This window comes from Vanellus vanellus (genome assembly GCF_965231255.1).
Source record: "Vanellus vanellus genome assembly, contig: HAP1_SCAFFOLD_59, whole genome shotgun sequence".
Lineage (NCBI taxonomy): Eukaryota > Metazoa > Chordata > Aves > Charadriiformes > Charadriidae > Vanellus > Vanellus vanellus.
In genome coordinates this window covers 144,962-215,538 of record NW_028127359.1, presented here as the reverse complement: position 1 = coordinate 215,538, position 70,577 = coordinate 144,962, and the positions used below count along the sequence as shown (strand labels likewise).

The 70,577-nt window shown below is 54.3% G+C and overlaps 1 protein-coding gene and 1 pseudogene across 2 annotated transcripts; one reads left to right on the top strand and one right to left on the bottom strand.

Moving 5' to 3' along the window:
* Positions 1-11,693: 11,693 nt before the first annotated feature.
* On the bottom strand, positions 11,694-50,087 carry LOC309685327 (olfactory receptor 14J1-like; annotated as a pseudogene). Its single transcript has 2 exons — positions 49,171-50,087; positions 11,694-11,699 (listed from the first exon to the last, which is right to left on the bottom strand). The product of its transcript is annotated as an olfactory receptor 14J1-like (transcript).
* Positions 50,088-59,721: 9,634 nt separating this feature from the next.
* LOC309685326 (olfactory receptor 14I1-like) lies at positions 59,722-60,651 on the top strand (the record flags this gene model as incomplete). Its single annotated transcript, XM_082501107.1, has 1 exon — positions 59,722-60,651. The coding sequence occupies one exon, from the start codon at positions 59,722-59,724 to the stop codon at positions 60,649-60,651; it is 930 nt and encodes a 309-aa protein (XP_082357233.1).
* Positions 60,652-70,577: the final 9,926 nt, after the last annotated feature.

Here is a 70,577-nt window from a genome sequence, read left to right as displayed (position 1 = left end):
GATGGATTCCGTCTCTAAAATGGTGCTGACACCCCATTTTTTGTGGCGGCAGGGCCCGATCCCGTGCCAGGAGGCGAAGGGGTGGGCTCCTTCTCCCCCAGTGCTGGGGGGGGGTCGCCCCGCAGGAACCGCCTGTTCAGGGGGTCCAAAGACCCCATGAACTCCCCCATTTTGGGCCGTTTTGGTGCCCCTGGCCGCCCCCGCAGTGACGCATCCCAGCCGGGAGGAGGGTGCCAGGGACACCCTCATTTTGGGGAGGGCTGGGCTGGTTTGGGGGATCCCGGCTCATTTTGGGGAGGGCTGGGCTGGTTTGGGGGATCCCGGCTCATTTTGGGGAGGGCTGGGCTGGTTTCGGGGTGGTCCCGGCTCATTTTGGGGAGGGCTGGGCTGGTTTCGGGGTGGTCCCGGCTCATTTTGGGGAGGGCTGGGCTGGTTTCGGGGGGATCCCGGCTCATTTTGGGGAGGGCTGGGCTGGTTTCGGGGGGGTCCCGGCTCATTTTGGGGAGAGGTGGGCTGGTTTCTTCGGCCTCGCAGTGCCCGGGGCGGAGGGAAGCGGCGGCGCGGGGCTGAGGGGCCCTCGTTCTCCTCGGCGCGGCCCCCCCCTCCGCTGGGGGGCGTGGCCCAGGTCTGCCCCTCGGCGCATGCGCGGGTGGGCGGACGCGAAGGAGAACGTTTCCGGTGTGCGGCGGCGGTCGGGAGCTGCGGCGGTCGGTACCGGGGGAGACGGGGGACCGAGGGGGTATGGCGGCAGGAGGGGTGCGGAGGTGTGCAGGGCCAGTTCGGGGGGTTTGTGGGGTGGCGGGACCGGGCTGGGGGGCTCGGGGGGCGGTCTGGGCCTGTTTGGGGGGGACAGAGCCGAGTGGGGGGTCCCCGGAGGAAACAGGGCCGATTCAGCCCCCCCCCCCCCCCCCCCCCCCCGCTGCCGCCCCCTCACCCCCCGCTCGCTCCCCGCAGGTGGCGGCAGCCCCGGCCGCAGCGCAGGGTGCCCGGGGCCGGCCTGGCCGGGCGCTTGGCTCCGCTCTGGGCTCCGCTCTCAGCCCCCCCCGCCCCCGGCAGGTCAGCCCGGCCGTGCCCCCTTCGCCCGCCTCCAGCCCACGGCCGAGTCCCCCCAGGTACCCCCGAGATGGGTCGGGGGTTGTCAGCGCTGGGCCCCCTGAAGCGGGGGTGGGTGGTGGGCACGGGCATTGCTGGGAGCCCGTGGGCAGCCCTGGGACCCCCTTAAAGCCCACGGAGAGCCCCGGGGCCCCCTTGTCTCCCCCAGAGCCGACGGGGAGCCGTAGCTGTGGAGTCAGCTTAAGGAGTCTGCCCTAAGGACTGCTACTTTTTGGAGCGTTGGGGGAGGGGGAGGGTTGTCGGTGTGGGGAGTGGAGGTGTGTGGGAGGAATCCCGTGTCTTGAGGGAGGTTTGGGGATGTTGAGCAGATTTGGGGGAGTGGGGGAGGGGTCCCCTCACTTGGAGCTCCCTGGTTGGTTTCTTCTCAACTGTGGGAGGCAGCGGGCGAAGGGGGAACGGCGATAGAGTGGGTTGCTGTATTTCAGTCCTTGGTTGAGAGTCAGCGACTCTGCTCCCTTGCTGCTCAGCAGGCTATTAGCTCCGTGGGGCTCTTTCTCCAGGCAGACTACGACTACAGAAACGGCCCCACTTCCTCGGAAGAGTTGATAGCAGTGACATCTCCTCTCCTGGGAATGTACTGCCTGACGTTGGATAGACCTGACACCACGCAGCAGCTCAGAGCCCCACAGCATATGCTTCCACATTCAGTTCCGTCCCCTGCCTGGGAACCCACTCTTTCTCGGTCCCGGCTGGCAGATCCTGTGGAGGCTCCTGGCTCAGGACCGTTCCCAGTTTCCCCACTGCCCCACTAGCAGCCATGGGAGAGCAGGGGTGTCCCGAGTGTGTGAGCACCACTGGCTCTGTTGCTGCACTGGGCCAGGGCTCCATGAAGTCGTAGAGGGAGCTCTGGGAAGAGGAGCTGCTCCTCAACAGGCTGCTGCAGTCCTCCGAGTTGGCCAGCGAGCACAGGCTGCAGGGGCTCTTGCGGTGGCCCTCGGGGGGGCCAGGAGCCCGGGGGTTGCCTGGACCAAAAGGAGCTGTCCCCACTGATAGGACCTATAGGCGGGAGAGGAGGGCAGGGGGACCTGGGGGCTTGGGGGGGACAGGGGGTAGAGAGAGGCATCTCTGCTCGGATGGTATATGGTTGGCAGGGAGCCCAGTGGGTCCTGTGGGGCCCGGTGCTCCCTCCTCGCTGCCTCCTCAGTTGCCCTGCAGAGGAGGAGAGAGAAGAGAGCCCGCTGCACCCCGTCTCCTCCGCTGGAGCCCGCGGGCAGCACCCCCTCCTCAGCAGGCGGGCAGGGCTGCCCAGCGCAGGCAGGGCAGGGCACGGGCTGAGGGTCTGGGGCAGGATCTGGGGGTCTCCCCCACACTCCCTGCTTCTCCTGCATCGACTTGAGCCCCCATCCTTCATCCGCTAGCCGAGAAGCTGCTGAGGGAGGGGACGGAGTGAGCGGCCGGCAGCCCCCGGCACAGCCCCGGCTCAGGGCTGCCGTGGGGTGTGGGCTGTTTGCATGGTGCTCGGTGCCGCAGCCACTCACCGCTCTGCTCCTGTGGGTGGGCTCTCGTGTCCGTCGTCCCTTGCTTTGGCTTCTTCCAGTCCCTCTGCAGGACCCCGGGAGCTGGGTGAGATGGGAGCAGCTCCCAGCCCCGCGCCGCAGCCCCCCACCCCACCCCACGCTGCGGCACAGTGCGGTGCAGCAGTCGCCTACCTGGAGCCGCTTGGTCCGTAGCACAGAAGAGACCGCGCTGAGCCCCATCAAAAGCATCACGAGCGGAGCCAGGTGAGCTGTGGGGGGGACATTGGAGTCCCTCCTGGCACCAGCTGCGGTGCAGCCGCGCAACCCTGGGGTGCCCCCCATGGGAAATGTTAAAGAAATAAAATGTTGGTCTCTATCCCTGGTGCTGTGGTTCCTCCTCCCATCCCGCGGCTGGGGCTGTGCCCCCCTCAGTGCCCGACCCAGTGGGACAGGCTGGCACTGCTGGCACCCACCAACCTGGGGGGGTGGGGGTGTCGGGGGAGCTGGGTGGGCTGGAGAAAGGGAGGAAGCACCTCTTGAAACCATCTCGGCCCTCTCCAGCCACAAAACTCTCTCCAGAGGCACCAGAGGGGACCCCCAGATCCTTGAAGGGCTGCCCCAGACTCCCTCTGGCCTGCAAGAGTGCCGCCCAGGACCCCTTACGGACACCCCAGTGGTGTCCCAAATCTGGGTTCTTTACCTGCTGGGCAAGCCAGTAACACACTGTGTGGGAGCAGCCAGCCAAGCCGGTTTCAGAGCACAAGAGGTGAGAGGCAGGGAGCTGCCCTCCCACTCAGCTCCATCTCCACCGTGCCTTGGCTGTGCAGAGAGAACTTGGGGGGAGCTGCAGAACAGCTCAGCCCGGGCTTATCTCAAGATGGCACAGAACAACCAAAACCAAATGGCCCTTAACAAACAAAATGCCCCGAGTCCCATCCCACCACTATTCCCGTGACTTTGAGCCCTGGACATCACAAATTGGCAACAGAGACTTCGCTATGGCACCACCAGAGGGAAATATCCCAGACAGTGTAATCCACTCGGGCATAATCCTGCACCCTCACCGAGTCAGGAAATATAAACCGCAGGGTCTGGGGAGACAAATGGGGAATCCTCCAAGGATACAGCTGGCCCCTAGGAGATCTGTCCCCCCCATCCAGGACGCTGTACAGGGTAACTTCCCAGGGATGGAGTGACCTCACCTGAGAGAGAGAGGGTAAGTGACTAAGAAACATCCGTACGGTATAGGGCATGCGATTGAGTTTGTGACTGGTGCACTCTTCTAAGGCATTAATATCTAGCGCCCTTGTGGTTTGTGTTGCTACTTGTCGGGGGCATTTGTAGCTCGCAATAGTGGATCCTGCTAATTTCTTTTAAATTGCAATAGTGTAATCGCCATCGCACACACAGAACTTGCAATAGTGACGTATTGGACCCGTGAGCGAAGTCCAAAGAAATTGTTAATTTGAACCTCTCAGTGAAGCCCTTTTTCCCGTTTCGTCACACTCCCCGAGCCACTGGGTAAAGCGACACCTGGCAAAAAACCCACCACCACCACCCCAAAAAAAACCCCACACCACATCCCCCACTCCCCACCCACCCCTTCTCCCCCCATCACAGCCATGGGGCAAACTCCCACCACCACCCCCCCAATCTCAGCTCGGCCGTGACCCCCCCGAGACACTGGAACGAAAGCAGCGGAGAGCGAGCTCAGGCTCGTGTGAGCTGGAGAGATTTCTCTTTGTTTTTTGATGTTGTCATTGGGTGGGATTTGGTTGGTTTTTTTCACAGAACACTTTGCAGTGTGGTGTCGCAGCCCCCAGGGCCGGCGCTGGCACCGCCACCTCACCCCCGGCTCTCGTCCCTCCTCCTGCCCGATGGCTTTCACCACTTTCCTTGCTTGGTTTGGTTGGTTTTTTTTTTCCTTTGTACCTTTCTTTTTTTATATTTGGGGTTTTTGTTTCCTTTTCCTTTTTTTTTCTCTTCCCTCCCCTTTTTTCATTTTCCCTTTTTTTTTTTCCCCCTTTTTTCTTCCCCCCCTTTTATCTCCTTTTTCTCTTTGTTCTTCTTTCCCCTCTTTTTTTTTCTCCCCCCCTTTTTTTCTTTTGTTTTTTTTCTTTTTCTCTTTTCAAACATCTCTCAAGCTTTCTCCGAAGGAACAGCCCCTGGCTCTCAGCCAGCGGAAGGAGACTATGGAAGAGCTCTGGCACCCGTGGGATTGCTTTCCTTCTCCCGCCTCGCACTCAGTAAGAGTGCGTTTTCCAACTCGTTTTTTTTTATCAAGAAAATAAACAAAAATAATGCTCCAGCTATCAGTTTTACAAGGCATAGAAAATCTCTAAAAGGGAAACAGAAGCGCAATGTGCTGAGGTATGAAAACCTGAGGTAGTTTTTGTGTGTGGATGTGTGTGTGTCATTTGGGGTTGGGGGTTGTGTGTGTTTTATTTTTGAAATTAAAAAAAAAATAATAATTTTGCTAGTGTTTTGTTGTTTTTTTTTTTTTTCCCCCAGCCCTGGGCTGACAACCTCTTGGAAATCTGTTTTCCCCCCCTGCCCCTCTTTTCCCACCTTCTCTCCTTGCAACCGGGATCTTTCCCCAAAGCGTTTACGGCCGAGCACGGCCTTTCTTTAACCTCTAGAAAAGCCGGCTTGTGCTAAAAAACAAACATCCCCCTCCCGCCCCCACCCCCTCTGAAATGAAATAAATAAATAAATAAATAAAATCCTTACAAAACTTAAAAATCGCCGTTAGTTTTGTTATCGTTACATTAATTCTAAAAACTGATGAGCCGCTGCTCTGTGTGCCGCAGCCCAACCTCCCCCCCTCAACGCTGGGTGAGCTCCTCTGGCCATGCCTGGGATGAAAAACCGGTGGCTTTTAGGAAATAAAAAATAAAAAATTAAAAAAAAAAGAATAATAAAACGTCTCTTTCTCTCTCTCTCTGCCTCTGTTAGTCCATCTAAAGGGAGAGCGTCGGGAGGCGAGGGAGGAGGAAGGGGGAGGCTGTGGGATGGAGAGAGCGCTCCCCGTACCCCTCGGCTGTGCACCCTCGCAGCGCCGCGGGGAATGGGGGGCTGTGTGTTTGGGGGGGTCTTTGGTTTGCTCCCCTGACCTGCTGGGGGTGGGGGAGGAGGATTTGGGAGGGGGGGATATCCGGCGGCGGGGTTACATTCATCGGGCGGTGCTGGGCGGCACGGCGGGAGCCTCCCTTGCTGTGCTGCGAGGCCGGGGCTCCCGGAGCGTGTTTCTGCTCCTGCTGCTTCACCTGCTGGAGCATTTCCCTCATCTCGCGCTGTGCAGTCTTGGGGAGGAGAAGGGAAAAGCAAGAGGTGGGGGTCAGGGCACCGCTTCTCCCCCCACCAACCACTCCCGAGCCCCCACCGAGCATCTCGCTGCTCCCAACTTGTCACTCTGGACAAGCTGTAATTAATTTCAGGTTGATTGGTTGGTTGTTTTTTTAGCTTGTGCTTCACTCCTCGAGAGAGCCTGAATTTTTTGGGGGGTCGCCATGCCACCTAAGTGTACAGGAGACAAGGTTATGGAAGATGCACCCAGGTGGGATGCGCATGGATTTGCCCGCACCGGGGAGTCCATTCACACCCCGGGTGCTGCTCTGCAGAGCATCCAAAACACCCATTTTTAGATCAATCTAGCCAATCTTCAATTTCAGCACTCGCACAGCCGGGGGGAGCTACCGAAACACCTTCAGTGCCTCTTGGGGACACAGGGACCTCCCAAAAGAAGAGCAGCAGGACGCTCGGGTGGTGCTGGGCTCAGCAAGCCCCACACCTTTCCTCGGTGGATGAAAGCAGCCGGGGAAGATCAGGTAAAGCCACAGCCAAACCGTACCTGACTGGCAAAGAAATGCCCAATGATTTTAACGATGATCTCCTCATTCTTGTCCAGGGTTTGGTCTCATGGCACAAGGACTTCCGCACTGGTTAAGTTTTGCAGTTCGTTCACCTGGAGCGAACCACAAGAGGCTTCTGTTGTGGAAGAGCCAAAATCCTCCACTGCTGGTGTCACCACGGCACCAGGCACCCTGTGTGTCTCCCCCTTCCTTGGGACCAACGAGAACCACCACCAGGACATGGGGGCTGAGGGTCAAGACGTCGCTGAAACCACTGTGCACCCGGGATTTGTCCCCCTGGGGTGGGCAGGGGTGATGGGTGATGCCCAACTCTGCATCCCCGGGGCACCACCACCCACCGTTTTGCCACCTTTGCCTGTCACGTGGCCGGCTGCGAAGGAAGGCACCTTGATGTGGGCTTCAAGCTTCACTTCTTCTTTCGCGTTAAAGAAGTTTGCCTCTTTCAGCTTCCCAAATATTCACCCCTGGGCCTGGGGAGGAGACGGACGGGAAGGAAAACCATCAGGCAGCGCCCGCTGTGCCTCTCCATCCCCAAAGCTGATAATGTCCCCACGTCCAGCAGCATCAAAACCATGGTACCCAGCAAAGAGCTCCCCCGGCACTGAGGGAGGCCAAGCCAGGCTGGCAGCACAGTGGTGACCACAGGGACGCCCGTGACTTGTCCCTTACTGTCCCCCCCCCCATAGCCCCCACCCAGCGCACCCTGAACTGAGCCTCGGGCGGCCCTGTGATGATGACCATCCGCTCGCTGCCCTCGGGACCTTCTGCCGGGGCGATCTGGGGAGGGATGGGGGAGAGGGAGCATGAGCGCGGCCCCCACTTTGGCGAGACCTTCCCTCGGTGGCATTTCCCCCCCAGTGCAGGGCAACCCCCCCATGCAGGAGCATCCCCTCCCACCCGAGCCGGGGTGATAACCGGGTGCTGCAGGCCTGGCCTTCTACTAACGACAGGCCGGAGAGGTGGGCACATGCCAACCTCATGAAGTTCAATGAGGCCCAGTGCAAGGTCCTGCACCTGGGTCGGGGCAATCCCAAGCCCAAATCCAGGCTGGGCGGAGAATGGATGGAGCGCAGCCCTGGGGAGAAGGACCTGGGGGTGCTGATTGATGAGAAGCTCAACATGAGCCGGCAACACGTGATCGCAGCCCAGAAAGCCATCCATATCCCAGGCTGCATCAGAAGTGTGGCCAGCAGGGCAAGGGATGTGGTTCTGCCCCTCTGCTGCGTTCTGGTGAGACCCCACCTGGAGTACTGTGTCCAGCTCTGGAGCCCCCAACATAGGAAAGACATGGACCTGCTGGAGCGGGGCCAGAGGAGGCCACGGAGATGCTGTGAGGGCTGGAGCCCCTCTGCTGGGAGGACAGGCTGAGCGTTGGGGTTGTTCAGCCTGGAGCAGGCGCCGGCCGGGGGGGCTCCGTACAGACCTGAGAGGTACACCCAGGAGCTCCATGGTGGGAGAGAAAACGAGGGTCAGTGACGGCCCCAGCGTGCCAGACCCTTCCCCGCCACCCCCAGCCCGACGCAGAGCAGCGTGCCACCACAGTGAGCCCGGCAGGGACACGGGGACAACCCTTCAGGCCCTGAAACCCCCCCTCACAGAGCACGGGGGCACCCGAGGGTGCATTGGGGTGAGCTGCGGCCCCGACCCAGCACCCAGGTACCCCCAGTTCCTCCCCGCTGCCATCTTTCTGCCTGTGTCCTGCCTTTGTAGGGGAAAACCGGCCCCAACGGCCTTTCAGAGCAGCCGCAACCCCGCAAAGCTGAAACCGTGCTGTGACCACCATCGGTCCCCTGCACAGAAAGTAGGGGATTGGTGAGGACCGAGCACCATGTCTGGTTTGGCTCTGATTCCCATCATTGTTTCACTTTTTCAGGTCCAAGAGAAGAGAAAGCCAAGGCTGAGGAAGATGTTCCCCCAAGACCTGGGCTGGGGACAGGGGGGAAAGCAGCAAGGGGTGCGTGCCAGCACCCCAACCCAAGTCAACCCAGCCCAAAGCCTCGTCAACTCTTCCATGTCTCAAATCCATCAGAAATCTCCCCTGGCAGTAGACACAACTCTCTCCTGCTCTGCATTCCAGCAAGTGCAACCAGGTGCTACCTGCAAACCACCATTTCTCACATGGAGGACGAGCAGACCCAGCTCCCCTGCCAGGCTGGATGCTGCTCTCGCTCCCAGCCCTCTAGTTATACCCTCTGCACCGAGGTTGTGCTCCCTCTCACATTGAGCCCATGCTCCCCGTGTCCACCCTCTGCTTCTGGCCACGGGCTGCTCCATGGCTCCTGCACCAACATGTCCTCTCCTGCCCAGCCACTCCTCAAGGCCAGCGTGGACACCGCACCTCCTCACTTCCCTCCCTTCACCAGGAGGCTCATTCCTTCTCCTCCATCCTTGCCAGGTCTCTACAGCTCCACAGTTGAAGCTACTGCCACCGGCCCCCGGTCCTGCTGAGGATGCAGTCAGAAATGACCACTCCATGGTGTGAAACGTAAAGTACTTGGGTGGAAGGAGCAGAGGCCTCACCAGGGTGGCTTCAATAAGGTCCCACAAAGTTTTGGGCTGAAGGGGGTCCCACCAAACGCTGCCCTTTGGGACACCTGCCCAGCTCTTCTCCAATACGCCAACAAATGCTCAACCAGACGCTTCCCCAAGGCCGCGCTTGCTCGGGCGGTCGCCGCGGGCAGAGCATCCTCCCGCACAGCCAGACCAACCGACCCTTCTCAGTGCCCTCCGGGGCCACCGCGCACATCACACTCACATGCCCCTCCGCACCACCAGCCTGGCACTCACCCTTCTCCTCCGACGGCTCTGCTGCTGGCGTTGCCAGGAGAAGAAAACAGCACAAGTAAACTTCAGACAACAGCACAAGTGAACTTCAGAACTCAGCTTGGCCACTGCAGTTAAAGACAATAAGAAGAGATTCTCTGAGTATATCAATAGAAAAAGGAAGATTAGGGAAAATGTAGGCCCACTAGCGAATGAGACAGGTGCCCTAGTGGTGGAAGACACAGAGAAGGCAGAGTTCCTGAATGCCGCCTTTTCTTCGGTCTTCACTGCTAAAGCTGTCCCTCACGAATCCCATACTCTGAAGGCAAAGGAGAAGGTCTGGAGAGAGGAAGATTTTCCCTCAGTTGAGGAGGACCGGGTCAGAGACCACTTGGCCAAGCTGGACATTCATAAGTCCATGGGCCCTGACGGGATGCACCCGCGAGTGCTGAGAGAGCTGGCGGATGTTATTGCTAGACCACTCTCCATCGTCTTTGAAAGGTCATGGAGAACAGGAGAGGTGTCTGAGGACTGGAGGAAGGCCGACATCACTCCGATCTTCAAAAAAGGCAAGAAGGAGGACCCAGGGAACTAAAGACCAATTAGTCTCACCTCTGCCCCTGGGAAAGTAATGGAGCGACTCATTCTGGATGTCATCTCCAAACACGTTGAGGAACAGGAAGTTATTGGAAGTGGTCAACATGGATTTACCAAGGGTAAATCATGCTTGGCCAATCTGATAGCTTTCTATGATGTTATAAGTGGTTGGCTGGATGAGGGGAGAGTCGTAGATGTCACCTACCTTGACTTTAGCAAGGCTTTTGACACTGTCTCCCACAACATCCTCATTAGGAAGCTGAGGAAGTATGGGCTAGATGAGGTGACAGCGAGGTGGATCGAGAGTTGGCTGCGGGACAGAACTCAGAGGGTTGTGATCAGCGGCACAGAGTCTAGTTGGAGGCCTGTAACCAGTGGTGTCCCCCAGGGGTCAATACTGGGTCCAATTTTGTTTAATATATTCATTAATGACCTGGATGAGGGGACAGAGTGTATCCTCAGCAAGTTTGCTGATGATACCAAACTGGGTGGGGTGGCTGACACCCCAGAGGGCCGTGCTGCCATCCAGCGTGACCTGGACAGGCTGGAGAGCTGGGCAGAGAAGAACCTAATGAGGTTCAACAAAAGCAAGTGCAAGGTCCTGCACCTGGGGAGGAAGAATGTAAAGCACCAGTATCGGTTAGGGGTGGACCTGCTGGGAAGTAGCTCTGAGGAGAAGGATCTGGGGGTCATGGTAGACAGTAAATTATCCATGGCCCAGCAATGTGCCCTTGTTGCCAAAAAGGCCAATGGAATCCTGGGCTGCATAGGGAAGAGTGTGGCCAGTAGGTCGAGGGAGGTCATTCTCCCCCTCTACTCTGCACTGGTGAGGCCACAACTGGAATACTGTGTCCAGTTTTGGGCTCACCATTTCAAGAGGGACAGGGAACTGCTGGAGCGAGTCCAGCGAAGGGCAACTAAGATGATGAAGGGATTGGAGCACCTCCCTTATGAGGAAAGGCTGAGAGAGCTGGGACTCTTTAGCCTGGAGAAGAGAAGGCTGAGGGGAGACCTTATTATGGCATACAAGTATCTAAAGGGTGGGCTGAAGGAGGATGGAGCCAGGCTCTTTTCTATGGTTCCCAGTGACAGGACGAGGGGTAATGGGCACAAGTTAGAACACAGGAAGTTCCGTTCAAATACACGGAAACACTTCTTTATGGTGAGGGTGATAGAGCACTGGCCCAGGCTGCCCAGGGAGGTTGTGGAGTCCCCTTCTCTGGAGCTTTTCAAGACCCACCTGGATGCAGTCCTGAGTCATGTGCTCTGGGCAATCCTGCTTTAGCAGGGGAGTGGGGCTGGATAATCTCTAGAGGTCCCTTCCAACTCTTAAAACTCCGTGATTCTGTGATTCCATAGCGGAAATTGCTAAAATAGCATTAACTGCACGAGAGTTCAGGAGATTGGGCATCTCAGACTGAGTTCGTGGTTAAGGAAAGTTCAGAGTTACGAGATTGCCCTGATCCAATAAATTCTAACGCAGATGCTTCAAAACTTAAGCGACAGCCTCACTCTGATTTGCCAGGATGTTATGAATCACCTACGAAGAAGTCTAATACTGCAAGTTTCACAGGGGAAGGTACTATGTTAGCAGACTTTAATGAAGATGTCCCTTTTTGATATGTTCCAGTTGAAAAATGGAGGCAAATAACGCAAAAGGCACTGGACAGTGGAGATACAGCATGTGGAAATGCAATAGCGTGTCCCGTCTTACGACGAACGGATCAGCCTAATGAGCACTCGCCTTTTCCTTATGAAGTAATTAAAGACTTGAGACAAACTCTTATGCAAAATGGGTTAAGTGCACCACATACTCAAAGTTTGCTACAAGGAATATTTTGGGGGAATGGGTTAACACCCTATGATATTTGGCAAATTACGTGTTTGATACTTACTCCTACGCAAATGGTATTATTTGAGTCAATGTGGAAATCTGCTTGCCAAGTGGCAGCCCTTGCAAGCAGCGAATGCTGCTGCGAAAGAGTCTTTGTTAACGCAGCTTGTTGTGGGAAATGCTAATTATGAATGTCAGTGTATTTTGCGTTCATTACAAAATCCAACGATAGTCCAAATGATTGAGGCACATCAAAGAATCGGTTCTAACTCTCATAACATGGAGATGTTGGCGACAACTTTTGCTGCAGCGGTGAAAGTACGAGGAAGTTGGTTTTTGTGTGGGCCGGCTATAGCCCAGTGGTTACTTTGGTCTTTCACAAGTGTGTCGCGTGAATCTGTCAGATCATTCAGAATCTGTGCGTAAAAGCATTCAAATGTTAAAGGAGGGGGTCAGAAAGTTGCAAGTAGACAATGAATGGAATTGGTTGAACGATTTGTTATCTGGTTGGGGAATTACAGGATGGATAGCTGCAATTATTAAGACAGGATTAATGATATTGATCATAATTTTTTTTATAGCATTAATTGTTCCATGTTTATACTCTTGTCTGCAAAGGGCCCTGCAGAAGATGATAAACTCGGCTTTTCTAATTGAAAAACAAAAAAGGGGGAGATGTGGGGACTGGGGCAAAAGAAGGGTTAAGTGGGGTAGAACTAATCGGGAGGAATAAGCAGCTGCAGCACTGTTCTGGCAGACCACGAAGTTGTGTGAAGCTCCTCCCGAGATAAGGAGGTGCTGCTCACAGGGAGGAGAGATTCCCTTTTCGGTGGGAACGTGATCTTTTGGAGTACGCGATGGTGTAAACAAGCAAAGTAGGCAATTACTGCCGTGGTAGAAAAGTATGTAAAGAGCACGCTTGCTTAATACAGCGGATGTCGGTTTCGATCCTGCATATCGCTGTCCGCGCGTTCCCACCGCCACACGCCCCCTCCCCCGCGGGCCGCCCCCCGGCCCCGGCAGCGCCCCGCTCCGCCCGCCCGCCCCCGCCCTGGGCAGGAGCTCCCCGAGCCCGCGCCGCCCCCCCGGAGCGCAGCGGGACGAGCAGCTGCAGCGCCCGGTGCCGCGGGGCCGGTTCCTGCGCGCCGTCACCCGCGGCGGGAGGAGCCGCACCGCGCCCGCGGGCACCGGCGGGGCTCGGCTCCGCTCGGATGGGGTCGGATGGGGTCGGCGGGGGTCGGATCTGTTCGGCCCATCCATCCCCCAGTGGTGGGAGGGGAGAAGGGAACCCCCTCTCTTTGCCAGCGCCGCCTCCTCCCCACAGTGTCCCCCAGAGAAGGCTCTGAACTCGGGACGATGCCAACGCGGGGGGGGAGTGCAGTCTTTGCCCTCCGGCACCCACTCCGAGGGGATCTTCCGCTCTCTGACCATCTCCTGCTCCCGCTGCGGGGAGTTCCTGCTCTGGATGGATCCAGCCGGTTATGGAGGTATCGAGGGAAGTTGGACTCTCGCGTCCGCTACGGGGAGGTCAGAGCTGGGAAGCGCTCCGTACCCCGGCAGCAGCGGGGGGGGTCGAGCTGAGCAGGGAGGTGTTGGCCGGGCAGGAGGAACTGCTGCGCTGTCCCTGTGTCCCTCCAGAAGGACATCGGCAAGAGAGGAGTGTGGGAGGAGGAGGTGGCGGGGGCAGAAGAGGAGGGGGAAGGGGAGCCGAACGCGGAGGAGCTGCGGGAGAAGAGCTGGACCATGGGGCTGTCCTGCCCCCCGCTGCCGGGCACGGGGGTCTGGGGGCACCGAGGGCTGGAGCTGTGCTCCGCAGGGCTGTGCTGGCCCCCAGGTGCGGTTTTAATGTTGAATTTCTGTAAATGACTGGCTTGTAGAAGGCAGGTGTAGATTTGGGGAGGGGGGAAGCAGGAGCTGTGGCCGTGGGGGGGGTGCATGCAGCTGAGGGGGTGGAGCTGTGACCTTGCTGGGCAGGAAGGACCACGGACCTGTCCGTGTCTGACCCCTGCAGCCCCCCCGGCTGTCCCCCTGCAGCTCTAGGGGAAGGGGCTGCCAGCGTCGGACAGGCGGCTCCTGCTCCTGCCCCCTCCGGGGGAAAAGGGTCCCCGGGGCTGCGGGCAGAGCCCCTCCTGTGCTCCCCGGGGGCTCTCGGGAGGTGCCCGACAAGGTGCCGTCAGGGGCGACCTCCTCTTGCAGTAGCACCGGGGGGGGCAGTGCCGCCCGAACCAAGGTGCCTGCCTGTGTCAGGTTCTGCAGGCAGCCTGTGGGCAGGGACGGTGCCCGGAGGGGGCTGGGGGGACCCCGCGCTCTTCCCACATGCCTGCAGCAGGGCAAGCAGCCCCAGGACCCTCCAGCTCCCCACGAGCGCTGGGGGATGTGCCTGTCCCCACCATGGCCCCGCTGGGGGGAAACAACATCCAGAGAGACATTGCAACATGGCAAAATGCATAGCAAGAGTCGTAGCTGAGAGGCTCCTGAATGGTGACCCTGGGGCAGCTCTACCTTGGAAGTGGCAGAGGAGCAGAGCCATCTGGAGCCATAGAGCATCGGCTTTGGCAACCAGATAAGGACAGTTGACCAAAACAATACAGTGATTAAAAAGGAGTCAACGACTCCCAGAGGATTCTGAAGGACTATCCGAGAGACTATAATGCGCATACCGGGGTGGGTAGTAGCCTATGGTAATGAGTTCCCGGAAAAGTAACGAACATGTTAAGCATTTCCCCAAAACCTTGTGAATGTGTATATATGGCATGTCTGTAAGCTGTATAACTAACCCTTTACGGTGTGCAAGTTTGGAGGAGCGATCCCCCTTGCACCCAGCGCTGCAATAGACATAGCTGCTTTATAACTCTGCGTGAGTTGTGGAGTTTGTTTCCGCACCTCAGCACTGCAGGGCTCAAGGATGGGGGGACCCCCCCCCCCGTCCCCGTCCCCTCCCTTCTGCCCGCAGGGAGCAGCCCCAGGCAGGGATGCTGAGCACGGGGGTTTCTTGACAGGCCTGGGGCTGGCAGCGGTGACACTTGGCTGTAGGACACGTCCCACCCAGGCAGGGGTGCAACTCCTTCTGTGGGCAGCATGTCACTGAGAGCTGGGGGGGACTTGGATGGTCTCGGGCAGAGCGAGTGTTACCCCAGCCTGCCACCATGGCCCTTTGCAGCTCTGGCGGTACCCGGGCAGGGACGGGATGGGCTGGCCTGAGGCTGGAGCACCCGAGGGTGATGCCCCCCCCACCACAGAGCATCCTCAGACCAATGGGTGCTGTGGGGATGGTGGGGCAGGGCTGGATGAAGGATGCGGGGCAGCAGGGCCAGGGCCATCACCTGTAGCTGTAGCCAAGGGGAAGCCGAAGTCCTTTTGGGGTGAAGGTGGTGGAAGGAGTAGCGGCACTCGCTGTCGGACAGGTCCAGGTTGCAGTTCCAGCCGATGGTCACACTGATCATCCAGTCCTGCAGCAGGGACCAGCAGACCTCGCACAGTGCCAGCACGCTGCGGGCACAGCATCCCAACGGGCACGGCACCACCATGGTCACAGCATCTCCAGGGGCACGGCATCCCCATGGGTACAGCACCTTCGTCCCTGCAGGCGTAGAATCTCCACAGACATGGCAATCCCCCAGGCACAGCACCCCAGTGGGCATGGGAACCCCCACGGGCATGGCATCCCTGCGGGCACAGCATGTCCACGGCTATGGCATCCCTGGGGGCATGCAGCATCCCCCCAACCCACGCTGCTCCCGCCCGGCCACGAGCACAGCCCCATCCTCGCCCTCCCCAGCAGGACGGGGCTGGGTTGCCACAGGCGTTGGGCCACAGGCCCTTGCCAGGGACGCCGTTGGCACTGCCTGCTGGCCCAAGAGTGCCCGGGAAGGGGCTTCCCAGAGGAGCTGGCCGGGCAGCAAGGAGCAGGTCCCAAAGGACGGGAGGACGCTGGGGACGGGCAGGGGGGCAGAGAGCGGGGGAAGGATGGAACAGCGTCGAGTGCCTCTCCTGGGGGGGACTTGTCTGCTCCCGCAGGTGCAGAGGGCAGGGAGGGCCCTGCGGGGACGCTGCGCTGCTCGGCCACCCGCCCCCCATCCCCGGCAGAGGCGGGAGGGAGTCCCGGGGAGGCGGCACTGCCTCGCTCCGGCCGCGCCTGCCGCCTGCTCCCCCCGCCCGGCTCGGCCCGGCTCTGCCCGCACGGCTGGCTGGATCGGCTCGGCTGGGCTCGGCTCGAGTGGGCTGCGGCCCTGCGGGCCCGGGCCGGGCCGTGCGGCGGGAGCCCCGGCGGAGCGGCGGGGCAGGTGTGGGCGCGGAGGGGGCCGGGGGTCCCGGTGGGTGCGTGCGGGGGCTGCGGGCAGGGGGCGTGTGGGCCTCGCTCCGCGGAGGCTGCGGAGGCCGCGGCGGGGCCCGAGGGCAGAAGCGCGGGGCCGGCGGGCCCGTGAGCGGGTCCCCGCGGGAGCGGGCAGCGGCGCAGCCGTCGGGCGTCCCCCGGGCGCGGCCCCGCCCCTGCCCGCTGCTGCCGGGGGTCTGGCGGGGCGGCCGTCGGCGGGCAGCGGGGGTGCGGAGAGGGGCCGGGCTGCGGCCGCTGGCGGCGCTCCCCCCGGTGCCGGCGGGGACGGGGACGGGGACGGGGACGGGGACGGGGACGGGCCCGGGGAGAGGCGGGCTGGCGGCGGGGCAGAGGCTGCGGGGCTCCCCCGGGGCACAGGGTCGGGCCCGGGCCGGTGGAGACGCTCTCGGGCTGCGGCCGGGACAGACGAGGCCCAGCCGGCGGCTCTGGCAGAGGAGACGGAGGCTCCGCTTCGATTGCCCGCTCCGTCCTGAGGCAGCATGGCGCCTGCAGCCTGTGCAAGCAGGCCGTGCCCGGCCCAGGGCAGAAGACCCCCGGGGGGCTCGTGCAGGGAGGTCCCGGAGGTGCCCCTGCCAAGCTGGCACAGGGAGGAGAGGCGGAGGGATGGAGGGCACCGCTGGACTCCCGCTCCTGCCAGGACAGGGAACCGCTGGCCACAACTGGCCCCGAGGAGCCCTGGCAAGGGGCTGTGCTCGGGGCTGCAGAGGAAGGCGAAAGACCCCCGGGGGCCCGTGCCAGTGTGCCCCGGGGAAAAAATTCCTTCCTGACCCCAAAAGTGGCGATGGGCTGTTCCCTGAGGACTCGAGCAAGACCTTTTGCGAGGCCTCCAGGGCAGCGGTGGCTCCAGGGGACACCAGCACCGCCCAACCCCTCCACTGCTTCCATTGGGGGCACCTCAGGGCCATCCCACAATGGAAAACTGACATGGTTTTCTCTACCAAAACACTCTTTTTCTATGAAAATGTATCCTCCAGGGTCCACCCAAGACTCCTCCCAGGCAACTCCTGCAGGCTCTTGATCACAGCTTTAGGGATGTGAGATCCCAGGAAGCAACCCCAGACTCGTCCAGGGAAGATACCCGAGATGATTTTTCTCCTTGGACAATGCTCCATCCTCTGGGATGCACCCGAGACTTATCCCAGCTATGTCCCAGGTATGGCCCTGAGTCTTTTTTTCCAGTGTTTTGGTGACCTGTGATCCCGGGTAGCAACCCCAGAGTCCTCCAGGGAAGATACCAAAGATGATTTTTCTCCTTAGGAATGAGCTATGCTGCAGGAATCACTCAGAACTCCTCCCAGGCGTCTCCCACAGTCTTTATTCCGGTGGTTGAGGGTCTGGTCATCCCGGGTAGCAACCCCAGGCTCCTCCAGGGAAGACAGCCAAGATGATTTTTCTCATTGGACAATGCTCCATCTCTGGGATGCATCCGAGACTCCTTGCAGGTATGTTTCTGAGTCTTTTTTTCCGGTGGTTTGGGGCCCCGTGACCCCAGGTAGGAACCCCAGACTCCTCCAGGGAAGATACAAAAGATGATTTTTATCCTTGGGCAAAGCTCCATCCTCTGGGATGTATCCGAGATTCCTCCCAGGTGTCTCCCGCAGACATTTTTCCTGTTGTTTGGGGCCCTGTGATCCTGGGTATCAACCCCAGACTCCTCCAGGGAAGATACCCGAGATGATTTTTCTCTTTACAAAATGCTCCCTCCTCTGGGATGTACCCCTGACTCCTCCCAGGCGTCTCCCGCAGACTTTTCTCCAGTAGTTTAAGGATCTGAAATCCCAGGTAGCAACCCCAGACTCCCTCAGGGAAGATACCCAAGATGATTTTCCTCCTTGGGCAATGCTCCATCCTATGGGATGCATCCGAGACTTATCGCGGCTATGTCCCTGAGACATTTATCCGGTGGTTTAGGGTCCTGTCATCCCGGGTAGCAACCCCAGACTCCTCCAGGGAAGATACCCGAGATGATTTTCCGCCTTGGACTATTGTCCATACTGCGGTATGCACCGGAGACTCCTCCCAGCTCTGTTTCTGAGTGTTTTCGTCCGGTGGTTTAGGGTCCTGTCATCGCGGGTAGCAACCCCAGACTCCTCCAGGGAAGATACCCAAGATGATCATTCTCTCTTGATAGTGGTCCTTCCTGCGGTATCTACCCAGAACTCCTCCCAGGTGTCTTCCGCAGAGTTTTCTCCAATGCTTTAGGGCCCTGTGATTCCGGGTAGCAACGCCAGACTCCTTCAGGGAAGATAACTGAGATGATTTTTGTCCTTGGAATATGCTTTACCATCTGGGATTCACCCGAGACTCCTCGCAGGTATGTCCCTGAGTCTTTATTCCGGTGGTTTGGGGCCCTGTGATCCCAGGTAGCAACCCCAGACTCCACCAGGGAAGATATCTGAGATGATTTTCCTCCTTGGGCAAGCTCCATCCTCTGGGATATACCCCTGACTCCTCCCAGGCGTCTCCCGCAGACTTTTCTCCAGTGGTTTAGGGATCTGAAATCCCAGGTAGCAACCCCAGATTCCTCCGGGGAAGATACCCGAGATGATTTTTATCCTTGGGCAATGCTCCATCCTCTGGGATACACCTGAGATTCCTCCCAGGCATCTCCCGCAGATTTTTTTCCTGTGGTTTGGGGCCCTGTAATCCTGTGTAGCAACCCCAGACTCCTCCAGGGAAGATACCCGAGATGATTTTTCTCCTTGGGCAATGCTCCATCCTCTGGAATTCACCAGAGGTTCCTCACAGGTATGTCCCTCAGTCTTTTTTCCGGTGGTTTAGGGCCCTGTGATCCCAGGTAGCAACCCCAGACTGCTCCAGGGAAGATACCCGAGATGATTTTCCTCCTTTGGCAGCGCTCCATCCTCTGGGATGCACCTGAGATTCCTCCCAGTCATCTCCCGCAGACATTTTTCCTGTGGTTTGGGGCCCTATAATACTGGATACCTAGACCAGACTTCTCCAGGGAAGATATCTGAGATGATTTTTATCCTTGGACAATTCTCCATCCTGCTGGATGCACCCGAGACTCCTCGCAGCTCTGTTTCTGAGTGTTTTCTTCCTGTGTTTTAGGGCCCTGTGATCCCAGGTAGCAACCCCGGACTCCTCCAGCGAAGATACCCAAGATGATTTTTCTCCTTGGGCAATGCTCCATCCTCTGGAATTCACCGGAGGTTCCTCACAGGTATGTCACCGAGTCTTATTTCCGGTGGTTTAGGGCCCTGTGATCCCGGGTAGCAACCCCAGACTCCTCCAGGGAAGATACCCGAGGTGATTTTTCTCCTTGGACAATGCTGCATCGTCTGGGATTCACCGGAGACTCCTCGCAGATATGTCCCTGAGTCTTTTTTCCGGTGGTTTAGGGTCCTGTGTTCCCGGGTAGCAACCCCAGACTCCTCCAGGGAAGATACCCGAGATGATTTTTCCCTCTTGACAGTGGTCCATCCTGCGGGATCTACCCAGAACTCCTCCCAGGCGTCTCCCGCAGAGTTTTCTCGAATGCTTTAGGGCCCTGTGATCCCAGGTAGCAACCCCAGACTCCTCCAGGGAAGATACCCGAGATGATTTTTATCCTTGGACAATGCTCCATCCTCTGGGATGCACCTGAGATTCCTCCCAGGCATCTCCTGCAGATATTTTTCCTGTGGTTTGGGGCCCTGTCATCCCGGGTAGGAACCCCAGACTCCTCCTGGGAAGGTACCCAAGAGGATTTTTCTGCTTGGACAATGCTCCATCCTCTGGGATTCACCTGAGACTCCTCGCAGGTATGTCCCTGAGTATTTTTTCCGGTGGTTTGAGGCCCTGTGATCCCGGGTAGCAACCCCACACTCCTCCAGAGAAGATACCTGAAATGATTTTCCTCCTTGGGCAATGCTCCATCCTCTGGGGTGCATCCGAGACATATCGCAGCTATGTCCCTGAGACATTTTTCCGGTGGTTTAGGGTCCTGTCATCCCAGGTAGCAACCCCAGACTCCTCCAGGGAAGATACCCGAGATGATTTTTCTCTCTTGACAGTGGTCCATCCTGCGGGATCTACCCAGAACTCCTCCCAGGCGTCTCCCGCAGAGTTTTCTCCAATGCTTTAGGGCCCTGTGATCCCGGGTAGCAACCCCGGACTCCTCCAGGGAAGGTACCCAAGAGGATTTTTCTCCTTGGACAATGCTCCATCCTCTGGCATTCACCGGAGATTCCTCCTAGTCGTCTCCTGCAGACATTTTTCCTGTGGTTTGGGGCCCTATAATACTGGATAGCAAGACCAGACTTCTCCAGGGAAGATATCTGAGATGATTTTTATCCTTGGACAATTCTCCATCCTGCGGGATGCACCCGAGACTCCTCGCTGGTATGTCACCGATTCTTATTTCCGGTGGTTTAGGGCCCTGTGTTCCCGGGTAGCAACCCCAGACTCCTCCAGGGAAGATGCCCGAGATGATTTTTCTCTTTAGAATATGCTCCATCCTCTGGGATGCATCCGAGACTTATCCCAGCTATGTCCCTGAGTCTTTATTCCGGTGATTTAGGGTCCTGTCATCTCGGGTAGCAACCCCAGACTCCTCCAGGGAAGATACCTGAGATGATTTTCCTCCTTCGGCAAAGCTCCATCCTCTGGGATGCATCCGAGACATATCGCAGCTATGTCCCTGAGACATTTTTCCGGTGGTTTAGGGTCCTGTCATCCCAGGTAGCAACCCCAGACTCCTCCAGGGAAGATACCCGAGATGATTTTTATCCTTGGACAATGCTCCATCCTGCTGGATGCACCCGAGACTCCTCCCAGCTCTGTTTCTGAGTGTTTTCTTCCTGGGGTTTAGGGCCCTGTGATCCCAGGTAGCAACCCCAGACTCCTCCAGGGAAGATACCCAAGATGATTTTTCTCCTTTGACAATGCTCCATCCTGCGGGATGCACCCGAGGCTGCTCGCAGGTATGTCACCGAGTCTTATTTCCGGTGGTTTAGGGCCCTGTGTTCCCGGGTAGCAAGCCCAGACTCCTCCAGGGAAGATACCCGAGATGATTTTCCTCCTTGGGCAGTGCTCCATCCTCTGGGATGCACCTGAGATTCCTCCCAGTCGTCTCCCGCAGACATTTTTCCTGTGGTTTGGGGCCCTATAATCCTGGATAGCAAGACCTGACTTCTCCAGGGAAGATATCTGAGATGATTTTTCTCCTTGGACAATTCTCCATCCTGCTGGATGCACCCGAGACTCCTCGCAGCTCTGTTTCTGAGTGTTTTCTTCCTGTGTTTTAGGGTCCTGTGATCCCAGGTAGCAACCCCAGACTCCTCCAGGGAAGATACCCGAGATGATTTTTCTCCTTGGGCAATGCTCCATCCTCTGGGATGCACCAGAGATTCTTCCCAGTCGTCTCCCGCAGATATTTTTCCTGTGGTTTGGGGCCCTGTAATCCTGGGTAGCAACCCCAGACTCCTCCAGGGAAGATACCCGAGGTGATTTTTCTCCTTGGACAATGCTGCATCGTCTGGGATTCACCGGAGACTCCTCGCAGGTATGTCCCTGAGTCTTTTTTCCGGTGGTTTAGGGTCCTGTCATCCCGGGTAGCAACCCCAGACTCCTCCAGGGAAGATACCCAAGATGATATTTCTCTCTTGACAGTGGTCCATCCTGCGGGATCTACACAGAACTCTTCCCAGGCATCTCCCGCAGAGGTTTCTCCAATGCTTTAGGGCCCTGTGATCCCGGGTAGCAACCCCAGACTCCTCCAGGGAAGATACCAGAGATGATTTTTCTCTTTAGAATATGCTCCATCCTCTGGGATGTACCCCTGTCTCCTCCCAGGTGTCTCCCGCAGACTTTTTTCTAGTGGTTTAGGGATCTGAAATCCCAGGTAGCAACCCCAGACTCCTCCAGGGAAGATACCCAAGATGATTTTTTGCCTTGGGCAATGCTCCATCCTCTGGGATGCACCTGAGATTTCTCCCAGGCATCTCCCGCAGATATTTTTCCTGTGGTTTGGGGCCCTGTAATCCTGGGTAGCAACCCCAGACTCCTCCAGGGAAGATACCCGAGATGATTTTTCTCCTTGGGCAATGCTCCATCCTGCTGGATGCACCTGAGACTCCTCGCAGCTCTGTTTGTGAGTGTTTTCTTCCTGTGGTTTAGGGTCCTGTGATCCCCGGTAGCAACCCCAGACTCCTCCAGGGAAGATACCCGAGATGATTTTTCTCTTTAGAAAATGCTCCATCCTCTGGGATGCATCCGAGACTGATCCCAGCTATGTCCCTGAGTCTTTATTCCGGTGATTTAGGGTCCTGTCATCTCGGGTAGCAACCCCAGACTCCTCCAGGGAAGATACCCGAGATGATTTTCCTCCTTGGGCAATGCTCCATCCTCTGGGATGCACCTGAGATTCCTCCCAGTCGTCTCCCACAGACATTTTTCCTGTGGTTTGGGGCCCTATAATCCTGGATAGCAAGACCTGACTTCTCCAGGGAAGATATCTAAGATGATTTTTCTCCTTGGACAATTCTCCATCCTGCTGGATGCACCCGAGACTCCTTGCAGCTCTGTTTCTGAGTGTTTTCTTCCTGTGTTTTAGGGTCCTGTGATCCCAGGTAGCAACCCCAGACTCCTCCAGGGAAGATACCCGAGATGATTTTTCTCCTTGGGCAATGCTCCATCCTCTGGGATGCACCAGAGATTCTTCCCAGTCGTCTCCCGCAGATATTTTTACTGTGGTTTGGGGCCCTGTAATCCTGGGTAGCAACCCCAGACTCCTCCAGGGAAGATACCCGAGGTGATTTTTCTCCTTGGACAATGCTGCATCGTCTGGGATTCACCGGAGACTCCTCGCAGGTATGTCCCTGAGTCTTTTTTCCGGTGGTTTAGGGTCCTGTCATCCCGGGTAGCAACCCCAGACTCCTCCAGGGAAGATACCCAAGATGATATTTCTCTCTTGACAGTGGTCCATCCTGCGGGATCTACACAGAACTCTTCCCAGGCGTCTCCCGCAGAGGTTTCTCCAATGCTTTAGGGCCCTGTGATCCCGGGTAGCAACCCCAGACTCCTCCAGGGAAGATACCAGAGATGATTTTTCTCTTTAGAATATGCTCCATCCTCTGGGATGTACCCCTGTCTCCTCCCAGGTGTCTCCCGCAGACTTTTTTCTAGTGGTTTAGGGATCTGAAATCCCAGGTAGCAACCCCAGACTCCTCCAGGGAAGATACCCGAGATGATTTTTCTCCTTGGGCAATGCTCCATGCTCTGGGATGCACCAGAGATTCTTCCCAGTCGTCTCCCGCAGATATTTTTCCTGTGGTTTGGGGCCCTGTAATCCTGGGTAGCAACCCCAGACTCCTCCAGGGAAGATACCCGAGGTGATTTTTCTCCTTGGACAATGCTGCATCATCTGGGATTCACCGGAGACTCCTCGCAGGTATGTCCCTGAGTCTTTTTTCCGGTGGTTTAGGGTCCTGTCATCCCCGGTAGCAACCCCAGACTCCTCCAGGGAAGATACCCAAGATGATATTTCTCTCTTGACAGTGGTCCATCCTGCGGGATCTACACAGAACTTTTCCCAGGCGTCTCCCGCAGAGGTTTCTCCAATGCTTTAGGGCCCTGTGATCCCGGGTAGCAACCCCAGACTCCTCCAGGGAAGATACCAGAGATGATTTTTCTGTTTAGAATATGCTCCATCCTCTGGGATGTACCCCTGTCTCCTCCCAGGTGTCTCCCGCAGACTTTTTTCTAGTGGTTTAGGGATCTGAAATCCCAGGTAGCAACGCCAGACTCCTCCAGGGAAGATACCCAAGATGATTTTTTGCCTTGGGCAATGCTCCATCCTCTGGGTTGCACCTGAGATTTCTCCCAGGCATCTCCCGCAGATATTTTTCCTGTGGTTTGGGGCCCTGTAATCCCGGGTAGCAACCCCAGACTCCTCCAGGGAAGATACCCGAGATGATTTTTATCCTTGGACTATTGTCCATCCTGCGGTATGCAAAAGAGACTCCTCGCATCTCTGTTTCTGAGTGTTTTCTTCCTGGGGTTTAGGGCCCTGTGATCCCAGGTAGAAACCCCAGAGTCCTCCAGGGAAGATACCCGAGATGATTTTTCTCCTTGGGCAATGCTCCATCCTCTGGAATTCACCGGAGGTTCCTCACAGGTATGTCACCGAGTCTTATTTCCGGTGGTTTAGGGTCCTGTCATCCCAGGTAGCAACCGCAGACTGCTCCAGGGAAGATACCTGAGATGATTTTCCTCCTTTGGCAGTGCTCCATCCTCTGGGATGCACCAGAGATTCCTCCCAGTCGTGTCCCGCAGACATTTTTCCTGTGGTTTGGGGCCCTGTAATCCTGGATAGCAACCCCAGACTCCTCCAGGGAAGATATCCGAGATGATTTTTCTCCTTGGACAATTCTCCCTCCTGCTGTATGCACCCGAGACTCCTCCCAGCTCTGTTTCTGAGTGTTTTCTTCCTGGGGTTTAGGGCCCTCTAATCCCAGGTAGCAACCCCGGACTCCTCCAGGGAAGATACCCAAGATGATTTTTCTCCTTTGACAATGCTCCATCCTGCAGGATGCACCCGAGACTCCTCGCTGGTATGTCACCGATTCTTATTTCCGGTGGTTTAGGGCCCTGTGTTCCCGGGTAGCAACCCCAGACTCCTCCAGGGAAGGTACCCGAGATGATTTTTCTCTTTAGAAAATGCTCCATCCTCTGGGATGCATCCGAGACTTATCCCAGCTATGTCCCTGAGTCGTATTTCCGGTGGTTTAGGGTCCTGTCATCTCGGGTAGCAACCCGAGACTCCTCCAGGGAAGATACCCGAGATGATTTTTATCCTTGGACTATTGTCCATCCTGCTGGATGCACCCGAGACTCCTCCCAGCTCTGTTTCTGAGTGTTTTCTTCCTGGGGTTTAGGGCCCTGTGATCCCAGGTAGCCACCCCAGACTCCTCCAGGGAAGATACCCGAGATGAATTTTCACCTTAGAAAATGTTCCATCCTCTGGGATGCATCTGAGATTCTTCCCAGGCATCTCCCGCAGACTTTTCTCCAGTGGTTTAGGGCCCTGTAATCCTCGGTAGCAACCCCAGACTCCTCCAGGGAAGATACCCGAGATGATTTTTCTCTCTAGAATATGCTCCATCCTCTGGGATGTACCCCTGACTCCTCCCAGGTGTCTCCCGCAGACTTTTCTCTAGTGGTTTAGGTATCTGAAATCCCAGGTAGCAACCCCAGACTCCTCCAGGGAAGATACCCGAGATGATTTTTCTCCTTGGGCAATGCCCCATCCTCTGGAATTCACCGGAGGTTCCTCACAGGTATGTCCCTGAGTCTTTTTTCCGGTGGTTTAGGGTCCTGTCATCCCAGGTAGCAACCACAGACTGCTCCAGGGAAGATACCTGAGGTGATTTTCCTCCTTTGGCAGTGCTCCATCCTCTGGGATGCACCTGAGATTCCTCCCAGACGTCTCCCGCAGACATTTTTCCTGTGGTTTGGGGCCCTGTAATCCTGGATAGCAACCCCAGACTCCTCCAGGGAAGATATCCGAGATGATTTTTCTCCTTGGACTATTGTCCATCCTGCTGGATGCACCCGAGACTCCTCCCAGCTCTGTTTCTGAGTGTTTTCTTCCTGGGGTTTAGGGCCCTGTGATCCCAGGTAGCAACCCCGGACTCCTCCAGGGAAGATACCCAAGATGATTTTTCTCCTTTGACAATGCTCCATCCTGCGGGATGCACCCGAGGCTGCTCGCAGGTATGTCACCGAGTCTTATTTCCGGTGGTTTAGGGCCCTGTGTTCCCGGGTAGCAACCCCAGACTCCTCCAGGGAAGATACCCGAGATGATTTTTCTCTTTAGAAAATGCTCCATCCTCTGGGATGCATCCGAGACTTATCCCAGCTATGTCCCTGAGTCTTTATTCCGGTGATTTAGGGTCCTGTCATCTCGGGTAGGAACCCCAGACTCCTCCAGGGAAGATACCCGAGATGATTTTTCTCTCTTGACAGTGGTCCATCCTGTGTGATCTACTCAGAACTCCTCCCAGGCATCTCCCACAGAGTTTTCTCCAATGCTTTAGGGCCCTGTGATCCCGGGTAACAACCCCAGACTCCTCCAGGGAAGATACCCGAGATGATTTTTCTCCTTGGGCAATGCTCCATCCTCTGGGATGCACCTGAGATTTCTCCCAGGCATCTCCCGCAGATATTTTTCCTGTGTTTTGGGGCCCTGTAATCCTGGGTAGCAACCCCACACTCCTCCAGGGAAGATACCCGAGGTGATTTTTCTCCTTGGACTATGCTGCATCGTCTGGGATTCACCGGATACTCCTCGCAGGTATGTCCCTGAGTCTTTTTTCCGGTGATTTAGGGTCCTGTCATCCCGGGTAGAAACCCCAGACTCCTCCAGGGAAGATACCCAAGATGATATTTCTCTCTTGACAGTGGTCCATCCTGCGGGATCTACCCAGAGCTCTTCCCAGGCGTCTCCCGCAGAGGTTTCTCCAATGCTTTAGGGCCCTGTGATCCCGGGTAGCAACCCCAGACTCCTCCAGGGAAGATACCCGAGATGATTTTTCTCTTTAGGAAATTCTCCATCCTCTGGGATGCATCTGAGACTTATCCCAGCTATGTCCCTGAGTCTTTATTCCGGTGGTTTAGGGTCCTGTTATCCCGGGTAGCAACCCCACACTCCTCCAGGGAAGATAGCCAAGATGATTTTTATCCTTGGACAATGCTCCATCCTGCGGGATGCACCCGAGACTCCTCGCAGGTATGTCACTGAGTCTTATTTACGGTGATTTAGGGTCCTGTCATCTCGGGTAGCAACCCCACACTCCTCCAGAGAAGATACCTGAAATGATTTTCCTCCTTGGGCAATGCTCCATCCTCTGGGATGCATCCGAGACATATCGCAGCTATGTCCCTGAGACATTTTTCCGGTGGTTTAGGGTCCTGTCATCCCAGGTAGCAACCCCAGACTCCTCCAGGGAAGATACCCGAGATGATTTTTCTCTCTTGACAGTGGTCCATCCTGCGGGATCTACCCAGAACTCCTCCCAGGCATCTCCCGCAGAGTTTTCTCCAATGCTTTAGGGCCCTGTGATCCCGGGTAGGAACCCCAGACTCCTCCAGGGAAGGTACCCAAGAGGATTTTTCTCCTTGGACAATGCTCCATCCTCTGGGATTCACCTGAGACTCCTCGCAGGTATGTCCCTGAGTCTTTTTTCCGGTGGTTTGAGGCCCTGTGATCCCGGGTAGCAACCCCACACTCCTCCAGGGAAGATCCCCGAGAGGATTTTTCTCCTTTGACAATGCTCCATCCTTCGGGATGAACCTGAGACTCCTCCCAGCTCTGTTTCTGAGTGTTTTCTTCCTGGGGTTTAGGACCCTGTGATCCCAGGTAGCAACCCCAGACTCCTCCAGGGAAGATCCCTGAGATGATTTTTATCCTTGGACTATTGTCCATCCTTCGGGATACACCCGAGACTCCTCCCAGCTCTGTTTCTGAGTGTTTTCTTCCTGGGGTTTAGGGCCCTGTGATCCCAGGTAGCAACCCCAGACTCCTCCAGGGAAGATACCCAACATGATTTTTATCCTTGGGCAATTCTCCAACATCTGGGATACATCCGAGATTCTTCCCTGTCGTCTCCCGCAGACATTTTTCCTGTGGTTTGGGGCCCTATAATCCTGGATAGCAAGACCAGACTTCTCCAGGGAAGATATCCGAGATGATTTTTCTCCTTGGACAATGCTCTATCCTGCGGGATGCACCCGAGAGTCCTCCCAGGTCTGTTTCTGAGTGTTTTCTTCCTGGGATTTAGGGCCCTGTGATCCCAGGTAGCAACCCCAGACTCCTCCAGGGAAGATCCCCGAGAGGATTTTTCTCCTTTGACAATGCTCCATCCTTCGGGATGAACCTGAGACTCCTCCCAGCTCTGTTTCTGAGTGTTTTCTTCCTGGGGTTTAGGGCCCTGTGATCCCAGGTAGCAACCCCAGACTCCTCCAGGGAAGATACCCGAGATGAATTTTCTCCTTGGAATATTGTCCATCTTGCGGGATGCACCTTAGACTCCTCCTAGGCATCTCCAACACAGTTTATCCTTTGGTTTATGACCCTGTAATCCTGGGTACCAATCCCAGACTCCTGCAGGGAAGATACCTGAGATGATTTTTGTCATTAGACAATGTTCCATAATCTGGGTTTCACCCGAGGCTCCTTCCAGGCTTCTGGTGTTGTCTTTTGTCATGTATTTTAGGGACCTCAGATCCCTGGTAGGACCTCCAGACTCTCCAAAGGGAGATAACTGTGATGGTTTTTTCTCATTGGGAAATGTTTTTTCTCTTTTAGGCAAAGCTTTTTACCCTGCGACAAACCCATGACTCCTCCCAGGGATCTCCCACAGACTTTTGAACTCTAGTTGAGGGACATGATATCACAGGTAGCTACCAAGACTCCTCCAAGGAAGCTTCCTTCTGTTTTGCCAATAGGTCTCTGTTCCTGGATCCATCCAACCCTCCCATTAGCGTTAGGTTAGGGTGTGAGTTCTGTATGAGAATCCCACAGCTCCAGGGACACCTGGCTGGAAAAGATATGTCGAGGAGGGAACGGTATTGCACCAACATCGCTTCCTTGACACTGTGATGGTGTGCTCCCCCTCCCCGCCTTCCAACCTGACCTTTATCTCCCGTGACCCTGCCCAAGCACTAACACCCGTGGTGGTCACAATGGGCACGTGTACATGTGATGGCTGCCCCCGGCTCGATGTGGTTTCGGGGAAACACATAACACCACAGTAGCCAAGGGCTAACTTGAGCAGTGCTGGTACTGTGGCCAATATGCAGATATGACTATAGGTCAGTCATCTCACCCACATCAACAGCGAACAGCCCAAGAGCCCTTTGAGCTCCCCTGCACGCCAGGATCTCCCCATGAGCGGGGACGCCTCTCAAGGTTACTCCTCGAGCTTCACAGATTCTTTGCCGCAACAGATCCTCGGTCAGTGACTAATAGCACGCGAAACTGTGAAATCTTAGCTAAGTGATAGAAAGGATCGATTGCACATATATAATCCCTTAGACATAAACCGTTGACCCAGTCTGGGACCAGGATTGGATCCAGCCGCACCCAGACTCCTCTCTGAGAAGGAGGTTAGAAAGCAAGGGGCTCCTTTCCGAACCTCAGCCCAACAGGAGGGTCTCCCTGGCAGTTCTGCCTGACCCTGTCCTCCATGCAGGAAATAACCAAGTGTACCTTGCCATCGAATCCTGCTAAAGCACTGTCGCATTTACTCTCAAACTTTGTTAAATCCCTGTTTTGTATCAATAAACGTGTCGCTGCTTCTCTCTACGAGTGAAGTGCATCGCTCCATCCGCAACAGACACCTCTCTCCTCTGGGCCACCCGTGCTGCTGGGGACCTCAGCCTCAGCCCACGCTGCCATTAGCTGCCTGTCAAAGCACTGCTACGGGATGGTGAAGGCAGGAACAGCTTTCCATCCTTGCTCCTTTTGTGTAGGAGCAGTCGCTGGATGTTTTCCATTTTGGAGCGGGGCTCTGGCGAGTGTGGGAGAGAGTGTTGGGAGCGTTACGGTGCAAGGAAAGCGCAGAGCCCCAGTGTTGGTCGGGCTGTGAAAGTGCTGCCGAGGGATAGTGAGGGCAAGCAGTCTAATATGACCGAATTGAATGAAACAATCCAGGAATTCTTTACTTACAGAATCTCACTTGGCTACAGCCCACGCTAAGGGGCTGTAACAGTAACTCACCAGCAGGAGTGAGGGAGAATAGCGGCGCGGTTGGGTGTTTGCGGTGTTAAGATGTCGAGCAGGAGGAGTGTCGGGGACCTGGAGTATTTAACCAGACACATCCCTCAGAATCCCAGATACCAACATATAAAAACCCGCCTTGATACTGGAAACAGTTTGACAAAATACACCGAGAGGTTGGAAGAGATCAAAAGAAATTACAGGTATAAAAAGGATGAGCTGTTTAAAAGACTGAAAGTGACTACTTTTGCCCAGTTGGTCATCCAGGTTGCCTCTCTATCTGATGAAACCTTAGAAGTGACAAATGAGGAGATCCACAAGCTGGAAGATGGTGATTCTGTTGCTCCAGATGCTGAAGTCACAGCAGGGACAAATGGGAAAGGAAGCCCTGATGTGACACCTAGTCCAATCCTGTTTATAAACAACACAGGAGCTGGGGAATCCTATCGGTCCACGCTGCAGAGTGTGATAAGTGGCATTGGTGAACTGGATATAGAAAAGGACACTCCTTTCTGTTACACAATGTAAAATTCTGTTGTACAGGAGAAGTTTATTTGTTTGCTTGCTTTAAGAACTAAAGGTGGTTTCAAACCCTAAAAATGCAAGGTAACCAAAGTACAGAAGGAGATACCCGAGCTAAACAAAAGACATCTCTCTCGTCTGTGCTATCGCCTAGCAGCCAACTACTCCCCTCGATAAATATCACCGTCAGGAGGAGCCCAATTTGACCTCTCCCTGAATGGCAGCTGCACTGCACGCCAGGCGACTCTCCCCGTGGGCAGGGGCGACTCTCAAGGTTAGAGATTCCTTACCTGAGACTGAGAGCCTTCCTCACCCACGGCGGAGAGATGCCTTAGCTGCGGCAGATCCTCAGTAAGTGACTGAGAGCGTGCTGAATTAGTACTAATGAGACATTACTAATCCGTGCAGCTACTCAATATTATTGCAAACATTGTATAGATAATTCCGTTAGACATAAGCTGTTCTCCAAGTGTGAGACCGGGGCTCCATCAGGAGTTTAGAAGGCAAGGGGATCCACTCTGAACCTCGTGACTCAATGGGAGGGTCTTCCTTACTCTTTGCGTCTCCAGTCTCTGTGTGAATCAGCCTAACCTGCTTCTAACTCAGTTTTCCTTTGTATGTTTTTTCCAAGCGGTAGTTAATCATAGAATGGTCTGGGTCGTCTTCAATTGGATCTGGTTGCTCAGAGCCCCATCCAACCTGACCTGGAATGTTTCCAGGTATGGGCCATCTCCCACCTCTTTGGGCAACCTGGGCCAGTGTCTCCCCACCCTCATCATCAAAAAACATAATCTTCCCAGATGCCCCATCCCTGCTTATTGCAGGGGGTTGGACTCAACAACCTCTAAAGGTCCCTTCCAACCCAAATGATTCTATGATACTGTGATTTCACTGATGTTTCCCTGTTGGCTTCTGTTCCGTCAGAAGCCCCTGGCTCATCTCCATAAGACTGCGAGTCTGCTGCACCCAGCACGTCTCAGACCAACAGGCTGAGGGTCCTCGCTGGCGCCCCGTCCCCCTGACCTTAGCATGTTCCCGCAGCTTGTCACGGGCAAGCCTGATCCTATCCCTGACCCCTTCAAGTCTGATCCTATCCCTGACCCCTTCAAGTCTAGTTTAAAGCTCTGCCAATGAGCCCCACTGGCTCCTGAGCAAAGACCCTCTTCCCCCTTTCAGAAAGCTCAATCCCATCTGACCCCAGCAGGCCTGGCACCATGGAGGCCACCCTATTTGTGCAAAAAAACGAAAATTGTGGTGGTGACAGCAGCCACGGAGCCATGTATTAAGAGACCAGGTCCGTCTGTTCCTTCCAGTGTCGCTGCGCATAACTGGAAGGAGAGAGGAAAAATAGCCGGCGCTCCAGATTCCCTTACCACCCATCCCAAGGCCCTGAAGTCTCTCCGGATCGCCCTCGGACTACGCATTGTGGCTTCGTGGCCACCCACAGGGAAGAGCAGCGCTGGGCAATAGTCCGAGGGCCGTACCAGGCCGGGAAGTTTCCTAGTGACGTCCTTAACCCGGGCCCAGGGGGGCAGCAGACTTCCCCAAGAGGAGGGTCTGCCCGGTGAGTCAGGGGTATGTGATAGAGACAATAACACATTGTGCACTGATTGACTAGCAGTGATTCATAACCTAAAGGACAGGCCTGATAAAAAGCAAGAAGTCTTGAGATTGCCAAGGACAGCTCCTGATAACGAATAAGAGTATGCCTTGAAAAGCGGCTGAAACCAACCCTGCGGTCTGGACAAAGACCAAAGAAGAACTGAGTCTGCGCAAGGACAAAGAGTTACTTGCGGTGATGAAGAGGAATCATCAGCCTTCGTGGTCACGACCCTCAGCGACCACCACCAGGAGGCATTGCGCAAGCGCAGTTGGGAGGAGTTTATGGAAATGACTTCGTAGAGCTAATTTTAATGCGAAGTGGGGACAGGTTATGCATATGTATAGGCGTATTGGGAAATCTTATGATTATGTAATTAAGCACAATATATATTTGAGAAGGCCGCTGCATTGGGCGCGCACGATTGTGGTGGGGCGACCCCCCCGTGCTGCCCAGCGCTGAATAAACACCTACTTTACAACCTTCCCGGTTGTGGAGTCTCTGGAGTTTCGTTTCCGCATGTCACCGGCAGATCCGGTCCTCCGTTCCCGTCCCCGTCTCCGGGAGGGCAGAGCGCGGCTCCAGCGGCCCCTCTCTCTCTCGCTCACGCTCCCGGCTGCTCCTCAGCCTTTCTCCTTCCCCCCCGGCTCTGCCGCCAGGCCGAGCGCACCGTCCCCCTGCTCCCCCCTCACGCTGCGCTGCTCTCCGCCGCGGAGCGGGCCGGCCCCGGAGCGGCTCCCTCGGCCACCGGCCGCTCCCTCCGCTGCGGCGCGTTTGAGCCTCCCGCCGTTGCCCGGGCAACGCCCAGGTCTCGCCAGCGGCTGTGGCGAGAGGTACCGGCTGCCGCTCGGCCCCGCTCGGCAACACTCGGCCCCGCTCGGATCGGCTCGTCATCTCGCGGCCCCTCTCGGCCGGTCAGGGCCGTCCCCGAGCGCGGCGGCGGGGCCGGGCTGGCGCAGGGCGGGCAGAGGAGCGGCGGGCGGAGGGGCCGAGCCGCCCCGGGAGGCGGCCGCGGGGCGCTCCCCTCCTGCGCTGCCCCGAGGTCCCGGCCGGTCCGGGGCAGCCGCTCGGTGTCCCTCGGGTCCCCGCTGTCCGGGCGTCGGGGCAGCCCCGGGGCTGGGCTGGGGCCGCTCCGTCCCGGCGGCCATCCCCCTTTGGCGGGGCAGCCGGCGGGGGGCACGGCCGGACCCTCCTGCCTGCCCCGGGCCCCGCCGCACGGGCTCTGTGCCGCACACACCGTCCCGTCCGTACCCGCCCTCTCCCCCGCTGGGAGGGCGGTGGGGCCACCGCGGGGCGGGCAGAGCCCTGCGGGGCTGCGCCCGGGAGTCACCGAGCGCCGCAGGTTGCCCGATGCGGAGCGAAAGGAGCCCGAGGGGCCGCCCAGAGCAGCCCCCGCAGCGCAGCGCAGCGCAGCGGCACAGGCGGCGGCAGGAGGGGCAGCCCCCGGCCGGGGGAGCCCCCGTCGGGGCGGGTAAGTAGCACAGCCACGTCTGCGCAAGAGGAGCAACGCAGAAGCCTTTTCCCGCCCCGACTGCTCCCGCCAGCGAGCTCGGGGCCGGTGGCACTGACGGCGGCAGCCAGGAGCATCGGGCCCCGAGTCACCGGTGCCGACAGCACAGGCGCCGCTGGAGGCGTCCGCCTCTTCCCGCCCCGACGGGATGCCGAGGGCAAGAGCGGGAAGAGGCCCCCAGACGCAGCCCCGCTGCCTTGCTGCGGCTCCTCTGCTTCCACTACCTTTCCCTTTCCTTCCACAAGGCCGCCGTATCTTCACCAATCTTGACCTTTTCCTGCTGGGAAGCAGAGGCCCGGCTCATACTAGAAACCTCTGCTGCTTCTTGGAGGGAATGAGTGTTTTCTGCCGGGGTAAGACTGATTAAAGACTGATTAAAATAACACCAAGTTCCAAGTTGCTGCTTCTTTTATTAGAATCCCATAGAACAGTTTTTCAAAGGCACATTCCCGCTTTGTGATTAAACGAATTCAAGTTTGATTTGGCTTACACTACCCAGGGCTAATAATATCCTATTCTGGACACTGACAAAGGCTCTATCAAGGTAAAGTGTTGTATCTTACATTCTCTGGCATGAAATACAACAAATCTGATCTGCAGGAGTGTTATTAAAATGGGTTTGCTAGGATACACATGCTGCTCCTAGGCAAGCAAGAGATGCGGAAGAATAACAGCAAGTGGAATAACAGAAAATGCCCACGCTTCATCTTATTTCTTTGATATTTTTAATATAATGCACAGAATCCTGATTGTATATAGAGCTGCAAATTGGTCAGCTTGAACAGTACAAATAGACTTACCATTTTTCATCATTTTTATTTTCAGTCCGTTGCATTTCCTGGCTCTCAGAAAATGCTATCCCTGTACTGGAATGGTTTTGCTGCAAATATTACGGGTAGATATAAATTCCTAAGGAAAAGAATATCTTTTCTGATTTTCTTCTAATTAAGTGCAAATTATTTTTGTGAACTTGATATTCTTTCTCAAAATCTACATTTTGTACTTAGTAAAGAGAATTCTGATTCAGAAAATTGGTAGCAAAAGAACGTCTACAAGCCAAAAAAAGGTAATCTTAGCATTTCTAAATCCTCCAAAACTGATGCCATGAGGAGCGATACAGGCCTGCCTATTATTCAGCATGTTTAAACGAGTTTCACAGGTGGGGTCCTGAACTCACTCACTTCAGCCCAGGTATTACTGATTGTGTGTTTCCCTCAGCTGTAAATATCTTAAAAGGTATTGGAAGAAAGAAGGTTTCTGCCTCAAATTAATCTATCCACCAGCTGGAAGAGACAGCCAGCCTTTTTAAAATAGCGTAGAATGGTCAAAGTGTTCCTCTTTTCAAAAGGCCTTATTCAGCACTGCCTCATCTGTCCAGTCAGAGGAGTGAGTGCCTGTGATTCTTCCTACTCTCTGTAGTTGGGAGATGCTCTCGGAAGAGAGCGTCTTTCCTACTTTCTTGTAGTTGGAAGACGTCAACCTCCGCAGAAGATTTTTCCTAAAAGGCACAATCTGTCTATTTAATGATTCCTTCAATATAATGATTTAAAAACTGTACCTGCTGGTCTGAACCTGGACTTGATATTCTAGTTCCCTCCAAATAAAATAATGTTCTTGTCTGCAGATGCCCCATTGCCACAGGGTGTACAAGAAGGGATTCTGCCTCCGGCCCATCATCAAGAATCACTCAGAAATCAAAAGAATATTTTACTACCCGTTCACCCTCCACTGATTATAAACCTCAACGACGAGGAGGATGAAGAGGATGACGAAGAGGAAGAGAACTGTAAAGGGTTTTTTTCTCTCTTTTACAAGGAAGCAGAATGGGTTTTTTGGACTCCTGCAGTGTATACATCACAACTGATGTATTATAATAACAATTACATTGTTAGAAAAGAGTTGTTGCCAAGTTTTGGAAATAGCTTCCAGCTAATCCTCAAAATATTGGAACTGGTAGTCCCCAGATGTGAGTGAGGCAATGTTTTCTAACCCCTGTGAAATGCCTAGCTGTATATTTCAATGGTGGTACAATTCACTTCTTTTTCATTCAATGAAGTTTAAAATGTGATCCACTATTCAGATGATGTGATCCACCATTCAAAAATTCTCAGAATTTGGGGATGAAATCACAAATTCAGGAGGTACTTCTTTCCCGGGAAACAAACTTTGGAACAGGGGCTGTAGACACTCATCACTGAAGGTGAAGTCACAGGTTTGTTTACAAAAGATAGCCAAGTGACTTCAACTTAAATAATTTGTTTGACTGATTTCCTAAACTCTGAAGGCAGTCTCATTTTATTGCAGAAAGTTACTCTCGAGTCTAGCGAAGAGAAACCAGACAAAACTCTTCACTAGATTAACTGCAGTGTCTATATGTATATATTTACATTATTATTTATTCCCTTTTTGTGAACTGTAGTTAAACCGTTGACTGTATCTCACTCAGAGATGAGAGATTCATAGTGATGGAATGAATTGCACATTCCCAGAGCGTGAGAGAACAACCTACTCTCCTGCGTGCACCCTGCAGATGACGGTGTTAGTTCTCAGGCAGCCCCGAGCCGCCTTTGCTTTTCCCGCTGTCCTTCGGGTGAGCGGGCAGGGCTGCCTGTTAGGGCCTCCAAACTCAGTTTCAGTCTGAGTTGGCCACGTTAACTTCAACAACAGAAAGAGCAGGGCTTTGCTCGTCTTAGTAGCCTGAACTGAGACAGATAAGGAGCGCTCATTTCACCAGCTCTGCTGGCAGGCGTTACAGGACAGTAACTTTGGGCAGAGGTTTTGTGACAAGCGCTCCCTGGGGACATGTTTAGTCACAAGATTTCCTTTTGGGTGTAAATGAAGGACTGTTTTGCAAATAAGTACTGAAGATTTTTTTTCACTCATTTTAAATCAACAAACATTAACTTCTTAATAGGTGTTGTAACTGCAATTCCATTGCAGTTGGCAATACCTAATATTACGGAATCATTTTTCTGCCCAGAAGCAGAGGTTGCAGTCAGAAAAGAAACACCCATGACAGAAATTCATTATGGTATTTGATTCTTAAGAATTATTGGAGGCCTTTGTATAGATAACTAGTAATCTTTTAAAAATCTGTCCTATAGATGTTTCTAATTGGGTGCCTAAGACTGCTACAGATATTGAAGAGGAAAGAGCAATAAAGGAAATGTGCTATAAATCTGGTAAGTATGGAATTAGTCACTCCTTCCTAAACAGCAGTGCTGCCAATATAGTAAACTTTGCATTTTTTTTCCCTCTTGGGATATATTTAGCTGAGTATTACAAGATTCCAACAACAAAACAAAATCAACAAAAACCACCAATCAACAAAAACTGTGTCTTCACCTCAGCAAAATGAGCTATTACCCTTGGAAGCGACCGGGCGAGACTTGCAGAAGGCAAGTACTTTCCATCTTCTCAGACAATGTTTACCAGTTTTTAAATTACTGTTAGAGGAAGGAACTATGACATCATTTGCCCATCCTCCCTGCTTTTTGAACTTGGTGATGATGAAAGATAGCATATTACAAAGAGGATAGAAACACTTTTAATTTTCCCCCATATATATAGGGGATCAGGCCTAGTACCAGGGGATCAGGCCTAGTTACCAGGGGGTGAGGCCTAGTCAGCATGGGTTTATGGAAGGCAGGTCCTGCCAAACGAACCTCATCTCCTTCTATGACAAGATAACCAGAATATTGGACGAGGGAAAGGCTGTTGGTATTGTATACCTGGACTTTCGAAAAGCATTCGATACTGTCCCCCATACAATTCTCGTGGAAAAACTGGCTTCGCAGGGCCTGGATGAGCATACGATCCGCTGGATCAAGCACTGGCTGACTGGAAGGTCCCAAAGAGTGGTGCTCAATGGATTTAAATCCAGCTGGCGGCCGGTCACAAGTGGTGTGCCTCAGGGCTCAGTGTTGGGACCATTTCTGTTTAACGTCTTTATTGATGATCTCGATAAGGACATAGGGTGTATCATCAGCAAGTTTGCAGATGACACCACGTTAAGCAGGAGTGTTGATTCCCAGGAGGATAGGGAAGCTCTACAGAGAGACTTAGATTGGATCATTGGGCCAACATCAATGGTATGAGTTTCAACAAGGGCAAGTGCCAGGTCCTGCACTTGGGCCACAATAACCCCGTGCAGCGCTACAGGCTTGGGGAGGTGTGGCTGGAAAGCTGCCGGGCAGAAAGAGACCTGGGGGTTCTAATTGACAAGGGGCTGAATATGAGCCGGCAGTGTGCCCAGGTGGCCAAGAAAGCCACCGGCATCCTGGCTGGTCTTAGAAATAGCGTGGCCAGCAGAAGTAGGGAGGTGATTGTGCCCCTGTACTCAGCACTGGTGAGGCCACACCTCGAGTATTGTGTCCAGTTTTGGGCACCTCAATACAAGAGAGATATCGAGGTGCTGGAGGGAGTGCAGAGGAGGGCAACGAAGCTGGTGAAGGGCCTAGCAAACAAATCATATGAAGAGCGGTTGAAGAAGCTGGGACTGTTTAGTTGGAGGAGGAGGAGGCTGAGGGGAGACCTCATCACTCTCTACAACTATTTGAAAGGGCACTGTAGAGAGGTTGGTGCTGGTCTCTTCTCACAGGTAATTAATGACAGAACAAGAGGGAATGGCTTCAAGCTCCAACAGGGTAGAGTTAGACTGAACATTAGGAAAGAATTTTTCACAGCAAGAGTGGTCGGGCATTGGAATAGACTGCCCAGGGAGGCAGTTGAGTCACTATCCCTGGATGTGTTTAAGAGATGTTTAGATGTGGTGTTGGGGGATATGGTGTAGGGGAGAACTTTGTAGAGTAGGGTAGATGGTTGGACTCGATGATCCCAAGGGTCTCTTCCAACCTAGACAATTCTATGATTCAATGATTCTACATATATTGTCACACACGCAGTGACTCCCTGTAACAATTGAGTGTAGATAGAAAAGGTGGAAATGGGCTGTTAACCCTTCGTGTACTTTCCTGAGATATACAACATACGTCTTTCATAGAGTTTTTCTTCATGATCAAGATTTGTGTGGTCTAAGTTTAGCCACCCTAAGGTTAGGAATGTAGTTTAAATTTCTCGTGTAGGCTCTCTGTTGGAAATGGAGAGATATAGGCACTCTTTTGGGGCTATTTATTGAATCATAAGACAGTGCCAAAGACAGGTGAGAGGACTCACTTTCCCAGAGGTGCTCCGTGCTCTCTGCTGGCTGTCTTGAGTGTCTACAGGATTAGATGCAGTGATACACCAAACTTTTATATTACTAAATGTAGATTAAATAAATACCCCCTTGAAGTGTCTTGTAAAAGGTAGTAACAAGAGAGTTCCGTTTTGTTTTGAATGTTGGGCTTTATCCAACATAATTAAGGTCAGAGGAAGACAAGCTAATAAATATTTACCTCCCTTAATATGTTTCTCCTTATTCTTGGCCAAGTGGCATGACTGAAGAAAATATAATTAGTTTATTCAATGAATCAGTAACAATATAATTCCACTATAGGAGGGAGAGTTATGTTCTTAACATGACAAGACACCAGAGTAATCAGTAGATTAGGCATGAAGAATTGCCACTGACCTGCCACGTGTAATAAAAAAGATTATTATTGTTTGTTTTGTGTAAATGTGCGGGATAAAATCTTGATAATATTGTGTCGTTGTTGGGACGGACACAACACTGGACATCAAGTTGCAGCAATCCAATTTCTTTACTTAACAAGCAGTGCTTTTTTATATTCTTTTACCCAGGTGCTTATCTATGCATATATTCAGCATTCTACTTTTGCCCTATACGCTCTCACATCACACACTGTTCATGCTCTGGTCAAAGCCAGGATGTTTGCCAACCCTTATCTTTTTACTTAGCTCTTCTCAGGACTCCCCAGTCTCTTCAAGGGTACACGGATATCTGCTCAAGGTCAATGTTAAACTCGCATTCTGATCCCTCGGACCAGCCAAGGTTTCCCACAGGATGGAATACCCTGTTGGTCAGCTTTCGGTCACCTGTCCTGTCCGCTCCTCCCTCCAGGTGGGACCCCACTATGCTTTTCCGCTTCCGACCCTCCAACGTGGCAAATAACAAAGTTGGTTGGCCTTGGCTGTTATGGCAATAAGTATAAGCAGGAGCCTCTCTGCATCCCATGCCTGGGCATCAGCTATAAACAATTGGTCTGATCTCTCTGAGAGAGTGAACACTGTCTGCACAATATGCAGTTATTTTAGTAGTTAGAAGAGGCCCCGCTAAGAAGCGAAGTTACTGAACAAAATTGGTTGTTTTACCTCAAACCAGGACAGTCTCCATCCACAACCTTGGGGGATTCCTCATATACAGGGGTGAAGAGGTGGAGGGTCAGATGTACACATGCGGCACGGGCTGCGTTAACCCCCGCGCCTCCCACTGCAGGAATGACCGCAGGCAGACGCACTGTGAACCAAACATCAAACCTTTAATGAATTAAGAAAGAGAGAGAGATGTGGGAGAGTGGGGCTGGGGCTGGAGTGGGTGGGTGCGGGTCGCATGCGGTGGGGATGCGTGCTCCACGCCTTCTCTATCAGCCCATGAAGAGAGGCTGGGGGAGCGTGGGGCACTTTGCCTCACAGCATCCACCAGGTTTCTGCGTCGCTTGGTGGCCATGGTGTTGCCATCAGATGCCCTCCGCTTGTTGCTGCCCATGTGCTGCCTGCTGCTGCCCACTGTGGCACCGTCCCGCTCCGGCGTCCCCTCCCACAGGGGTTTGGAGTGTTTTTCCACCTGGCACACCACCATCTTCCTCTTCTTGGGTGGGATGTTGTCCCACGGGGAGGTCTCTTGCGTCCTGGGGGTGCCGTGTGGCGCGGGGCGCTTGGCCTGCTTGCCACCCGCCTCTCCCGATCTAGGCACAGCCTGGCAGGAGACAACGGCTGGTGGCAGCAGCGAGCGGGTCAAAACCTCCTGGGACTGCCTCCTCAGCAGCTCCTCCAACAGTTGGGCCATGCGGGGTGGCCGATGCTGGGGGACAGCCGGGGGTCTGGCCAGGGTTCTTGGCAGCGGGTGACAGAGGGTTCTCAGCAGGGAACTCTCTGGAGGACTCTTCAGGGGATCCTTCCAGGGACTCTTCACAGGACTGTCCTTTAAAGTCTTCTCTGAACTCTCCATGGAGGGACAGCTTTGCTGGTTTTGCTGCCTCGGCTCGGTGGTGGCCGTTGGAGGGCCCCGTAGGCAGGCTCCTTGAGCAGGCTGACCTCAGAACTCGTTGCCGATAATACGGCTATTACAGACGTTATGAAGGCCGAGGCTTCGTGAGGATGGGAGGACTCGGCCTTCACCGCCTTCAGCACTGTGCGTTCGGTGAGGATTTTCTCCACTACTCCTTCTCTTCCTCCTTCTCCTTCTCTTCCTCCTTCTCTTCCTCTTTCTCCTCCTTCTCCTACTCGTTCTTCTTCTCTTCCTCTTTCTCCTCCTTCTCTTCCTCCTTCTCTTCCTCCTTCTCCTCCTCTTCCTCCTCTATAGGACTGAGGGTTGGCTGCCATCTCTTGGCTCTGCGTCTATGTTTTCTTTTGGGCATTGCTTTGCCCTTGGGTTGGCTGGTCATGGGTTGGTTTGTGTCGGAGGAGACCCTTGGGACCACCAACCGCCGCCTGGAAGGACACAAAGGGAGAGGTCTACCTGAGGACACAATGGGTTTGGGGCTGCTTTCTGCCCCTCCCCATGAGCCACGTGCCTCCTCATGTAGCCAGCAGCAGGTTGGCTGAGGAAACCCCCTGTGCCGGGACCCTCATCTGACACACAGCTGTCCCATTGTCCCTAGACCACGCTGGGGCTCTCCTGAAGAGCTGGAGAAGATCCAGCCCTGTGAAATGGGGGTGTTCCCAGCAGCCACATCCCACCCCTCCAGGTGCTGCCTTCACCACTCTTGGGTGGTGATGACCAAGGAGCGTTCAGGGCTGGGGAACGGGCTCTTGCTGGGTCAGAAAATCATGGAATGGTTTGGGTTGGAAGGGACATTTAGAGGTTCATCTAGTCCAACGCCCCCCGCTGTCATCGGCAGGGCCACCTTCCAGTAGACCAGGTTGGTTCCAGCCCCATCCAACCTGACCTTGAACACCTCCAGTCAGGCTGATGGAATGGTTTGGGTGGGAAGGGACCTTTGAAGGTCCATCTAGTCCAACACCCCTGCCATGAGCAGGGAGGTCTTCAACCAGATCAGGTTGCTCAAAGCCCCATCCAACCTGGCCTGGAATGTCTCCAGGGATGGAGCGTCTCCCACCTCTCCGGGTAAAATGGCCCCGTGTGGCCGCCCACCCTGAGCCTTCAGCCTCACCTGGCCAGAGACCTTGTCCTCTTCTTCTGCAGCTCCAAGATTTCCCCAAACTGCGGTGTTTTGCTTTGAGTCGGGCTCGGAGCAGCAGGAAAGGGAAAACCGGGAAACCCCACTGGAACCAGAAAGAAGACACCTCCTCAGAAGAGCGTCGCTGTGACGCTGCCAGACCACCCAGGGACACGCAGGGAGTGCTCAGGCCTCTTCCCAAAATGTCTGAGGGTTGGACATTCTGCTCCTCTAGCAGCCCCATCGTGTCCTCCCCAACACCAGCACCATTTCCAATGTGGTTTTCCGACTTCATCATCATCATGATGGTCAGGAAGGAGGAGCCGGGTGGTGCCGGGGAGGGGACAGGTGTCATTTCTGAGGGGAAGAGGGGGAGGAGAAGGCCTTGGCCCACCATCCTCCCACTGTACCCTTGGGCACATCCCACCCCGGGGCTCTCTTTTGGTGACACCAACAAATCGTTAGGACAAAAGGCCCTCAGGAGTTGGCCTGAAGCTTTAGGACAAGTCGGAGCCTTTTGGCGCTCAGCGTCGGCCATTTCCCCACAACATGGCAGAAGTTGGTTACCCGTCCCATGGAGAAGAGCTGGGAGCTGCTTTACCTTTCCCACCTTGCTGGAGAGCTGGCAAACTGTCTTTTCTCATCTGCACATCCTCACCAGGGACTTGTCTCGAGGTCTTGAGGAGAGCCCTGGGTGGGTGTTTGGGCACACACTCCATCACAAACCTGGAAAGAAGGAGAAGACACCCATATGACCCATGGCACCACCAGCACTTGCCACTTCCTGCGGCCACTTGCCCGCAGGCAGAGTTTGGCATTGCCATGAAGGCCATTGACTTCCCAAGTCTACCACATCCCATCCCCAAGGACGGGCCTGGGAAATGGAGTCGCCCAGCGAAGAAGTCCAGGCCACCACGGGAAGAAATGTCATCCAAATTCCTCTGTCTTTCCCCTCAGAGCTGCCTTATGGGAGTGACTGCGGCCTGGGGACATCATCAAGAGTCGCCGCCTGGTGTCCCCAGGACACCCGCAGCGGCACAAGGAAGAGATGCTACCTTGGGCGTTGGCATCAAAGAGCGGCTACAGCCGCCAACGTACTCACTTGGGAAAGAGGATGACACGGCCGGAGAAGCTCAGTGAGGCCACGGGTACCACTGGGGACACAATCATGTCCAGCAGATGGGGGACCTGCAATGGAGGAACACAAAGATTCAGGACATCCTCAACGTGGTTGAAGCACTGCACACTGGAGGATGCCAAAGACAGCAGGACATCCTCAATGTGGTTGAGGGTCTCAGTGTTGGAGGAGGCCAAAGATGGCAGGACATCCCTCCACGTGGTTAAAGCACCCCACATTGGAAGAGGCCAAAAACGGTGGGACATCCCCCACATGGCTGAGGCACTCAAGTGTCGGAGGAGCTTGAGGCAGCAAGTGTTGGCAGGACCGTAACTCTCACCTGGACCGAGTGGCTGAACGTGTCCTGAGGGACCCCACACAAGCAGTGCCAGAACACTGCCGTGGGACCGCACGCACCACAGAGAAACCAAAATGCTTACCTTGAAGACAACCTTCTCCAAGTTCTCCTTCCCAGACAGCCTCTCCAGGAAGCTGCGGTAGAATTTCACGTGCACTTTCGTGCCTTCGATGAGGAGCACCCCCACCTCCCTCAGGATGAGGGCCACATTCTCCCCCTTCCCCAGGCAGTGCGAGAGGAGGGTCGTGGTGCCTTGGATGCAGTCCACCACTTTCTGCCGGGACACGGCGGCTGCCACGGCCACCTTGGAGTACTTGAGGGGCTCCAGCTCCTTGTTGCCTGGAAGAACCACAGGAGAAGGATGGAGACGCTCACCCGGTGGCCCGTGTCCTACAGCTTGTGTGTCACAATCATTGCATTGCCCCAAAAAAACTCAAAACCACTCAATTATTGGACTTTGGAGTTGCTTCAGAGAAGATGACCGTGCAGTCAGCCATCTTACCGGGCAGGTAGTCCTTGTTGTCCATCAGGTTGTGGACAACAGCAAGGTTCCTGGCCAGGTGGAACACCGGCTTCTGGATAGTCACGGTTTCATCTCCGACCTGGGCGCGTTCGAGGACAGTACCGAAGGAGCCAAGGGTGGGAATTCGGACGCCCTGCAAGTGGACGAGAAGGGTGGGAGGGTGAGGACTGGCTAGAGGGAAGATCTGGAGGTGACCTCCCCCATCCAGGGATGGTGCTTGAGGCTGGATCCTGCCCTCTCCCACCGTTTGGAGGCACGAGCTGGGCGGTGGGGAGAACTTTGGGGAGGAGATGTTGAGTCCTTCCCCTCCTCAGGAGAAAAAACCAGCACTGGAGTTTGGGCAGAACCAGGACGAGGCCATCCCGGGGGGGTCTCCAGCGACCTGGATCAGCCCTACCAGAAGTGACACCAACATTGCACAGGCCCCGTTTGGCCATCAGTGGGGACTTTTGGGGTGAGATTCCTGTTTTCTGAGGAGTTGAAGGGTGAGAGCAGGCCACGCCCCAGGGGGATCCCACCACCCCTCATGGTGCATGAGGAGGACGCGGGTGTTGCACCACCTTGTGGAGCAGGAGTTGGTCTTGAATGTAGCCAGCCACTGCATCCCAGACGGCCGTTCGCTCTGAAAAAACAAAGAAGAACCAGGTCAGGCCCCATCTCCACCAGCTCTCAGGTCCACCCCAAACATCTCCCCCTTGAGCCGCGACGCGGTGGCAGACGCCAAGTGTCAGGGCTGGCTCCGAAATGGTGACAAGGCCTTGAGTCTTGGCTGCCGGAGAGGTGGCTGCGGTTGGCCGTACCTTCAGCGGTGACGCTGGACATAGCGAAGGTGTGCTCCATCCCATCCCAGAAGTCCATCTTGGTCCGCCTCACGCTGGCAGGTCGGTTCTTGGTGGCGACAGCCATGTTGGAGGTCATCTTATGGACGTTCCTCCAAAGTGTGGGACCCACCACCCGGTGGGCCCTTTTATACCCCCTGAGTGGGTGTGCCACGCACCTCTTGTGACATCAGGGTGACATGTTCATCGCTGATTGACTGACCGTGGTGACACGGCAACCGCCAACCTCTGGTGGGGTGGCCATTAGCAGGGAGAGCTTCAAGCAGCTCAGGATGCTCCAAGCCCCGTCCAACCTGACCTCGGACCTTCCAGTCATGGACACACAGATTGGTTTGGCTTGGAGGAGACATTTGAAGGTCCATCTCGTCCAACCTCCCCTGTCTTCGGCAGGGGCATATTCCAGTAGAGCAGGTTACTCAACGCCCCATCCAACCGGACCTTGGATACATCCACTCAGACCCACAGAATGGTTTGCATTGGTTGAGTTGGATTTTTGGGTGGTTTGGGTTCCAACAGACCAGGTTGGTCCCAGCCCTGTCCAATCTGACCTTGAACCCCTCCAATCAGACTCATAGAAGGTTTGGGTTGGTTGAGTTGGATTTTTGGGCTGGAAGGTTTGGGAACCAGTAGAGAAGGTTGGTCCCAGTCTCATCCAGCCTTACGTTGGACACTTCCAGTCATAGACCCACAGAACGGTTTGTGTTGAAGGGGACCTTTGAAGGTCCATCCAGTCCAACCTCCCCATCATCGGCTGGGACACCTTCCAGTAGACCAGGTTGGTCCCAGCCCCATCCAACCTGACCTTGAACACCTCCAACCGGACCCAAAGAACAGTTTGGATTGGATTTCTGGGTGGTTTGGGATCCAGTAGACGGGGTTGGTTGCAGCCCCATCCAACCTGACCTCAGACACTTCCAGTCATGGACCCAAAGACTGGTTTGGGTGGGAGGGGACCTTGGAAGGTCCATCCTGTCAAACCCCCCAATCACTGCAGTGGCCGAGAATAAAAGTAGTGCCACGAGTGGGGCGGGTGCTCCTGCGTTATTGTATCTCATCCTATTGTATTATTTTATCTCTTTTGTTTATTTTGTTTTTTCCTTTATGGTATTTTATTTTATGTTATTTTATTTTGCTCTATTCATTTTATTTTTCTTTATTTTATTTTATTTTATCACTTTATTTTACTTTATATTTGATTTTACATTTGACTTTATTTTCTTTTACTTTATATTATTTTACTTTATTCTCCTTTATTTTCTTGTACTTTATTTTCTTTTACCTTATTTTCTTGTATAATTTTATTTTACATTACTTTATTTTACTTTATTTTACTTATTTTTTTCTTTTTCTTTATTATATTAATTGTTTTTCTTTATTTTATTTTATTTTATTATATTCATTATTGTTCTTTATTTTATTTTCTTTATTGTATTTTTTTTACCGTATTTTATGGTATTTTATTTTTCTTTGTTATTTTATTTTACGTTATTTTATTCTTTATTTTACTTTAACTTTTTTCTATTATACTTCATTTTATTCTATCCTATTCTATTTATTTTACTTTATTTTACTATTTCCTCCCCCCGTCCCCTCAGCAGCCCCACATTCCCCCCTCCCCGCCCTTCCCCCCCTCTCCCCTCTCCTCCCCCGGGACACGGATTTGGCCGTTCCAGACTGCCCAGGATGGGGGCAGGGGGAGGGGTCTTGGAACAGGGCAAAAAAAATCCCGTGGAGGGAAACCCGTGACCCCCCCGCAAGTACATCCCCCACCCCCAAAACCCATCCCCCACCCAAATACACCTCCAAAAATTACCCCCCACCCCCCCAATCCCATACCCCACCCCATGACCCCCACCCGAATGGGGGAGGGGGGGAGGAGGAGAAGGGGGCGGGGCCACGCTTGGTCCCTCCCCCAGTGGAAGTACCATGATTGGGGGGGGGAAGGGCAGAGGGGGCGGGGTCTGTGCTTACGAGGCTCCGCCCCCCCGAGGTGGGACTGGTCAGAGCAGCTGTCCCCGGAGGTCTGACACAGCAGGGACACCCTGGCTCCACACCTCCCCAACCCCACCATGTCTCTCCTCAGCCCCCTGGGACTCGCCTCCCTCTGCCTCCCATCACCCTTCTCCACCGCACTCTGCAGCTGGAGGTCACAGCTCCTTTGCACCAGCGCCCACTGCTTTCCTTAGAGACCGGGCGGCACAAAGGCAAAGAGGGATTCTTCCGAGTTCTGAACGAACAGAATGAAACTGATAAGATTTACCCTTAAACCAAAACACGCTCCTCAACTGTATGCCACGGACAAGCGGCCACCAATGAGCTTTAACTCCCACAAGGCATAACCGTGGAAGAAATGTTTTTGCCAGAAAACAAATGGAAAGATACGCACAACTAAAGAGTTTTCTAAACAGAGAATTCAAGAGACTACTGAAAGATTGGGGAGCTTTTAACTGCCTGAAGGTCAAAGCAGCACCGGGATTGTGGAGAGGTGTCTGAGTGGTGTAAGAGGAAAGGGAAGGGAAACCTAGGGAGCAATCGCAAGTGCTTCTGTGCAGATGCGCTGCTGGAAAGGTGCCTTCAGACATGGTCAGTTTAGTTCGGAGAGGTGGAAATGCGTGAAAGGTGAGGGAGATTAAATGCAGAGCCTGAGAGAGAGAGTCCTGACAATGCAAAGAGAGGGGAAGGTCCATAGCTCTCCTCTTGCACATCTTGAAAACTCTTCATATGGATCTTACGGGAGAATACTGACTCTGAAGCACGTGCCTGGGCCTGGCCGCTGTCCCCGAGGAGCTGCTGGAGACCAGAGCCCCTGGGAAGCTGCAGCTGGAGCCTGGGCAGAGGGTCCCAGGCACCTACAGTGGCACCACTGTCCGTGTCCCTGTAACTGCATCCCACCCCAATTTTATCACCACTCTCTTCCCAGAAGATAAGTAAGAGAGAAAAGGAAGGAGAGATTTATGGGTTTTAAGGAAAACTACAACTAGAAATGAAGCTCTAGGTTATTCTTAGTTTAAAAAAAATAAACTCAGCATTGGTGACAGTTAAGACTTTGCTTGAAACTTTTGAAATCCTGCCTTCGCACGGGTGTGAATTTGTAGTTCATGTTCACTCTACGTACACGTAACTCACCCAAATCCGACTGCTTGTCGGCACTTGCATGGTTTCCGAAGGCACACACACTGACACTGACTATAAGGAAATGATCAGGTATCTATTTCCTATGAGTGCCCAGGCCACAGTTGTGTGAGGCATTGCACAAGCATCCAAAATCAATGCACCGCTGCGGCAAAGGCCGACAGCTTCCTGGGCTGCATTAGGAAAAGCGTTGTCTCCAGGTGGAGGGAGGTGATCCTTCTCTTCTCCTCAGCACTGGTGAGGCCACATCTGCAGTGCTATGTGCGGTGCTGGGCTCCCCAGTTCAAGGAAGCTCAGGACCTCCTAAAGGAATTCCAGCAAAGGGCCCCAAAGCTGATTTAAGGGGCTGCAGCATCTTTCCTAGGAAGGAAGGCCGAGAGATCAGTAGTGTGCCCAGAAGCGTCTGCAAGCTGTAGCATATTAGTCAGCAGAGCCAGACCTCGTCATTCAAGGCAGGATTTCATGCGCTAGGGCTGTTGCAGCAGCAGCTGTGGTGATTGAGAGAGCAAGAAATGCGGTCCTGGGGAACCTCCTCAAGCTAACGGTTCATTCCTGCTTCCTTCGTCCTCCTCTGCAGAGTTCAAGCGGCTGTGGGTGTGCCACCGTTGGGAAGTGCATTGGTCTATGGCAATAACCATAGTTGGCCGTTGGTCTCTTTGGCTGAACTCTCTGTCCCTGCCCCAAGGTCCGCTCAGCGTCCCCAAGATGTCCCCTGCCTTGGCTGGCCCCGCGTTGTGGGCAGCCGGGCGCCCCAGGGCAAAGCCCGCTGCATCTGCCCCAGGCTGTGTGGCCTTGACTGGCTGCGGAGAGGAGGGGAGAGCGGGGGTGACAGCCCGAGGGGTGACAGGAGGGCCAGCAGGCGGTGAATCACTCCCCAGTCTCCCTCATGCCTGCTGTGTCCCCGCTGCTTATCCTGACATTGCAGAGCCCTCATTAGACCTTACTGGTCTGTCCTTCCTTTGCTTTTACCTTATTGTGAAACTCCATCCACTGTGCACCCAACAGAAGGCACATGGTGTCTCTGGAGACTTCTTGTGCTCTCCTGATGGCTCCTGATACTTCCCTGAAGGACAGGAGTCTGTTAGTAGCCCTTCCACATGTGAGACAGTCCCAAGCAGGTGCCTCTTGACCGTTCAGGATCTCCGGCGGCACTGGGAACTCACAGGTCAAGGCTCAGTCCTGTCCTCATTCCCATATACGACACCCCATGCTCTCATCCCGCAAGGCCATTCAGCACCCAAGCACATCACCAAGGCCTTTTAGCCTGCAGCTCCCTGAGTGTATTCTGCACTCCACTTTCGGGAAAAAAAGCCAAAGCTTCACACACGGTACTGGTGAAATCCCCTTTTATTGCAGAGATGCCACAAAGGAAGCCACTATCACTGTGGTGATAGACTCAATTACAGGTCTCTGGGTAAGACAGGCTGGGTTCATCCTCTGAAGAAGTGGGACAAAAGCAACTATTTGTGTACAGACAGGTTTATAACTGATACAATGACCACAAGAAAAAAATGCCTGAGATACATATAAAGTCACTGGTGAAGAGAGGTGGGCAACTCATTGCTGCTGAAGTATACTGCTAGAATCAGTTTCTTCAGGGCATCCATGATGTCCTGGTTCCTCATGCTGTAGATGAGGGGGTTCACTGCTGGAGGAACGATTGAGTACAGCACTGCCACCACCAGATCTAGAACTGGGGAGGACACAGAAGGGGGCTTTAGGCAGGCAAATATGCCAGTGCTGACAAATAGGGAGACCACGGCCAGGTGAGCGAGGCACGTCGAAAAGGCTTTGTGCCGCCCCTGCTCCGAGGGGATCCTCAGCACCGCCCTCAAGATCTGCACATAGGACAGCACAATGAAAACAAAGCAAACAAACGCTAAAAAGGCAGTAACCACTAGAAGGTCAGCTTCGGTGAGGTGGGCATCTGAGCAGGAGAGCTTGAGGATGTGGGGGATTTCACAGAAGAACTGGTCCAGGGCATTGCCCTGGCAGAGGGGCAGTGAAAATGTATTGGCCGTGTGCAGCACAGCATTGAGAAACCCACTGCCCCAGACAGCTGCTGCCATGCGGACACACGCTCTGCTGCCCAGGAGGGTCCCGTAGTGCAGGGGGTGGCAGATGGCAACGTAGCGGTCGTAGGACGTGACAGTGAGAAGGGAAAACTCTGCTGTAGCACAGAAAAAGAGAAAAAAAACACCTGTGCAGCACATCCTGAGAATGAGATTGTCCGAGTGTCCCGCTGACAATTGGCCATGGCTTTGGTGAGAGTGGTGGAGATGGAGCCCAGGTCAAAAACAGAGAGGTTGAGGAGGAAGAAGTACATGGGGGTGTGGAGGCGGTGGTCGCAGGCGATGGCGGTGATGATGAGGCCGTTTCCCAGGAGGGCAGCCAGGTAGATGCCCAGGAAGAGCCAGAAGGTCAAGAGCTGCAGCTCCCGTGTGTCTGCGAATGCCAGGAGGAGGAAGTGGGTGATGGAGCTGCTGCTGGACATTTGCTGCCTCTGGACATGGGGGACATTCCAAGGAGGAAATAACAGCGACAAGTCAGGGGAGACTTCTCTGAGCAAAATCAAAGCCATTTCCCACAGACCCTCCCCCTGTCACACACAGACACCCTTTTCTTTTACGAGGAGACCTTCCTTCAGCTCTGCTGCTGGAGCCCTTTTTGGTGTTGGCCCAGTGGGAGATGAAGACTAGGGCATCTGCCCATGGGCTCCTGATAAGTTTACCCCACTCTGCAGAAGGTGGTAGGGGCAGGGAACAGCCCTGGTGAGGAATGGGAACGGTATAGGTAATTTAAGAGTTCTACTTTTTTTTTTTTTTAAAGTTCCCCACCCCCCCATCTCCCGTGGAGAGTATTCTTGGATGGCAGAAATCATCATAGTTTCTGCTGCACTCCAGAAGAACAGAGCGAGTGCAGCGAGGCAAGAGAATTGCCGGTGGCTTTGTGCAGAGTGAGGAGGGCTGGTCTGTCCCTCCATCTTGTTGCTGGTTTTTCCATGCTTGCACCTTTCTGAGATGGAGGGTGACCACACTCCCACGTTCCCTTGAAAAACCACCAGGCTTTGCTGAGGGCAAAAGGATCCAGAGCAGACAGCTGAATGTCTCATCCCATCTCAAGGTCTCAGCACCCCACTTCTAGCCCAGGACACTCATGCCTTATTTCACCCAGCCAACATCATGTCCTCTGTCATAGAGGCTTTTCCTCTGCCATGGGGTATTAACATAAAAGAAAGCTGCTATGGAAGGACAACCTGGAAGGACACTTCGAGTACAAAGCCAAGTGTCCCAATGATGGTATCTCGGTAAGCGTCAGCTCATATCCCAGCCCCACAGACTGCATTGACCAGTGCTCCAAAGGCGCGAGGAAAGCTGGGACACTTCTTCCCACAGACACACCTGCATGAGAGGACCCACAAGATTACTGTGTAACTCTGTGGCTAAAACTGCACCTCCCCAGAGAGCCTGGCAGCCAGAACAAGGTAACAATAGCAATAACAGACAAGTGGAGGAACCAGGAGAAATGCAGTGAGGGTCTGGCTGCAGGAGGCTGGGGAGAGGCAGCCGGGCGCTCAGGACAGCTCACCCTCACCCAGCCGGGCACGCCACCGCCCAGACACCAGCATTGCCGGGCAGTCGCCCTCAGCCCCTGTGCTCTGCAGGGGGAAAGGGGCACACAGTTAGAGAGATGTACCGTGGCTGTTCTGGAGCTGTGGCTTCACAGAGGTTCCTGCCTTGGACCCCAGAGCCCTGATGACAGAGGCTTTGCTGAGTGCAGAGGAGACAAGAGGCCTTCCTCAGTGAAAGGGCTCTGCATTGGAGGGGACCACATGGAGCTTTCTGAATTCTCCCTCCCACAGTGTTTCTGGCTTCAATTTCCTCCCATTCCTGATAACATCCCTGCTGCCTGGAGATTTTTCTTCTGGGAGTTGTCTCCCTGTGCCAGGCCTTTTCCCTGTCAGCACTCACAGACTCCAACCCAATCTCTGTGCAGTTACCATTCCCCTACAGAAACACGGCTGTTTTCATGAGCATCTTCCTGTTTGCGGGTGGAAAAAGGGCAGAAGAACCCTGATGGGTCCAGCAGAGGTGATGCTGGCACTGCCCATAGGGAGAGGATTTGCTGAAGGCATTTTACCAGGCTCCTGGCAGACCGACCGATCACACAGAGTGGCAGTTCAGGAGTCTCAGTAACTTGTTAAAACTTGAAAGCTCCTTTTCAAGTTACCCTTTCCTCCTGATCCCCCGCTACTGTTTCCCACAATCAGAAAATAAAAAGACAGACTCAGGAAAGCTCCTTATCCTTATACTGATCTCTGCTTTGATCTTCTCCTTGAGACATCCCCTTAGAAATATTCTGGGGGTTATGTAGAACTGAGAGGAGCCCTGACACACACAGCACCCTCTCAACAGCAGGAGAGGGTGAGAGCAGAGAGCTTCTCCCCACAGAAGCTCCGTGGGAGCTCCCCGGGCAGGCGGAGAGCGGACCCTGGCAGGCGGCAGAGTCCCTGCCCCAGCACAAAGCCCCGGGGTGCAGGGACCCTGCTGGAAAGGACAGCCCTGCCCACCCCTGCCTGCACACCCCCATTCACACATATTCACATTTCCCAACAAGAGCTCCCCCCCCTTCTCCCCACCGTACAGACCCCACAAGCTGTGGGTTATTCCAGCGTTAGGAGATGCCTCCAGCAACTCCACCGGCATTGCCCTGCTCCCACAGACTCACCCTGTGCAGCGCCGCAAAGATTTCTCCTCCAGTCCTCCTCCCAGTCCTGACCACCGTGAAGCTCTCTCTCTGCCTCGCTCGTCTCCTTGAGGTCCCCTGGCACTGCCCTCAGCCCTGCTGCGCTGAGCAGAGGAGCTGCTCCTGCGCAGACCTGTCTCTCTGCAGGCTCTGCCCACTTGTCGGGAGCTTCCTCCGTCCCAGGAGCCCGGCGCAGCTCAGCAGCACAGCACCAGCCCACAGCACTTTAATGACCCCTCTGGTGGGTTTGGTGCTGACTCCATCAACCTCAGACCTGAGAGGAACCTGCAGAAACCTCTCAAGGACTCCAAGTCAGAGGCAAAGTCGAAAGTTGCTTGTAGTGTTGATGGGTCCCATGGGCATGAGTGGCAGAGACAGCAGCCATGACCAGAGATCTGAAGAGGTTGGCTCTGTCAGGGGGCTTCCAGCTTTGCCACATCCCCCTGTCATCTCCACCACAGGCTGTCCTACAGTGTCGCCTTACCGGTGCCTCTTTCCCTGCAGGCTGTAGCCATCCCCCCGACTGCCCCACCTTGCTGTCGCCTTCCTTGACTGCTCTCTTTGTCCTCCCGGGCTCTTCCTTGAAACACAATGCCCTGGGCTCATCCAGACTCCTTCTGGGTGACGTGTTACAGCACAACACTGCCCTTGGAAGGAAATGTCTTCCTCCTCTTGTCCAGTCTGGACTTTGTGACATTATTTCTTTCTCATGCTGTTTTGCACCAGGAAGAAAAGCTCCACCAGCTCTGAAACCATCCTGCAAGCACTCTCAGGCTTCTCCTGTCCTGTCCTCAGTCTCCACACCAGTGAGCCCACAGCCTGCAGCCTCTACATACTGGTAATGTGCTTGAGGCCTCCAAACCCCATCTTGGGCGATCTCGGGGCACTCTCCACAAGGTTTGCAGATGAAAACATAGTGGTCATAGACCAAGAAAGACGGAGCGTGACTTTTTACCAAGACCTGTAGCAGCAGGACGAGGGGCAATGGCTTTCAGCTGAAAGAAGGTAGATTTACATTGGCTATAAAGAAGAAATAGTTTATGATGAGGGTGGCAAGCCACTGGGACAGGTGTCCCAGAGAAATTGTCGATGCCCCATTCCTGGAAGTGTCCAAGGTCAGGAACTCCAAGCAACCTGAACTAGTGAAAGATGTCCCTGTCCATGGCATGAAGGGGTTGGAGTAAATGATCTTTTAGGTTCCTAGGGCTTGTGCAAGACTTACCGTGGGATGGCTAGGAAAGGAATAAAGGAAGGGAAAGGGTGGGATCAAGGTGGTTTGTGGAGGCAGAAGGCCCACAGGAGGTGGGAATCCTCTGGCCTCATGACAGGGGGCCCCACAATAGACACCTGCATGGGAGCTCCTTGGCTCAGCTCCCATGCTAATTAGTGGAGATGGCGGCCAGGACGGACATGGTCATATGCACAGACCTGGGGACACCTGAAATTCCAGGGGTAGTCCAAGATACCTGGAGCTGGCTGTAAGCTCCAGTGCAGCAACACTGAGAGACAGGGCAGCATCTGGGGGCATCGTCTTGGAGGCTGGTGGGGAATCTTCAGCCAAACGAAATGCCACCATTCACCCACTTTTAGGAGGACAGAACCAGAGAGCTCAGGTTCCCTCTGTCTTTTCCTCAGCCAGGTTTACTAGATCTCCAGTGGCCATAATGATGGATGTGTCAAGACCATTCTCACATTGTCTCATCCAATTTGGGGCAGTTATTCCCTTGAAGGACAAATAAAGGCCTGTGGAGTTAGGTGAGGGGCCAAGGCTCTCACACACAGCTACATGCATTGGGCAGGAGCAGCGCTGGCCCTCTACAGGAAAGCCATCCCCATTCCGAGTGAGCGTGTGACACCCCCCCCCCTCCCCCCCGGACAGCCTTGAGACACAAAGAGCTGATGGAGAGCCTATGGGTCAGGATTACAGGGCTCACCTCCTCCAAGCTCAGGAGTGATGCATCCCTACAAAGAAGAAGGCAAGCAGAAAAGCCAGGAGGCCTGCATGGATGAACAAGGAGCTCCTGGACATGCTCACAAGTAAGAAGGAGGCCTATAGGGGGTGGAAACAGAGGCGGGAAGCCTGGGAGGAATACAGAGAAAATGTTCGAGCAGCCCAGGATCAGGTTAGGCAAGCTAAAGCCCAGATAGAGGTAAATCTAGCCAGGGACAACAAGACAAACAAAAACCCTTCTTTAAGTATGTCAGCGAGAAAAGAAAGACTAGGGAAGATGTGGGCCCTCTCTGGAAGGAAACACAAGAACTGGTCACCCGGGACAGAGACAAAGCTGAGGTCCTCAATGACTTTCTTGCCTCAGTCTTCACTGGCAAAGACTGCAGCCACACTGCCCATGATGCATAAGGCAAAGGCAAGGAGCTGGAAAATGAAGAACTGCCCACTGTAGGTGAAGATCAAGTACGAGACCACCTGAGGAACCTGAAGGTGCACAAGTCCATGGGACCTGATCAGACACATCCACGGGTCCTGAGGGAACTGACAGATGAAGTTGCTAAGCCACTGTCCCTCATATTTGAGAAGTCGTGGCAATCTGGTGAGGTTCCCTCTGACTTGAAAAATGGGAAAAATAACCCCTATTTTCAGAAAGGAAAAAAATGAAAACCCAGGGAACTACAGGCCAGTCAGTCTCACCTCTGTGCCTGGCAAGATCATGGAGCAGATCCTCCTGGAAACTCTGCTAAGGCAGATGGAAAATAAAGAGGTGATTGGTGACAGCCAACATGGCTTCACCAAGGGCAAGTCATTCCTGACAAATTTGGTGGCCTTCTACGAAAGGGTTACAGCGGCAGTGGACAAGGGAAGAGCAACTGATGTCATCTACCTGGACTTGTGCAAAGTGTTTGACACTGTCCCACACAATATCCTGGTCTCTAAACTGGAGACACATGGATTCAACAGATGGACCACCAGGTCCAGAGGAGGCCCTGAAGATGATCAGTGGTCTGGAGCAGCTCTCCTATGAGGACAGGCTAAGAGAGTTGGGGTTGTTCAGCCTGGAGGAAAGAAGGCTCTGGGGAGACCTTATAGCCCCTTCTAGTACCTAAAGAGTGCCTACAGGGGAGCTGAGGAAGGACTTTATACTACGGCATGTAGTGATAGGATGAGGGGGAATGGCTTTCAACTGGAAGAGGGTGGATTTAGATTAAATATTAGGAAGGAATTTTTCACTTTAAGGGTGGTAAGGCACTGGCAGAGGTTGCCCAGAGAAGTTGTTGAGGCCCCATCCCTGGAGGTGTTTAAGGCCAGGCTGGATGGGGCTTTGAGCAAATTGGTCTAGTGGGAGGTGGCCCTGCCTATGGCAGGGGGGTTGAAACTTGATGATCTTCAAGGTCCCTTCCAACCTAAACCATTCTATAAAACAAGAAGTGCTTTTTTAAGTACGTTAATAGTAAGAGGGGGTCTAAAGAAAACATTGGACCGATAGTTGTTGAAGATGGTGATCTGACTAATAGGGATGAAGAAAAAGCAGCGGTGTGCAATGCTTTTTTTTGCCTCACTTGTTAATCATCCATCTAGAGCTTGGGCTGCCCGGTCCCCTGAGTCAGAGGGCCACGAGTGTGCAAACAAAGACTTTCCATTTGTGGGACAGAAACCGTCAGAGAACAGCCGTATCAGCTGAATGTTCACAAGTCCATGGGGCCTGATGGGATTCATCCCAGAGTATTGAAGGAGCTGGTGGATGTGCTGGCAGGACCTCCTACACCTTCTCTGGGCAACCTGTTCCAGTGCCTTACCACTCTCAAAGTGAAAAATTTCTCCCTAAAAACTAATCTAAATCTACCTTCTTCCAGTGTGAAGCCATTCCCCCTCATCCTATCAAGTCCTGCCTAATTAATAAATCAGAGCAGATATGCTGGACCTCAGCCAATGCACCAGGACCAAGCTCAGATGTGTAACAAAGAAAGTCAGTACCAAGTGCCCAAGGTCCCATGCAAGGCAAAGGTTCTCTTCAGAGCATGCAGGGGTGGGTGGCAGATGGCAATGGAAAGCGGAAATGAGGTGACCCGAAGGAGAGCAAACCCTCGGGACCAGAGAGACGCAGGGCTGGGCTGTGCAGCCGTGGCAGGAGAGGGCTTTGCTGTCTGGGACGTCTCTGCAGCCCTGCAGGGCCTGTGGTGCAGGGGAAGCTGATCTCCAGGAAGGAGAAGGTTCTTTTGAAAATGTCCTTGGCGATGTACATCCCGTGATCCAACAACACTGGGAAAATCATTTCTCTATTCCTTGATTGCATCATCAAAGGAGTGACTAAAGGCTGTGGGAGAAGCACTGCCTACATCTACTGGATGGAGATGGGACAGTGCCTCACTGCAGCTGCCTCAACAAAAGCACTGAATGTCCCTGAGGTTCTCTTGGGGTGTGTTACACGGCTGCTCTGAATGGTGATCGTGTTCCTGCAGGTCTTGTGCTGTCCCTGCTGGCTGCCTGCGGCTGTGCTGGAGAGCCCTGGCACCTCCCGTAGCACCACAGGGTGTAGGTCACCTTCCAATGGAGCAGCTGCCCTGAAGGAGGTAAGGCACTGTAGGGGTGTCTGTGAGAAACTGGCCATGGGTGCCAAAGGAGGTCTGCTAAAGATAGCTGGTGGAGATGGGAGAGAGAGACTCAGCTCCCCTGATGGCAATGGCTCCATTGGCTCAGAGGAATACCTTTATAGGCTGCCCTGGACATCATGAGCAGGATCAGGCTTCATGTCCTAAAGGTGGGCATCTACTGACACTTCAGCTGGCCAAAGGCATGCCCCAGCAGCCTCCAAAATGATGACCCCAGATGCTGCCCTGTCCCTCTGAATTGCTCCATCAGCTTCCTACAACTGTCTTCCTACATCTGTGTCACCGGTGCTTTGCATGGGTATAGGAGGAACATGAAATTCCTGCCTTTCACTGCCTGGGTGTGCTGTCACCTAGTGGGACAAGAAGAAGAGATTCTTGGACCTAACTCTGTCTCTGACAGGGGAAATGACACTGCTGGAAAGAAGTGTCTCTGCCCAGCTGAGGGAGAGAACATGACTTCAGCTGGTTTCCCAGCAGGTTCCCCTGGAGCCCCAGGGACATCTCTGAGGGAGCCCAGAGGGGACAGAGACGGTGCCACCGTGGGCTGGTCCTCTGCTGCTGAGCTGGGCCGGGCTGCTGGGCCGGAGGGAGCTCCTGGCAAGCGGGCAGCACTGCAGAGAGACAGCTCTGCCCAGGAGCAGCTCCTCTGCACAACGCCGCAGGGCTGAGGGCACTGCCTGCAGGCAGCGAGGGCAGACAAGAGAAGGGAGAGAGAGATAAGGGCAGTCTGGGGCGTCTTTCCTATAGCTGAGAGCTCTCTGGGAGAGAGATCTTCACAGCCTTTCACACGGTAAGTCTCTGGCTGTGGGGTAATGCGGATGAGTTCCTGGCAGTGTCTCCTGGACCTGGCACATGCCATGGCTGATAGGAGCTGTCGGGACAGCTCTCCTGGCTTGTCTGGTGTGGAGAAGGATGTTGTGCTTCAGAGCAGGGATGCCCTGCTGCACCTTCAAAGGGACAGTGAAGGTCAGCTGCCTTCTCCCAGGGATGGCTCTGGGGTTTGAAGACAGGTGTGCAGGCAGGGGTGGGCAGGGCTGTCCTTTCCAGCAGGGTTCCTGCAGCCCGGGGGCTGTGTGCTGGGGCAGCGACTCTGCCGCCTGCCAGGGTCAGCTCTCCGCCTGCCCGGGGAGCTCCCACGGCGCTGTGGGCAGAAGCTGTGGGTGGAAGGAGTGACCCCCAGCACAGTAAGGTAGGGATGAGCAGGTCAGGGCATGGTGCTTCTGCTCTCAAGAGAGTGCACCACGGGTGAGCTCCACCTCATGCCACTGTTCAGAGGACCTCTTGGGCAGCACACCAACTCAGCAGCACCTTCCCCTTTGCAGCCACATCAGGTTTGCTGTGAACTGGTCTTTAGTCCTCGCACACTCAGAGATGCCCCTGGGCAGCGCCCCGTCCCTGGGAGGTGTTTGCAGGCAGAGGTGGGCGCACAGCAGTGGGACGGGGTTTGTGAGCACTGACGGGAGCTGAGCCGGGGACAGGAGACGGCTGCTGGCAGCAGAGACACGGGCAGGGAGTGAGAGGGAGCTGCTGCCTGAAACACTGGCGAGGGGGATGTGGGCACGTCCGTGCTGTCCCTGCAGCACAGACACCTTCCCCTGGGCAGCTCCTGCCTGGTCTCCGTTCCCAGCCGGGGCACAGCTCTGCCCTCCAGCCCATGGGGTCTCGGGCACGCATTGTCCCTGCAGCAGCCAGAGCCCAGCAAAGGACGAACCCCGGATTGCCGTCTGCTTTGCATGTCCCTCCTCCCTTGTCAGGAGCATTGTGGCACCTCACTGCCGCCCCTCCTGCCTGAGCTGCCCATGTCCTCTCCATTGGATACACTGAGTCAGTGCAGGGGGTGGGGGTTGCGGGTGGCAGATTCAGCTCCCGTTCAGATGCCGACCCTTTGGGTCCTGCTCCGCAGTCGTGTCTATGGCAGCAACGCGCCCAGGTCTCCTCCAGGCAACTTCAGAACATTAACTATTTCCCTGGGGAGTCCTGCAGGGCTGCAGGGTGCTCTCCAGAAGGGCACAGCTCTCCCGTAGTCTCTCTGTGCTCCCTCGGATCCACGTGGAGAAGACATCTCAGTGCTCAGGCCATGGAAATGCTGCTGGGCAGCTGTACGTGGGCAGCTGCAATGATCCCTCCTGGTCCCAGTCTGGGAGGAGAGAGATGAGAAAAGGCAACGAGTCTGTATATCTGCCCGTTGAACCTGGATTCCTCTCCTCTCCGCAGTGTCTTGCTTCTTTTGATGGGAACACCTGAGAGGGATCCTCCTCCAGCTGCAAGCTGCCAGCACAGGGCAGGGGAGAAGAGGGCTGATGGGCAGAACAGCTCTCCTCTCTCTGCACTAAGAGACCGTCCCTTTGCCTCTCAGCACCCACAAGACTTCACCTGGAGTGCATTAGAAATGTCAGGGATTTCAGCCATCCCAAACCACTCTGAAAGGTGGCAGGTGCAACCAGAACAAGATAAAGAAAACAAAATCCCCTCTCCCTGTCTGTGCAGTTGGGCAAATTTCAGACAACAATGCTGAAAAGCTCTTTGACATATCACGAGTATATTTAATTGGAGATCGCCCTGCGGTCCTAGTTTCCTCTTGCTACACAGCAAGGAGGACTCCTCAGGAGCCCATTACAGAGTCCCAGCTCCCAGTGGCAGCCTCAGCCAGCAAAACCCAGAGCTCAAGTGAGGGAGCTGCAGAGAGGTGCTCCTGGACAGGGAGTCTGAATGTGGGGCTGCAAAGAGACACACAATACACTTTGCTGGGAGAAGTCTGGTCTGACTCAGTACTGCCTTTTCCTCCTTAACATATACCCACAGATATCCAGAGGAAGCAAATGCCCAGCAGCAGCTCCATCACCCACTTCCTCCTCCTGGCATTCGCAGACACACAGGAGCTGCAGCTCTTGACCTTCTGGCTCTTCCTGGGCATCTACCTGGCTGCCCTCCTGGGAAACGGCCTCATCATCACCGCCATCGCCTGCGACCACCGCCTCCACACCCCCATGTACTTCTTCCTCCTCAACCTCTCTGTTTTTGACCTGGGCTCCATCTCCACCACTCTCACCAAAGCCATGGCCAATTCCCTCTGGAACACCAGGGTCATCTCCTACCAAGGATGTGCTGCACAAGTCTTTTTCTTTTTCATTTCAGCAGAGTTTTCCCTTCTCACTGTCATGTCCTACGACCGCTACGTTGCCATCTGCCACCCCCTGCACTACGGGACCCTCCTGGGCAGCAGAGCGTGTGTCCGCATGGCAGCAGCTGTCTGGGGCAGTGGGTTTCTCAATGCTGTGCTGCACACGGCCAATACATTTTCACTGCCCCTCTGCCAGGGCAATGCCCTGGACCAGTTCTTCTGTGAAATCCCCCACATCCTCAAGCTCTCCTGCTCAGATGCTTACCTGAGGGAGGCTGGCCTTATTGTTGTTAGTGCCTGTTTAGCATTTGGGTGTTTTGTTTTCATTCTCTTTTCCTATGCGCAGATCTTGAGGGCAGTGCTGAGGATCCCCTCGGAGCAGGGGCGGCACAAAGCCTTTTCCACGTGCCTCCCTCATCTGGCCGTGGTCTCCCTCTTTCTCAGCACTGGAATGTTTGCTTATCTGAAGCCCCCCTCCATCTCCTCCCAGTACGTGGAACTGGTGGTGTCATTTCTGTACTCAGTGGTACCGCCAGCAGTGAATCCCCTCATCTACAGCATGAGGAACCAGGAGCTCAAGGATGGCCTATGGAAACTGGCTCAATGGACGTTGTTCCACCAACAATAAACTCTCTCCCCTTCTCTGCATGTTTTCCAGACTTTATCTTAAGCCAGGTGTATTGATTTTTCCCTTGTGATAATGCCACTTACAGACCATTTTGTAGGTTTATACTACTTCTCTGGCTTTATAATGTTGTGTCTGACCCTTGCACAGTATTGGGTTAGACAAGCACTGTCCAACGGCAGCTCTGCAATAAAAGGGCATCTCCTGGGTGCAGTGCCCGAAGCCTGGACTCCAAAGTTACTCCCTACCAAATGTTGAAAGCATTTGTCTTAAAGCGTCTGTTCTCTTTGTGTTCTTCCTGTGTTTGGGGTTAAGCACACGGTTGGGTTCTATTGTACCAAGAGTTCTTGTACTCACAAACAAGGACTCTGCAGTTCCATGGGAGTCAGCGGAGAGCCAGCAGGAAGAGGGAAGGGAGTCTGGAGAGATCATAGCTGTTAAGGGATGTTCAAGATCATCTAGTTGCAACCCCCGTGCCATGGGCAGGGACACCTCCCACTTGACCAATTTGCTCAAAGCCTCATCCAGCCTGGTCTTGAACACTTCCAGGGATGGGGCAGCCACAACTTTCCTGTGCCTCCAGTGCCATCCACCCTTCCAGTGCCTCACCACTCTGATAGTAAATATTTCTTCTTGAGATCTAATCTAAATCTGCCTTCTTCCAGTGTGACGCCATTACCCCTCGTCCTATCACTACATGCCCCCTTAAATAGTCCCTCTCCAGCTTTCTTGTAGGCGGCCTTCACACACTGGAAAGCTGCTATAATACGGGATAGGAGATACAGGAACTGCCTGAGGAAGCCCAGGGCAGTCGTGCTGTCCTGCAGAGTTGGTTTGGTCGGGGCAGAGAAGAGGTTATATGCTGTGGGGACTGAGCATCTTCTACAATACGAATGCAGAAGAGCCTGAGAGTGAGTGGCCTCTGTTTCCTTGTGCCGTCCCTGCAAGCACAAGCCGGGGGCTGATGGGAAGGCTGAGACCTCTCTCTGCCCCCCAAGCCCTGCTGTGCCCTTCAGAGAGACTGGGGCTGTGGTCGAACGCCCAGAGCTCTGCAGCCCCCTGCGGTGGGCAGTGCTGGGGGGCCAGTCCCAACTGGGCTGCTTTGCTGGGCTGGGCTGGAAAGAGCCTGGGAGAGGAAAATGCCAGTGTGGAGCTGAGCTGTGTGAGCGTGCAGGGTAGGGACAGCCAGCGGTCCCAGTCAGGGCTGACGGTGAAGGGAGCAAGGAAGAAAAAGCTCAAAAGAGAGGGGCCTGGCCTGTGCCATGTTTCCTGGACACCCCAGAGATCCTGCCCCAGGAAAATTATCCCAGACCAGTCCACACACCGGCCATTGCCATCTCTGACCGTACACCCTAGCCCTGACAAGGGACCTTTCTGCACAGTCACCTCTGTCCTCCCCCTGTGGCTCAGTGATACCCAGCTCCACGGCCAGTACTAACAGAATGGAAACCAGTTTCCTACTGACGTTCTTACACACCAAGTCCTACAGGTCTGTCCACAGCTGGACTCTCAGCCAAGGCCCTTCTCAGAAACCTCCAGCAAGATCAGGTGCTCATGGCCGTGTCCCAGCTAATAGTGAAAATCTCCATTGACTGAGATCCCACCAACTGGCCTGGCTCCTTGCTCCAGTGTGTGGCCCTGAGGGAGCTCTGAGCTCTCTCGGGGTCTCCTTGTCCTGCAGGACTCGCTCCAGTCTGCCAGGTTCTTTCTTGTGCTGGGAGCCCCATGCCGGGCACAGCAGTCCTGATGCGGTCCTCTGGTGGGTTAACCGTGACCAGCAGCCAGACAACAACCAAGCTGCTCACTCGCTCCCCCTCCTCAAGATGATACGAGGGGAAAGATGATCATGGGTCAAAACAAAGACAGGGAAATCACTTACAAATTATCAGTTCATTGCCAAGTCAAGTAGACTTGGATAGTCAGAAACTATGACTAAATATTTTAGACCATTCCCCCACCCCACTTTTTTTTTTTTTTCCCTAGGCTCAAATTACTCCTTCATTTGCATTTGCATTTCTTCTTCTCACTCCCGCCTGGAGAGGCACACGAGGGATGGGAAATGGAGGATTACAGTCAGTGCATAACACTCCATCTCTGCTACTCCTTCCTCATTATAAGTTTCCTCTCTTCATCACAGGTCCTCTCCACAGGAGACCAAGGTGTTTGTGGCCAAGGGGATCTGTTCTCATTTCTTTCTGTCTTACTTTTGTCCTCTACACTCACAGAATGGGTGAGGTTGGAAGGCACCTCTGGAGACCGTGTAGTCCAAGCCCCAGCTGAGGCAGGGTCAGCTACAGCAGGTTGCTCAGGACCTTCTCTCGGTGGGTTTTGAATAACTCCGTTATTAGAGACTCCACCACCTCTCTGAGACACCTGTTCCAGTGTTTGGCCACCCTCAAAATTCAAAGCTCACTGGGAACTCCTGAGGGTTTGGAAGATCTCCATTGGTGGAGAGTTAACAACCTCTTTGGGCGGTAGCAGTGTTCCAGTGGTTCCAGGGTTTGACAACCTTCCGAGTCTACTCACTGGGAACTCCTGAGGTACAGTTGGCTCCCTTGCCTTCATTCCCTCCCATCAGGCATTGAGACACCTTAATAAGGTCTCCCTGAGCCATTTTTTCTCCAGACTGAACAGCCCCAGATCTCTCAGCCTTCCTTCCTAGGAAAGATGCTGCAGCCCCTTAAATCAGCTTTGGGGCCCTTTGCTGGAATTCCTTTAGGAGGTCCTGAGCTTCCTTGAACTGGGGAGCCCAGCACCGCACATAGCACTGCAGATGTGGCCTCACCAGTGCTGAGGAGAAGAGAAGGATCACCTCCCTCCACCTGGAGACAACGCTTTTCCTAATGCAGCCCAGGAAGCTGTCGGCCTTTGCCGCAGCGGTGCATTGATTTTGGATGCTTGTGCAATGCCTCACACAACTGTGGCCTGGGCACTCACAGGAAATAGATACCTGATCATTTCCTTATAGTCAGTGTCAGTGTGTGTGCCTTCGGAAACCATGCAAGTGCCGACAAGCAGTCGGATTTGGGTGAGTTACGTGTACGTACAGTGAATATGAACTACAAATTCACACCCGTGCGAAGGCAGGATTTCAAAAGTTTCAAGCAAAGTCTTAACTGTCACCAATGCTGAGTTTATTTTTTTTAAACTAAGAATAACCTAGAGCTTCATTTCTAGTTGTAGTTTTCCTTAAAACCCATAAATCTCTCCTTCCTTTTCTCTCTTACTTATCTTCTGGGAAGAGAGTGGTGATAAAATTGGGGTGGGATGCAGTTACAGGGACACGGACAGTGGTGCCACTGTAGGTGCCTGGGACCCTCTGCCCAGGCTCCAGCTGCAGCTTCCCAGGGGCTCTGGTCTCCAGCAGCTCCTCGGGGACAGCGGCCAGGCCCAGGCACGTGCTTCAGAGACACGGGGTCCTCTGGAGGTACCACTGGGTACTGATGGTCAGACAGCGGAGCGCTGCCAGGAAGCCTGAGACATTTTGACACGTGTATGAGCACGAGCTCATCAGCTGAAACAAGTGAAGGCTTCTAATGACAAGTCAGTGTTCTCCCGTAAGATCCATATGAAGAGTTTTCAAGATGTGCAAGAGGAGAGCTGTGGACCTTCCCCTCTCTTTGCATTGTCAGGACTCTCTCTCTCAGGCTCTGCATTTAATCTCCCTCACCTTTCACGCATTTCCACCTCTCCGAACTAAACTGACCATGTCTGAAGGCACCTTTCCAGCAGCGCATCTGCGCAGAAGCACTTGCGATTGCTCCCTAGGTTTCCCTTCCCTTTCCTCTTACACCACTCAGACACCTCTCCACAATCCCGGTGCTGCTTTGACCTTCAGGCAGTTAAAAGCTCGCCAATCTTTCAGTAGTCTCTTGAATTCTCTGTTTAGAAAACTCTTTAGTTGTGCGTATCTTTCCATTTGTTTTCTGGCAAAAACATTTCTTCCACGGTTATGCCTTGTGGGAGTTAAAGCTCATTGGTGGCCGCTTGTCCGTGGCATACAGTTGAGGAGCGTGTTTTGGTTTAAGGGTAAATCTTATCAGTTTCATTCTGTTCGTTCAGAACTCGGAAGAATCCCTCTTTGCCTTTGTGCCGCCCGGTCTCTAAGGAAAGCAGTGGGCGCTGGTGCAAAGGAGCTGTGACCTCCAGCTGCAGAGTGCGGTGGAGAAGGGTGATGGGAGGCAGAGGGAGGCGAGTCCCAGGGGGCTGAGGAGAGACATGGTGGGGTTGGGGAGGTGTGGAGCCAGGGTGTCCCTGCTGTGTCAGACCTCCGGGGACAGCTTCTCTGACCAGTCCCACCTCGGGGGGGCGGAGCCTCGTAAGCACAGACCCCGCCCCCTCTGCCCTTCCCCCCCCAATCATGGTACTTCCACTGGGGGAGGGACCAAGCGTGGCCCCGCCCCCTTCTCCTCCTCCCCCCCTCCCCCATTCGGGTGGGGGTCATGGGGTGGGGTATGGGATTGGGGGGGTGGGGGGTAATTTTTGGAGGTGTATTTGGGTGGGGGATGGGTTTGGGGGTGGGGGATGTACTTGCGGGGGGGTCACGGGTTTCCCTCCACGGGATTTTTTTTGCCCTGTTCCAAGACCCCTCCCCCTGCCCCCATCCTGGGCAGTCTGGAACGGCCAAATCCGTGTCCCGGGGGAGGAGAGGGGAGAGGGGGGGAAGGGCGGGGAGGGGGGAATGTGGGGCTGCTGAGGGGACGGGGGGAGGAAATAGTAAAATAAAGTAAAATAAATAGAATAGGATAGAATAAAATGAAGTATAATAGAAAAAAGTTAAAGTAAAATAAAGAATAAAATAACGTAAAATAAAATAACAAAGAAAAATAAAATACCATAAAATACGGTAAAAAAAATACAATAAAGAAAATAAAATAAAGAACAATAATGAATATAATAAAATAAAATAAAATAAAGAAAAACAATTAATATAATAAAGAAAAAGGAAAAAATAAGTAAAATAAAGTAAAATAAAGTAATGTAAAATAAAATTATACAAGAAAATAAGGTAAAAGAAAATAAAGTACAAGAAAATAAAGGAGAATAAAGTAAAATAATATAAAGTAAAAGAAAATAAAGTCAAATGTAAAATCAAATATAAAGTAAAATAAAGTAATAAAATAAAATAAAATAAAATAAAGAAAAATAAAATGAATAGAGCAAAATAAAATAACATAAAATAAAATACCATAAAGGAAAAAACAAAATAAACAAAAGAGATAAAATAATACAATAGGATGAGATACAATAACGCAGGAGCACCCGCCCCACTCGTGGCACTACTTTTATTCTCGGCCACTGCAGTGATTGGGGGGTTTGACAGGATGGACCTTCCAAGGTCCCCTCCCACCCAAACCAGTCTTTGGGTCCATGACTGGAAGTGTCTGAGGTCAGGTTGGATGGGGCTGCAACCAACCCCGTCTACTGGATCCCAAACCACCCAGAAATCCAATCCAAACTGTTCTTTGGGTCCGGTTGGAGGTGTTCAAGGTCAGGTTGGATGGGGCTGGGACCAACCTGGTCTACTGGAAGGTGTCCCAGCCGATGATGGGGAAGTTGGACTGGATGGACCTTCAAAGGTCCCCTTTAACACAAACCGTTCTGTGGGTCTATGACTGGAAGTGTCCAACGTAAGGCTGGATGAGATTGGGACCAACCTTCTCTACTGGTTCCCAAACCTTCCAGCCCAAAAATCCAACTCAACCAACCCAAACCTTCTATGAGTCTGATTGGAGGGGTTCAAGGTCAGATTGGACAGGGCTGGGACCAACCTGGTCTGTTGGAACCCAAACCACCCAAAAATCCAACTCAACCAATGCAAACCATTCTGTGGGTCTGAGTGGATGTATCCAAGGTCCGGTTGGATGGGGCGTTGAGTAACCTGCTCTACTGGAATATGCCCCTGCCGAAGACAGGGGAGGTTGGACGAGATGGACCTTCAAATGTCCCCTCCAAGCCAAACCAGTCTGTGTGTCCATGACTGGAAGGTCCGAGGTCAGGTTGGACGGGGCTTGGAGCATCCTGAGCTGCTTGAAGCTCTCCCTGCTAATGGCCACCCCACCAGAGGTTGGCGGTTGCCGTGTCACCACGGTCAGTCAATCAGCGATGAACATGTCACCCTGATGTCACAAGAGGTGCGTGGCACACCCACTCAGGGGGTATAAAAGGGCCCACCGGGTGGTGGGTCCCACACTTTGGAGGAACGCCCATAAGATAACCTCTAACATGGCTGTCGCCACCAAGAACCGACCCGCCAGCGTGAGGCGGACCAAGATGGACTTCTGGGATGGGACGGAGCACACCTTCGCTATGTCCAGCGTCACCGCTGAAGGTACGGCCAACCGCAGCCACCTCTCCGGCAGCCAAGACTCAAGGGCTTGTCACCATTTCGGAGCCAGCCCTGACACTTGGCATCTGCCACCGCGTCGCGGCTCAAGGGGGAGATGTTTGGGGTGGACCTGAGAGCTGGTGGAGATGGGGCCTGACCTGGTTCTTCTTTGTTTTTTCAGAGCGAACGGCCGTCTGGGATGCAGTGGCTGGCTACGTTCAAGACCAACTCCTGCTCCACAAGGTGGTGCAACACCCGCGTCCTCCTCATGCACCATGAGGGGTGGTGGGATCCCCCTGGGGCGTGGCCTGCTCTCACCCTTCAACTCCTCAGAAAACAGGAATCTCACCCCAAAAGTCCCCACTGATGGCCAAACAGGGCCTGTGCAATGTTGGTGTCACTTCTGGTAGGGCTGATCCAGGTCGCTGGAGACCCCCCCGGGATGGCCTTGTCCTGGTTCTGCCCAAACTCCAGTGCTGGTTTTTTCTCCTGAGGAGGGGAAGGACTCAACATCTCCTCCCCAAAGTTCTCCCCACCGCCCAGCTCGTGCCTCCAAACGGTGGGAGAGGGCAGGATCCAGCCTGAAGCACCATCCCTGGACGGGGGAGGTCACCTCCAGATCTTCCCTCTAGCCAGTCCTTACCCTCCCACCCTTCTCGTCCACTTGCAGGGTGTCCGAATTCCCACCCTTGGCTCCTTCGGCACTGTCCTCGAACGCGTCCAGGTCGGAGATGAAACCGTGACTATCCAGAAGCCGGTGTTCCACCTGGCCAGGAACCTTGCTGTTGTCCACAACCTGATGGACAACAAGGACTACCTGCCCGGTAAGATGGCTGACTGCACGGTCATCTTGTCTGAAGCAACTCCAAAGTCCAATAATTGAGTGGTTTTGAGTTTTTTTGGGGCAATGCAATGATTGTGACGCACAAGCTGTAGGACACGGGCCACCGGGTGAGCCTCTCCATCCTTCTCCTGTGGTTCTTCCAGGCAACAAGGAGCTGGAGCCCCTCAAGTACTCCAAGGTGGCCGTGGCAGCCGCCGTGTCCCGGCAGAAAGTGGTGGACTGCATCCAAGGCACCACGACCCTCCTCTCGCACTGCCTGGGGAAGGGGGAGAATGTGGCCCTCATCCTGAGGGAGGTGGGGGTGCTCCTCATCGAAGGCACGAAAGTGCACGTGAAATTCTACCGCAGCTTCCTGGAGAGGCTGTCTGGGAAGGAGAACTTGGAGAAGGTTGTCTTCAAGGTAAGCATTTTGGTTTCTCTGTGGTGCGTGCGGTCCCACGGCAGTGTTCTGGCACTGCTTGTGTGGGGTCCCTCAGGACACGTTCAGCCACTCGGTCCAGGTGAGAGTTACGGTCCTGCCAACACTTGCTGCCTCAAGCTCCTCCGACACTTGAGTGCCTCAGCCATGTGGGGGATGTCCCACCGTTTTTGGCCTCTTCCAATGTGGGGTGCTTTAACCACGTGGAGGGATGTCCTGCCATCTTTGGCCTCCTCCAACACTGAGACCCTCAACCACATTGAGGATGTCCTGCTGTCTTTGGCATCCTCCAGTGTGCAGTGCTTCAACCACCTTGAGGATGTCCTGAATCTTTGTGTTCCTCCATTGCAGGTCCCCCATCTGCTGGACATGATTGTGTCCCCAGTGGTACCCGTGGCCTCACTGAGCTTCTCCGGCCATGTCATCCTCTTTCCCAAGTGAGTATGTTGGCGGCTGTAGCCGCTCTTTGATGCCAACGCCCAAGATAGCATCTCTTCCTTGTGCCGCTGCGGGTGTCCTGGGGACACCAGGCGGCGACTCTTGATGATGTCCCCAGGCCGCAGTCACTCCCATAAGGCAGCTCTGAGGGGAAAGACAGAGGAATTTGGGTGACATTTCTTCCCGTGGTGGCCTGGACTTCTTCGCTGGGCGACTCCATTTCCCAGGCCCGTCCTTGGGGATGGGATGTGGTAGACTTGGGAAGTCAATGGCCTTCATGGCAATGCCAAACTCTGCCTGCAGGCAAGTGGCCGCAGCAAGTGGCAAGTGCTGGTGGTGCCATGGGTCATATGGGTGTCTTCTCCTTCTTTCCAGGTTTGTGATGGAGTGTGTGCCCAAACACCCACCCAGGGCTCTCCTCAAGACCTCGAGACAAGTCCCTGGTGAGGATGTGCAGATGAGAAAAGACAGTTTGCCAGCTCTCCAGCAAGGTGGGAAAGGTAAAGCAGCTCCCAGCTCTTCTCCATGGGACGGGTAACCAACTTCTGCCATGTTGTGGGGAAATGGCCGACGCTGAGCGCCAAAAGTCTCCGACTTGTCCTAAAGCTTCAGGCCAACTCCTGAGGGCCTTTTGTCCTAACGATTTGTTGGTGTCACCAAAAGAGAGCCCCGGGGTGGGATGTGCCCAAGGGTACAGTGGGAGGATGGTGGGCCAAGGCCTTCTCCTCCCCCTCTTCCCCTCAGAAATGACACCTGTCCCCTCCCCGGCACCACCCGGCTCCTCCTTCCTGACCATCATGATGATGATGAAGTCGGAAAACCACATTGGAAATGGTGCTGGTGTTGGGGAGGACACGATGGGGCTGCTAGAGGAGCAGAATGTCCAACCCTCAGACATTTTGGGAAGAGGCCTGAGCACTCCCTGCGTGTCCCTGGGTGGTCTGGCAGCGTCACAGCGACGCTCTTCTGAGGAGGTGTCTTCTTTCTGGTTCCAGTGGGGTTTCCCGGTTTTCCCTTTCCTGATGGTCCGAGCCCGACTCAAAGCAAAACACCGCAGTTCGGGGAAATCTTGGAGCTGCAGAAGAAGAGGACAAGGTCTCTGGCTAGGTGAGGCTGAAGGCTCAGGGTGGGCGGCCACACGGGGCCATTTTACCCGGAGAGGTGGGAGACGCTCCATCCCTGGAGACATTCCAGGCCAGGTTGGATGGGGCTTTGAGCAACCTGATCTGGTTGAAGACCTCCCTGCTCATGGCAGGGGTGTTGGACTAGATGGACCTTCAAAGGTCCCTTCCCACCCAAACCATTCCATCAGCCTGACTGGAGGTGTTCAAGGTCAGGTTGGATGGGGCTGGAACCAACCTGGTCTACTGGAAGGTGGCCCTGCCGATGACAGCGGGGGGAGTTGGACTAGATGAACCTCTAAATGTCCCTTCCAACCCAAACCATTCCATGATATTCTGACCCAGCAAGAGCCCGTTCCCCAGCCCTGAACGCTCCTTGGTCATCACCACCCAAGAGTGGTGAAGGCAGCACCTGGAGGGGTGGGATGTGGCTGCTGGGAACACCCCCATTTCACAGGGCTGGATCTTCTCCAGCTCTTCAGGAGAGCCCCAGCGTGGTCTAGGTACAATGGGACAGCTGTGTGTCAGATGAGGGTCCCGGCACAGGGGGTTTCCTCAGCCAACCTGCTGGTGGCTACATGAGGAGGCACGTGGCTCATGGGGAGGGGCAGAAAGCAGCCCCAAACCCATTGTGTCCTCAGGTAGACCTCTCCCTTTGTGTCCTTCCAGGCGGCGGTTGGTGGTCCCAAGGGTCTCCTCCGACACAAACCAACCCATGACCAGCCAACCCAAGGGCAAAGCAATGCCCAAAAGACAACATAGACGCAGAGCCAAGAGATG